The sequence below is a fragment of the Aricia agestis genome, chromosome 19, assembly GCF_905147365.1.
Source record: "Aricia agestis chromosome 19, ilAriAges1.1, whole genome shotgun sequence".
NCBI lineage: Eukaryota > Metazoa > Arthropoda > Insecta > Lepidoptera > Lycaenidae > Aricia > Aricia agestis.
In genome coordinates this window covers 9,749,941-9,822,029 of record NC_056424.1, presented here as the reverse complement: position 1 = coordinate 9,822,029, position 72,089 = coordinate 9,749,941, and the positions used below count along the sequence as shown (strand labels likewise).

Genomic DNA, 72,089 nt, shown 5'->3' with positions numbered 1-72,089 from the left:
TGTTTTCCGTACCCTTTGGGTACGGAACCCTAAAAACGGGGCCCTATTACTGAGACTTCGATGTCTGTCCGTGTGTCCGTCTGTCTCCAGGCTGTAACTCAAGAAGGGTAATAGCTAGAGTTGAAATTTTCACAGATTAGGTATGCCGTATGTATTGTTGTTGCCGCTATAACAACAAATACATACTAAAAACAAAATAAATTAAATATTTTCGGGGGGCTCCCATACAAGTTACAACAAACGTGATTTTTCAAACATTTTTTGCTCGGTATCAATGGTGACAACATGTAGGCACTTGAAATTTTCACGAAAGCCTTAATAATATGTGTACTTTAAAAATTTAAGGGACCAAACAAAAGACACAATTTTTGGCCTATTTTTGCTATATAACGGTACGGAACCCTTCGTGCGCGAGTCCGACTCACACTTATACGTGGGAGAGCCATGCTTCGGCACGAATGGGCCGGCTCGACCGGATAAAAACCACGTTCTCACAGAAAACCGGCGTGAAACAGCGCTTGTGCTGTGTTTCGCCGAGTGAGTGAGTTTACCGGAGGCCCAATCCCCTAACCCCTACCCTATTCCCTTCCCTACCCTCAACTATTCCCTTCCCTACCCTCCCCTATTACCCTATTTCCTCTTAAAAGGTCGGCAACGCACTTGCAGCTCTTCTGATGCTGCGAGTGTCCATGGGCGATGGAAGTTGCTTTCCATCAGGTGACCCGTTTGCTCGTTTGCCCCCTTATTTCATAAAAAAAAAAAAACACTTGGTCGATTATTTTTAAACTGGTATAAGGCTTTTAATGAGTAAACAGCTCTAAGTGTACTTATCAATACAACTATGTACTAACATTTTATAATTTGCCTTGGTTTAGTTATGTAGGTCTTCACTCTTCACGTAGCCTTTTGAAGAGATTTGACTGAGTATGAGATAGGTACTTATTATACCTATTTCGTTCAACTCTTCATAGATAAAAGGACACTACTTTTACAGACCTAAGACTAGATGACGTCCGCAACACGGTTGTGCCAAAATTCCGGAAACCGTACATTTTTTCGGAATAATATGTATTCTGTGTCCTTTCCCGGGACTCACTCCATCTCCATACCAAAGAATCATGGCCAAATTTGTATAGGAGCTGGACTCGACTTTTATTTTTGATGTCCCAAAATAAACTATAGCTAGATTTGGTTGTTCTTATGCTCTAAACATAATTCCGTTTGAGAATTATGTCTAAATAGCCACGATTTTTTATAATAATTAATAACGTTTACAATTATTTTGAGGTTAGACTTAAGAACTACCTTTTTCCCGACTGCGGTGTGGCCTACAAGTGTATATTCGGCGATCTCGTTTCTAATTATTTCATTTTTTCCTAGAGTATTACCCAAATAATAGAACGAATGCGAATGATCGCCGGCTGTCAGAACATAATGAAACTAAAATATATTGATCTTTTTTTTGTGGCTATTTAATTATTTATAGACACATTTCTAATGATTTTCGATGCCTTAAAATATTAGAGAATTTTTGATACTAATGGCATATCGGGACGCCCCCGCCCACCTGGTACGATTTGGCCATTGTTCTTTCAGCAAAATCGGTTCAGTAATTATGGCGCGAATAGGTAACATACAGATAGACAGACAGACACACTTTCTTGAAATTTATAATATTAGTATGGATACCTAAGCGAGTAACTTTCTAACAAACTATCTGCTTATAGGAAATTTACTAGCTTCATCAAATTGCATCCAAGTTTTTGGCATTACCGTATTTATACTATTGCCGAAATTAAACTTTACCTAAGTTGAGCATTGGCTTTACCTTAAGGTGACGTCGCGTTAAAGTAAAAACCCGTGTTGGATATCGGCCTCTCATAGAAAACAAGCAATGGAACAGCAAAAATAGAAAGAGCGTAAGCGACAAATTGCTTTTTGTCGCGTAATTTAAAAACCATAAATACATTTCATATAAGCTATGGGCAAATTATTGTATGCTTAAACCAATCTATGTACAAATTTTGGAAGCTTAAATCACTCTCCTCTGTTGGAAAAATAGGAATCCCTTTTTTACTGAGGTCTTTTTGATTGATTATTCTGTGTTATAAAAGTTGACCAATCGTGTTCTGCTATGGGTAATTCAAAGACAAAGACATGATGAATACTGACAATGAACTTTAATTTCTTAGCTTTTTTATGAAATAAGGGGGCAAACGAGCAAACGGGTCACCTGATGGAAAGCAACTTCCGTCGCCCATGGACACTCGCAGCATCAGAAGAGCTGCAGGTGCGTTGCCGGCCTATTAAGGGGGAATAGGGTAATAGGGGAGGGTAGGGATGGGAAGGGAAGGGAATAGGGGATGGTAGGAAAGGAAATAGGGTAGGGGATTGGGCCTCCGGTAAACTCGGCGAAACACAGCGCAAGCGCTGTTTCACGCCGGTTTTCTGTGAGAACGTGGTATTTCTCCGGTCGAGCCGGCCCATTCGTGCCGAAGCATGGCTCTCCCATGTAAACTTCAGCTTTAGTCATTGCTGAGATAAATCGACATGGCTACAGCCAAATTATCAAGGCGTCGCCTAACAACGCTGTACCTACGAGGAGGTAGAGCTATCTATCTATCTACTAAAACTCAACCTGAGGCCCGCCGGGATTTTGTCAATGACCCGGCACACGCTGAGTAAAGAAATATAATTATATGGGTAACTGGATCTGTAGCTCTACTATGAGTTTAAAGCTATAGTATTTTTCGATACTCGATACCGACTACCGTAAATTTTTTGTATGGCAAATTTTAATCCGCCTCTAGTGGTTACTTGCGGAACTAAAATCGCAATACAAAATATTTACGTAGTCGGTATTTAATTTAAACTCATGGTAGGGCGGGCTACTGACGTATTTTGTTCACTATAAAATCGCTAATTTTGGATAACGCTATATATTATCCCTAAATAATTTAGGTTGTGGCCGCGAAAACCAAGAGAAAAACGGTGATTGTGGCCCATATAAATTAGGTTGAGTACCACTGCTCTAACTCCTACTGTAGGCATGTATGTAAATAACATAAATAAATTATATATTTATTTATGTTATTATTTATTACATTACCCGTAAAAAGATTATATCTGTTACTTGTAAGGTCGACCATATAATAAGATCCAAGAATACAATTCTCAATATTTTGTTGCAACTGTTATAATGTGATTATTTTATAAATGGCGACAATTGTCTTGTAAACGTCTGTTGCGTAAGAGCGTTATACAATCAAAGGTATTGGAAGGGGAGTAAAAAGGGGGGTAGAAGGGGGGCAATAATGCTCGCTTGGATAAGCCACTAATGTAATATATTCAGATGTGGTACGTAACCGGGTGAATCTTTGCTCGAATGCCGCTTTATAGCAGCCCTGAATTTATAAATAGGCCGTATAGGCCGCGGCCTAGGGGCGGCCTATTTCGCACATAGGGCGCCAGAAATAAAGTGGCCTAAACTCATAAAAACAGTGGCGGCCTTACCCTTTGCGAAGCCCCGGGCGGAAGGTCTTTGCGAGGCCCTAGGCGGCAGGTCTTTGCGAGGCCCTTTGTCGTACGAAAAAATACCTTGCGAGGCCCCTGCAAGAGCGAGACCCCGAGCGATTGCCCTCTTCGCCACCCCCTAGGTCCGCCATCTGCATAAAAATATAAATCCAGCATCCAGCACCGTTTGCTTGACTCTATTTTAAATATTCCTAGTAGCAAGCGACAAACTAATTATTATTTTTAACAAAACATAAAACCGACTTCCAAGGTAAAAACAATAATAATATAAACTAAAAAGTATTAAATAACTCTTACTCTATAATATTGCCTTTTTCAGAATTCGTCTAAATCTTGACTATTTCTGTACCTACATACTACAGTCTTCATTACTTTGAAGTCGGTACCAGCTAATTTTTACGTGAGTTTAGTCAATGTCAGAATATCTGAAGCTTTTGGGACTGGTACCGACTTCAAAGTAATGAAGATTGTAGTATGTACCTACAGAAATAGTCAAGATTTAGACGAATTCTGAAAAAGGCAATATTATAGAGTAAGAGTTATTTAATACTTTTTAGTTTATATTATTATTGTTTTTACCTTGGAAGTCGGTTTTATTTTTTTGTTAAATAATAATTTCACTCTTTTTAGTTATTTACAAGATAAGGCTTTATGGGTAAATGACCACTACGAATGTTAACTATTCACAATATTATGTTACTGTAAGCGAAATTATGGTAAATGCTTGCAGTTATCTAAGCGATGCTGCAATTTAAAAACATTTATCTTTAAAGGTTCAGGAGTTCTGTTCAGTGCCTTTGGACCAAGAGACACCTTCGTATGAATTTTCCCTTATTCATGAAAGAAAGAAAGAAAACGTTTATTTGTGCAGGAAAACATACATAGCTTAGTTACAATAAATAATACATCTATACTATATAATATTATAATTGGAAAGAGTTTGTTTGTTTGTTTGTTTGAACGCGCTAATCTCAGGAACTACTGGTCCGATTTGAAAAATTCTTTTACTATTGGATAGCCCATTTATCGAAAAAGGCTATAGGCTAAAATATCACGCTAAGTATAATAGAAGCGAAGAAATAGAGGAAAATGTGGAAAAAATGGGGGAAAATTATTTGAAAGGGCTTATTTGAACGCGCTAATCTCAGGAACTACTGGTCCGATTTGAAAAATTCTTTCAGTGTTAGATATCTCATTGATCGAAGAAGGTTATAAGCTATATTTTATCATGCTTAGACTATTAAGAGCGAAGAAATAGAGGAAAATGTGGAAAAAACGGGGGAAATTATATGAAAGGGCCTATTTCAACGCGCTAATCTCAGGAACTGCTTATCCGATTTGAAAAATTCTTTCATTGTTAGATAGCCCATTCATTGACGTAGGCTATAGGCTATATTTTAACACGCTAAGATTTATAGGAGCGAAGAAATAGATGAAAATGTGGAAAAAATGGGGAAAATTATATGGAATTGCTTATTATATTATGAACTATACTGGAGCAATTTTAATGTTATTTGGAAACATGAACACGTGAAGGGAAGGGGAAAAAGGGGAAAAACGACTTCTAAATCAAAAGCCCAACAACTAATCCAAAATAATAATAATAAAATTAAAACTAAAACAAGAATTTCATTGAATAACGTAACTTCAAAAAAAAATCATTGTATTACGTAGTAGGTAAAAATAAATAATGTTAAAAAATAAATAAATAAATAATATAAAATTGGTGTAATATAATAATATGTATATATAATAATGTTTATTATATCAAACAAGCAACATCAAACTGTAATAATAAATTGTGAATAGGTGAACATAATAAATATATTATTATAATAAAATAAAAGAAACACATTCTTATTATATTGCACTAGTGTCTATTTTCAAGGAAGCTTCAGCCATTTGGTGATCAAGAATAAATCTCCTGAGTTTCTTTTTAAAAGTATTTAAACTCTGCGAGTTCCTTATTGCGGGTGGAATATTATTCCAACATTTGGTCGCGGCATAGCGGAAGCTGCCTTTGAAGGCGGCTGTTCTGTGTCGCTCCAAAGTCAGCTGGGGCACACATTGTCTTGACACATATTGTCGCGTTTTCCATGTAAGTTTCTCAAAAAAAGATTTTCTCAAAAAAAGATACATACAGCCGAACGTATTACCTCCTCCTTTTTGGAAGTCGGTCAAAAAGATAACTTGGCTCCTTATATTTCATAACGCCAAAAAGAAGACACGCCAAGTGAAGCTTGCGTCTATGTCGCATTTTAAAAATAAAGTTTTCATTGAGATAAGGAGTCACATGAGCCCTTTTGGGAATATCAAAGCAAAACCTCGCGCAAGCATTTTGCACACGTTGCACTAGCTTCTTAGATTTAGCGAACAATCGCGGACCGAAGACATATTTAAGTTACTAGAAACAACATTTTAACCACTATGAGTCTTTTGATAAATTTCAAGGATTTCCCTCGATTGCTCATAGATCCCATCATCAGCTCACCACTTTCGTAATTATTATACAAAATCAAGATTATATCCTATACAACAACACAATAATTTTGAAAATCGGACAACAAACAGCGAAATAATCATCATCATGATCATGATGACTCATGGCATAAATATGATTTTAATGATGATGATCAAATAAATTGATGTGTTGGCTTATGCTTTCAGTTGCTTAAACAACGCCGAAATCCCCGAACCTGTATCTATAAGGATTCTGATCTATAAAGTTCTGTTGGGTACCTTCGGATCCAGGGTTAAACCTGGTGCGAAATCTTACTTTTTGGTAGCATTTACCTCGAATGCTTCAGAAAATATTGAAAACACTATATGTTTCCATACAAATTTCAAGGAGTCCCCTCGATTCCTCCAGGATCCCATCATCAGATCACCACTTTTGTGAACATGGTACCAAATTCGAGTTAAACCCTATACAACACAAAAAGAATTTTGAAAATCGGATCACAAACGGCTGAGTTATCGTTGAACATACAAAAAAAAAATACATACAGCCGAACGTATAACCTCCTCCTTTTTGGAAGTCGGTAAAAATGTCTGGAGGTTCTAAACAACTTGCTTGAGCCTGCCTACTATAACTTTTCTAGTCTAGACAGCTTGTTACAACTTTGGTTAGGACATAATGGACAACTCATGCTGGTCACCTGATTGTCTGGACAAATATTATATTATTATGTTTTAGGAGGCAGTGGCACTCAACCTTTTTTATATGGGCCACAATCACGCTTTGGTCTTAGTGTCACGAGTCGCAACAAAAAAAATAGGGCTTAAAAAAGAACATTCTTCAAAATTAGCGATCTAAAAGTGGAAAAAATTTCACGGCTTTCACGACGACTTGTACTATTTTGCCGATGGGCGTCCATCAACTCCCGCCCTATTTTTTTTTTATTTACTTTGTTGTGCCGAACAAAACCCTTGTTGTGCCGCACCCGGGTGCCGCTCGGGAGTTGATGGACGCCCATCGGCAAAATAGTACAAGTCGTCGTGAAAGCCGTGAAATTTTTTCCACTTTTAGATCGCTAATTTTGAAGAATGTTCTTTTTTAAGCCCTATTTTTTTTGTTGCGACTCGTGACACTAAGACCAAAGCGTGATTGTGGCCCATATAAGTGACCCGTTTGCTCGTTTGCCCCCTTATTTCATAAAAAAAAAAAAAAAAAAAAATTGAAATTATGGGCGTACCCAGGATTTCAGCTAGGGGAGGGGGGGGGGGGGGGGGGGGGCAGTTCATACCTTTTTGAAAATTGACTTTTATTGCTTAATCTGACTGAAAAGATAGGTATTTTGTTTCCAACACTTCATTTTGCGCAGAGTAGTTAACAGTTAAATACGTTTCTAATTCCCATTTGCCAGGAAAATATTTGACGTTTATTTTTATCTTCCTTCTTCAAAGTTATGAAGATTGAGTACAGAAATAGTAGAGTTTTAGCCGAATTCGGAAAAAGGCACTATTTTTTTTTTATTTACTTTAACAAGGGTCACCAACAGTAAATACATTGATACACATACAAAATAATTAAGCAAAGTAAAGATCTGATGTATGTACCAATTATTTATAGGCGTACACATCATTACAAATTGAGTGACAAATTATTACACTTAAATAAATTATATTAGACAAAGATAACAAAGATAAAGTTATTAACAGAGATAACAATATGACTAATATTTGAGTTACAGGAGAGAGTGCTAAGTGGTTTGAAGGGCATTCATCAAAGAGTTTTTAAATTTATTTATGTTATGGATAAATATGTCTATATCTTTACTGTCAGCTTTTAAGAGATCGTTATAATGACGAGCCATTCTAGTAATAGTTAAAATATGAAATATTGTTTTTATAAACTTGTAACAGAAATATTTAGATTAGTTTTATTCGCTCTGCGTGCACTGTACTTAATATTAAAGTTTAGACAAGAAAGAAGTTCAGGACAATCTATTAGAGAATGTACAATTTTGTAGAGGTAAATGCAATCAAAGTATTTACGTCGTGTTTTTAAGGTTTGAATGTTAAAAATACGGAGCCTGTCTGCATATTTCAAGTCTGAGCGTCCGGGTTTATGACGATAGAAGAGAATCTTAAGACACTTTTTTTGAATCCGCTCCACAGAATCTATATGTGTTTTATAGTGAGGTGTCCATATTACACTACCATATTCCAAGATACTGCGGACCAGTGCAAAGAAAAGGTAAAGGAGACTTTGTGGATTTTTAAATTCTAGGGTAGATCTACAAACAAATCCAAGAAGTCGAAAAGCCTTTGAGGTGATATGCTCGTAATGGGCTTTAAAAGAAAGCTTGTCATCAAATAGAATACCAAGGTCTTTTATTATTGTAGATCGAGCAAGTTCTTGATTGTTGATATTATAACAATAAGTAATTCTAGTCCGTTTGTTTGAGAAAGAGATGACAGAGCACTTTTTAATATTTAGGTGCATTTGATTGCGTTGACACCAGTTAAGAGGATACACCAGGGGCTAGAGAAATGTAAAAAAAAGTACGTGTAATATCTATCTGTAGCTGTCTCCCTTACCTCAAGCCTATACCGCAGAACGCGATAGAGACAACTGCAGAAAATCCAGAAATCAACGATTCGTTGTCCCCTGATTCCTTCTCCAAAACTTAACCGATTTAAGTAGTTTTTTCATTAAAGATTAAAAAAAGGATTGAGCTGTGTTCCTATGTTTTGCTTTTTTTTGTATAATCTAGCCAAATCTGTTTTTTGGACGTTTGAACACAGCGGAAAATCTGGCCATTTTTTTGGGTTTTTGAACGTTCATATCTTATTTAATAATTAAATTATGAAAAAAAAAAAGAAAACATAGGGACATTGTATTAGTGGCCGTAGATATTCAGGAAAAAAATTATAACTCTACTGGCATTATCCAGGGAGGAAACAGGGGACAACGTTTGTATGGAAAAAAGGGCGGTGTGGACTCCTCTTAAGAACAACATCGAGATCTCTTTGCAGCTTGTTGCAATCAACAATAGAACTTATTTGATTAAAGATTTTTAGGTCATCTGCATACAATACATCTTTATACGTGGGAGAGCCATGCTTCGGCACGAATGGGTTGGCTCGACCGGATAAATAGGTTTCGGTAGGAAATGGAATAGGGTAGGGGATTGGGCCTCCGGTAAACTCACTCACTCGGCGAAACACAACGCAAGCGCTGTTTCACGCCAGTTTTCTATGAGAACGTGGTATTTCTCCGGTCGAGCCGGCCCATTCGTGCCGAAGCATGGCTCTCGCACGTCTAAAATAGAGAATATAGTTTATAGAGCAAAATAGGCCAAAAATTGTGATTTTTGTATGGGAGCCCCCCTTATTTTTTTATTTTAATATAATATTATTATTAATTATTAAAGTACACATATAATTAAGACCTTGGTGAAAATTTCAAGTGCCTACCTGTTGCCGTTGTTGAGATAGAGCAAAAAATCACGTTTATTGTATGGGGCCCGCGCGGCAGAATTGTGCTATGACGTCACAAGCGGTCGCGGGACTGTTAGCGGGAATCGATATTTTTCGAAACTTTGAATCCCTATAAAATCAAAACTACTAGGTATTTTTGACTGCAACAAAAACTAGTGTATTTGTATACACACAGGCTTTACTGTAACAAAATTTCAAGCAATTTGGCATACCTAGTAACATTCTCCATTGTGATTTAGAAAACAGCACCAAGTTCAGTCAGGTCTAAACACCGTCGATTGTGTCCAAAACAAGCAATAATAATTAATATTAATAGTTATTATAAATACGGTAAGTATGTGAAAGTGTGTCTGTCTGTCTATCTGTTACCTACCTCTTCACGCCCAAACCGCTGAACCGATTTTGCTGAAATTCGCTATGGAGATACTTTCAATCACGGGAAAGGACATAGGATACTTTTATCCTGGAAAATTATGAAGTCCGGGTTCCATAGAACATTTTTTTTATTACTAATTTAAGCAAATTGTTTGGTAGTAGCGAAAAATCTTGACAGTGGTAGCTAACAGAGATAGAAAGCATTTAAAAATACTTCGATTTGATGGTCCTAATATTATATAGATTGTTCATTGTTCTATTTGTAGGACAATGTTACTCTTAAATTATGTAACTAATTAACTCTTAAGTCTTAACCTATCAATATACAAAAAATCACCTGGTTAGGGTTCCGTTTTAGGTTTCCGTAGTCAACCAAGTTTTGTTTTTATACACCGCGATTTGATAAGTAGGTAATTATAACTCCTACCTGTATTATAAACACAGGTGACAAACCCATCAATTATTATAAAATGTTTAAGTCTTTATACCTTTACCATCTTCTATGATTTCAAAAACACTGATACTTAAAGAAAAATAAACTTTAGACAACCATTAATAATAAATGAATTAAACACTCACTTTAATTTCACTGACTAACATTTTTCACTATCATATTTTTATCAACGCGTCGGCTTTCAAGCGGCGCTTACTACTGAAGGTATTACATGAAATAAAGATGCGAACCAAGTCACAAGTTCAAGCGATTATTAAATCTATAGCAAAGTTTTATAAAAACATTTAAATTAGATTAAAATAGTCTCAGCAATCGTAAGTTTATGATTGCCATAATATTTTAAAATAATAATGTAGGGTAGTTTTAAATCTTGTGACATATTTTTAATCTAATATCTCTAGACGAGCTATATATAATTGGAATCTGGAATCTCGGAATCGGCTCCAACGATTTTCATGAAATTTAGTATATAGGGGGTTTCGGGGGCGATAAATCGATCTAGCTAGGAATCATTTTTAGAAAATGTAATTTTCAACGAATACCGAGCAAAGCTCGGTGAAACAGCTAGTAATATATAATATGTCGACCTGTCTCTTATTCCACCTTACTAAATTGATTCAGTAACTAAATTTAGTCAAGTGAAATAACATTTAAGTAGAAAGTTATGATCCTAAATAGCGTGCTAAATCGGAAGAAGTGTGGCTTCTGATGGTAGAATAAAGAGCTTCTAATTTCTTGGTCTTCTTTTTAGGATCCTAATTAGAATGTCTAAATTTAGTAAGGTGGAATAAGCCCTGTAGCATAGAATCCTACCAAAATAAACTTGGGTAGGTACCCAAGTTTATTTTGGGAGGATTCTATGCTAATTACCAAAAAACAATAAAAACAAACTAACTATAAACGCTATGGTACCAAAAAGGGACAATCTCTTAAAGTGGTATTAAACTTGTCAATTTTTGACGCTGTTTTGGCGTAAGTAGTTGGAGTAAACAGCTAGTTTTGTATAATGCTGCTTCTCTAAATTGGCGCATGATGAACCAAACAAGCGTTTATGAATGTGCAGATGTGCTTATTCGTCTATGATTTCCAAAGGGCAAAGATCGACGTTGATTGTGCATGCAGGCTTCGCAATCATGGCGCCAATCTCATACATTTTAGCCAACGTGTAAACCTTATATAGACCTTCATATTATTTATAGAAATATTGCATATATGAACCTGGGAAGACTCGACCGCCCTTTTTAAATTTCCGGGACCCACTTTAGCTTTAGGTCCCATTGCGACACAAATTGTTATTCGTGCCCTATTGGGGTCTTTATCAAAACACGGCAGTAAACGATATTGAATTGTGATCGATTGCGTATAACAGGATTAGGCTGACTGAGGTCGAGGCCTTGGGCCATTTCGCCGTACTTTCATTACAAGTTACTATCGGACTAGTTTTAGCACGCGACTATGGTTAAAGCGACTTTATGACGTTTGTGTAAAATACCTACTAAGTATCATAAATCGTAATCCATACTTACTAATAAAAAAATTCGAAAGTGTGTCTGTCTGTTACCTCAAGCCCAAACCGCTAAACTGATTTTGCTGAAATTTGGCATGGAGATACTTTGAGTCCCGGGAAAATGTACGGTTCCCGCGCGTGAAACGAATTTTGGCGCAACGGAGTTGCGGGCGTCATCTAGTATCTATTATTATAAGAGATCATTCACATCAGAAGGTCTAATGGAAGGCACCATGTTACAGACTTTCTGAAAATGTTTGTTTTAAATTTATTCAGAAATAAAACAATAATATTTAATACGTGGTAGAGCCATGCTTCGGCACGAATGGGCAGGCTCGACCGGAGAAATACCACGGGCTCACAGAAGACCGGCGTGAAACAGCGCTTGCGCTGTGTTTCGCCGAGTGAGTGAGTTTACCGGTGGCCCAATCCCCTACCCTTTTCCCTTCCCTACCCTCCCCTATTACCCTATTCCCTCTAAAAGGGCAGGCAATTACGCACCTGCGGCTCCTCTGATGCTGCGAGTGTCCATGGGCGACGAAAGTTGCTTTCCATCAGGTAACCCGTTTGCTCGTCTGCCCCTTTATTTCATAAAAAGAAGCCGGCTGCCGCTTGGGGTTTGATGGGTTAAATTTTCATTTTAAGATTTTTAAGCATTAAAAGTTAAAACGCAGTTCAATTTGTATAAAATGTGTTTATTACGTTTCTGATTTATTTATTTATTGTATAGATTGCAAATATGTAACCTAAGGCTGTTTACAGACACGCCGTAGCGGCAACGCCACGGAACCGCGGCGCCGCGCTGCGGCCCGGTGTCGGTGCCGCTGCTGCTGTGGCGTGTGTAAACAGCCTAATAGTAAACTATTTCATCATCATAAAATATTTACAGTTTTTTTTTTAATCTTCATAAAAATAGCTTAAGCAGGTTATAAAAATTTACACATTTACGTGACCCATTTAGGGGGGGAGGGGGGGTCTTCAAAATACTACGCTCGGTCACAAGAGGGGGGGAGGGGGTCTAGACTTTTCAAAAAATCTTAAAAAGTAGGTCACGTAGTATGGGTATACTCCCTTAGGTTTAAACAGCTTAACCAATTTTGATGAAAGCTATGGCTTTGAGTCCCAGTAAATGAATATATACCTAGAGTTTATAACTCAAAAAAACATTCCCGGGCGATAATCGGACGAAGTAGCAGACAAAATCTATCTTGCTTATACAGGGTGTAACAAAAATAAGTGATAATACTTTAGGGTGTGTACGTGTTCCTTATAGAGAGTTCACTGTGAAAGTAGAAATTTTTTTTTCCAAAAGACCAAATATTTTTTTCACTTTTGTATGGGGAAACTCGTGACACTCGGGCCCTTGCCCATACAAAAGTGAAAAATTTTTTTCGTCTTTCAGAGCTGCTACTTTCGCAGTGAACTCTCTATAAGGAACACGTACACACCCTAAAGTATTATCGCTTATTTTTGTTACACCCTGTATACCTATACAATTTTCGTGTCACAATGTTAGGCCGCGTACTCCTCCGAAACGGCTTTACTGATTTTAACCAAATTTTATATGCATATTCAGTGGGTTTGAGAATCGGCTACTGGGTACTTTTTATAATATTAATAAGTGCATTTGTTGAATAAATAATAGTAAATTATTACAACTCGAGACTCACGGCGACCATTGTTTGCGCGACGGGATAGCGATGGACGTTGCCATGGTGACATACTTATTTAGTCACTTCAATAAAAAAATACGGCCGAAATACTTTATACGGCAAAGAAACGTTTGCCGGGACAGCTAGTTTATTTCTAAACCTTTAACCACTTTCGTTAATCAATCTTTTTCTTCAGAAACAACACCCTTGACTGTCCAGTGTCCATAAATAGTATCCATGTTTTGATAATTTTTTATCAGACAACATTAACTTTTTCCTTTTTCAGTGCTAATATTTTATCTAAAAGTTTTCCATAAACACTACTTTCTTGAGTTTTGTGGATATTTTTTAACTTTACAAACATATTTTTACAAGCTTTAGGTGTTTTGTCTTCCATTCTTGATGCTATTTCGTTCCATATCTCAGTTGACTGCACATTTCTTCTTCGGCAGTCTAAATACAGGCTCAAAAGTTGCTTCTTACTGTTCTTGTTCCACTTGAACATTGTAGGTGTTTCAGAGTTTGCCTGTGCATCTATAACAGTTTCATCATAGATCGTTTGTTCGTCTTCTGGCATCACAATGATGCACTGGTAATCATCATCTGAAACAGAAAATCAAAAGTTATTTAATGAACTAACTTGAACTAAATGAATGAACTTTCGGCTCGAATGGGCCGGCTCGACCGGAGAAATACCACGTTCTCTCAGAAAACCGGCGTGAAACAGCGCTTGCGCTGTGTTTCGCCGAGTGAGTGAGTTTACCGGAGGCCCAATCCCCTACACTATTCCCTTTCCTACCCTCCCCTATTCCGTTCCCTTCCCATCCCTACCCTCCCCTATTACCCTATTCCCTCTTAAAAGGCCAGCAACGCACCTGCAGCTCTTCTGATGCTGCGATTGTCAATGGGCGACGGAAGTTGCTTTCCATCAGGTAACCCGTTTGCTCGTTTGCCCCCTGATTTCATTAATGAGCAACAAAAAAACACTAAAAACTCCATTTCGCGAACAGGGCTCCCGCTACCATATGTGCAATGTGTGCAATGCACACGGGCGCCATCCTCTAGGGGCGCCAAATCGACATCTTTAGGGGCGCCAAAACCAAGGACCCAAAAAATTTACCTAAAGGGCCGCCAAAATCCTTTTTTTGCACACAGGCGCCAATAGCCCTTACGGGGGCCCTGTTCGCCAAAACTCTTTCATCGTGAGAGAACCGTACATTTTTCCGAAATAAAAATATCCTATATCTTTTCCTGGGCCTCAAAGTACTTCCATACCAAATTTCAGTGTTGTCGGCCTGTTTCTTTTCAAAATACTTTTAACCTACGAATAATAAAAGCTAAGGAAACATAACTCCCATATTTCAACCGTTTTGAATTTGGTTCCTTTTCGCACACTAAAATATGGCAATAAGTAATAACAACAACACACTAACACTCAAATTCACGAAATAAAGCCGTTGACATTAATTATTGTCACTTCTATATTTGCACAAAATTGTGTATCGAATACATGCTTATAATATGCATGTATTCGGGTCACATTTTGTAGACTCGTGGACAGATTTTTTGACTCAGTTACTCTTCCTTAGTTTTTATTATTTGTAGCTTTTAGCCCGAAAAATGTCTTTCGGCGCGATAAAGTAATTTAGGCACAACGGGGGATGATGACAAGGTCAAAGATTAGCGAATTTTGTTAATAAAATAAATAAATTACGGTGAAAAATAAGTGTTCCCAAAATTACAGCTCGATAGCATTTTTATTTTTTTTTTGTTATGCGCCTTCAAAGTTAGATAATCAAGTCGATTTTTTTTTCAATTAATTTCCTAATATTTGTATACCAATCGATAACTTATGCAATTAAAAGTAACTTTTGTTATGAAACCACTTTCATAAACGCAATATTTGATATACCTATCAAACAAAGTTATCACCCGATGCGTACAAACTACGAAAGAGTGACGTCAGTCTTTCGTAGCACTTTGTATGGAGCGTTTCGGGCAGGTCTATTTTATGAGATGTTTGAATTGTCATATCTTGGTGAATTTTTAAGCTATCAGAGTCATTCTTTCAGCGATGTTTCTATTTTTTAAGGGTCTTTCAATTACCAATAAGAAAATAAAATAGTCATCTAGCCTATTGCGGGCTTCCGCGTCATTCTAGTCAAGTATAAATTGACTTACCATCAGGTAATTCTGTTTTCCCAATTACATTAAAAGGAATTTCAATTTCTACTTTTTCCCTTTTTTTGATCTGCTCAGCTTCATTATAAATATTATCCATCATGTTAAAGTATTTCCACGTCAGTTTCACATCGGGGTTTCGGGTTTTCATAGTCTTCAATTTTCTGTAAGATTTCCTCAACTCCAAAAACTTATATCTGAGGCTGGTGGCAGGCCTACCCATTTGTTCAGCGAGACTCGACCACAGTGTTTCATCGTTGGAATTTTCTGTAATCTCATTATAGAAACTAGAGAAATGATTGATGATTTGTTTGATTTCCTTCGGTGCCCAGTCTTCGATCTCATCTGCGTCTGTTTTACCATTTTTCAGTTTTGACTTTATCACTCTGTAGCCAAATACCTTTTTACACAGCGAATAGTATGGCCACAGAATAGGCATTTCTGGTTTATTTACCTCCCTTTGAACATATGCTGTATATACTTGCTTAAAGTTTCTAAATCTATGGGCACATTCTGTCGCTGACACACCTATTTGTTTCCCTATAACTTCCCATAATGCTAGTTTCTTCTGCTGCGACGATGCAAATTTGTCCTTGTTTTTGAGGTAATATTCTAGCAGTTTGAAGGCCTTCTCATCTCCAGCTTGTTTCTTTGTGTTTTTCGTAAAACCTCTTTCATCATAAGTTTCTTCGTCTTCTGAATTGTTATCGTCATTGAAAGTAATTTTATTTACTGGAAAAAATATTAAATAAGATTATTTTATCTTCAAAAAAACCTTTATTTATTGACTTCTCCCACATTGCAAAAGAATGTATTACAATTATTTTTACGTGGGAGAGCCATGCTTCGGCACGAATGGGCCGGCTCAACCGGAGAAATACCACGTTCTCACAGAAAACCGGCGTGAAACAGCGCTTGCGCTGTGTTTCGCCGAATGAGTTTACCGGAGGCCCAATCCCCTACCCTATTCCCTTCCTTACCCTCCCCTATTCACTTTCCTTCCCATCCCTACCCTCCCCTATTATCCTATTCCCTCTTAAAAGGACGGCAACGCACCTGCAGCTCTTCTGATGCTGCGAGTGTCCATGGGCGACGGTAGTTGCTTTCCATCAGGTGACCCGTTTGCCCCTTTATTTTATAAAAAAAAAAATTAAGATGTGTTCCAAAATATAATAGCCTTAACTAGGTTGCCCTGTGCTAAGAGGAAATAATGATAAAAATTATTGTTGTTAATATATCTTAAAGTGCCTTTAAATCAAGCTAAACAATGCCAAGCATATTTTAAACCTTCTCTACAGATTTGGCAATAAATAGTGCTTGTGAAATTACTCTAAAAAATGTAAGGATTCTGAATTATTAAAAAAATAGACGAATGTTTCACCTATACCTTCAGGTTCAGGTGCTTTGTTTGTATCTTCACTTGTTTCATATCCATCAAGCAACTTCAAATCCATTCCATAATCAAAGATTATATCAAAAACATCAATATAACGCCAGTCAATCTGCATGTCTGGGTTTTCTTTCTTGTCATTTAAGATTGATCGGTACAATTCTTTGAGTTCGTTCCATTTTTTATTACACACAACAACAGTTTTGCCTAGTTTCTTAGCAACAATCACCCAACATACATAGTAGCAGACAGCATCTTTGAACATTACCATATTATCATAGAAATGTTGGACCATATTGTCTATTTCTTCAGTTTTCCATGGATCATTTGTAGATGCAATATTTTTTCTAATGACAGCCTCAGTTTCTAATGCTATAACATTATCCAATAATATTTGTAGAGGTGTGCGATTTGACAAATGATAGTCCCCATTTGATAAATGTTTCATGTGTTCTTCTTGCAACTGTTCCAGTTTCTGTTGACAGCTATTGGGCTCTTTGTCTAAAAGTCTTCCGACCTCATGCCATAGAAAAGCATCTGGAATTGTGGGATCTTGGAACTCATAAAAGCAGTCAAAACGATACTTCACTAAAAACACCTTCTGTGTATCATACCATATATCTGGGATTGAATTGTTTGATTCCATTTCTGGCTTTATATCAATTGATTGGAATTTACGTTTGAAGTCTTTGTCATTACCAAATATTTCATCAAAGAGACTCATGTATGGCCAGTTAATTTCCTCATTGGTCTCCATTTTCTTGTAGAGCATGGTAATGTAATGCTTTTTGAAATTGTGAAAACGTCTGTGCCAATAATTCCCATCCTCCTCCCCCATCTCCAGTGCAATAGTATCCCATATGCTTTTAGAGAGATTTGCATTACTAAGCTTACCTTTATATTTTATGTACAATTTCAACATTGCTGTAACCTTCTCGTCGCTGACTTGGCTGCTAACTTTCTTAACAATTATTACACCATCTTGATTAACAGTGTGAGTCGCAGGAATCGGAGTCGCAGGGATCTCAGTTGCAGGAATCTGATTCGCATGGATCTGAGTCACAGGGATCTGAGTTATATGGATCTGAGTCGCAGGGATCTGAGTCACAGGGATCTGAGTGGCATGGATCTGAGTCGCAGGGATCTGAGCCACAGTGACCTTAGTCTCTGATGTTACTAGTTTCTGTAAGTTCTCTTTTATACAAGCCACCACTTCTGGGTCATCGTAAAATGCTTGATGGCAAAGATCATAAAATGGCCAATGGTAGTCGCTATTTTTCTGTTTTTCTAAAAATGCCTGGATGAACCTACCTTTTAACATTCTGAATTTAATCTCACATGAGATAGGTCTTCTGTGTGTCATCATTGTTTTACATGCGACGGCCCACAAGTGCTTACTTTTAGTAGTTCCATTTAAGAACGTTTTTTTGTTGTCAATATAGAAAACAATGAGACGTGTTATTTCATTATCTGGCCATGATTCCTGTTGAACCTGTTCAGTGGCTTGAGCAATATCAAGCTCATCATCGGAGTCTCCTGCGGTATCCTCTATTATATATTTTGTTTCAGGTACGTCAATGCTTTCATCTTCGACCTGTTCCAATAAGTTTGGATCGATCTCTTGGTTTTCTGTAATAGCATTAAAAATATTTAAGCGCAAATAATATTAACACACAAAATGTTGGCATGTCTTAACTATTTTCTATGAAAATTTTTGTAATAGGAGAGTAATAGGTTATTAAACTATGAGAACCTTCAAAATATGGAGTAGTATAGGGAGTATACTAGTGACGATGTAGAATTCATAGATCATAATAAATGAGACCAATGTAACTTACCATCAACGTAAAATAACAAGATATTCCCATCCGGCTGAACCTCAGTTTGGACCACAATTTGTTCCATGGCTATTCTTACATTTGCTCACTTATTTTACAAGAACTGCGGCAATGATGATTCCAAGATCTAATAATTTATGTAAGCTACATTACAAAACTCACTTTTAATAATAAATTAATCTATATTTTTATAAAAATCGGATTTTGGGATTCAAAAATTGCATTGTTTTGAAACTTTTGATTCCTGTTTGACATATACGATCGGAACACGGAACACCATCGGAAACAATTTTTTCTGAAAGCGCAGCAATGCGCGATCCGCCATTTTGAGATTTGAGCGTTTTTACTTTTTTTTCTTTGGTTTTATTTTTATTTTTTTAGAGCATTCTTGACTCTGAGCATAGCACATTCGAAGAAAAGACTATTATAACTAGGCGATGATTCCGCGTCGCCCTTTTTCACCTAGCATTTAAAGACGGGCACGAGTGTAAAGAGAGAAGGACTATCGATTATTATCGTGTCGAAGAGTGTACATACCTACAGGTTTTTTGAACATAAGAAATAACTTCGTTCCATTCGGGTGTCGATATTAACTCTCAAGTTTTATTATTAGCTAGATGGGTCAAACAGGGAGGGGGCGCTAAGGGCACAAATAAAGGTTTATATATTATATAGAGATAAGGGGCAACTGATGAACTGACTGACTTTTGACTACTCTTTTAGTATGTTCTCAGACTAAAGACTTTAAGGTCAGCGCAGACAGAACGGAGCGCAACGGAGAGGATATTCACGCGCTTGAAAATAAAGGGATCCCCGCGTATGCATTTCTTGTAAGGTTCAAGCATTTATGCACTTTAGTGTAATAATTTTAAAGTTTATTTTCAAGTGCGTTAATAAAATCCTCTCCGCTGCGCTCCTTTCTGTCTGCGCTGACCCTTATTTGGTCTGAGAGTAGGTATGTCATACACTTTCTCTTTTAAGTTCCAAGCGCTTGCTATATTCCAGAAATAAATGTGGCTGTAAAAAAGGTAATTAAAAGACCGTAAGGTAAACATTAAAATAATTTTATTGAGATAAAATCTGTGAAATTAATTTTAACACAATTATTCTAACACAGCACATAAATATAAACCGAATACTCTGTAAAGGCACTTTTTATCTTAGGTATCAAAATAATTTGTTTCTTAGATAATTTTGAGGGCCACATTAATAAATTAATAATGTGGTCCTCAAAATTGGTCCCATATATAGTAGCATATAATATAGTTATTAATTATGTAAGGTCATAATAATAATTATTATTAGTATGACCTTACATAATAACTAGTGTTCGACCGAAGGTCTATTTTTGGCCGAAGCCGAAGCCGAAGCCGAAGCCGATTAATCGGCAATCGCCACAACCTTCAGCCGAAGCCGCGAAGCCGAAGGTTTATAATCTTAATCTCGACTCTCAGTAATTAATTTTGTTCAAAATTTTCTATAAGCTACAATGAATATTAAAATTATTTTAAAACTTCAATATTGACAATATTGGTTTACCTCTATATTTACTGTTTCACATAGAAGTTGATTTAGAGATAGTAATAAAAGCTTGTGATTTTGTGATTTATTTATTAATTATTTGTAGTCGTTGATTTTTGATGACATTTGTCGATTTCTACTGGTACTTATTCAGGGTGCTTCGAGACAAAACATACTAAAAGTCGAAGTCCTGACGTCTAGGAGGTGAGCCGGAGGGAAGGGAGGGTGACAAATCTCAAATTTTTAGTTTTTGGCTAATATGAAAACGATGCGTTGTGGCAATAAAGTTCTATAACGAAATAAAAGCTTATCCAATTCTCTATAACTATGATTCTATATAGTTTTTCGAAATTCTCATCCGTTTTTTTAACGCGCTGGAAGTTTCGGAATTGCTCTCAGGCATCTACATTAGCCGCTGCTACAATCCCTGGTACAGTGACAAAATATATTATTGTTTTAGTGAAGCCTCAGGCGCTGGTAAGTCGCCTATTGTCCTTGGCATCAAGAAATTACCTACATTTTCCACCCCCACTCTTGAGGGGTCAGCCCATTCCCGAATGTTTTTTTATACATTTAACTAAGCAGGCTAACAGTTAGTGTATGTTCCAACTGATGGAAGCTGGTCACCGTAATGCCTTGCGTCGTCTGCAACACCAGGGGTGCTACTGGTGCGTTGCCGCGTTAAGGGGTGTAATGAGGGGATGGGGGGATGTGCTTACAGGCCTCTCACTTACTGAACGAAGCATAGAAGCGGTAAAGCTACTATTCAAACAGAATTAGAAAGGAATATTTAAAAATAAAACACTTTTTATTTTCACTTTTTTTGAGAGTGTAGTTCGAAAAAGGATGAGAATTCGGAAAAAGTGTGTAGAATCAAAATGATAGAGAATTTAATAAGTTTTTTTTCATTGTAGAACATTTTTGCTACTACGCATCGTATTTTAGTTATTAGCCAAAAAAACAAAAATTTAGACTTTTGTCACCCTCCCCTCACTCCTGCTCACCTCCTAGACTTAAGGACTTTTAGTATGTTTTGTTCCTAAGCACCCTGAATAAGTTCCAGCAGAATTCTGTTGAATGAGATCCCGCTCACGAATTTAACTACTTTATTGACTGTGCTATTGTAAAAATAACAACAATTAGACCAATCAATCAGTCTTTGTTTTACTCGAATAGACCGAAACTAGACTAAAAAATAAAATAAACGAACACTAACTTCTTAATAAAAAATTAAATGATTTATTAAGAAGTTAGTGTTTGTTTATTGTATTTGACAGTGACTCCCAGTGGCCTCCGCATACACGATCGGTCTGTCGCTCTCTCACGACTCACTCAGTCTTTCGTTCAATTTCGACGGTTGCTCGGACCTTGGGCAAAGCTTCGGCTTCGGCCGGGTTTTAGGCCGAAGCCGAAGGTTGTATTTTTGGCCGAAGGCTTCGGCCGCCGAAGCCGAAGCTTCGGTCGGACACTAATAATAACTATAAAAGGGACCAATTCTTGGCAATAGAAACAATAAGGTTACTAAAAATGTTACAATTTACAATAACTATATTATTTGTCGCTATCCATAATTTTTTTTCTCATAACTATTCAAGGTTTGCTGTCTTTGTTTGCCAAGTTACATTTAGAACGCGCGAGAATAAGACAAGCAAACAGTGTGTTGTGTATTTTTTATTATGGGGGTTCGACTGTGGCAATACTTCACTGCATTCTGCTTATGGCCTTAGGCTAATGATGAAAAACTCAAAGCAGATATGTTACTACCGCGCGCGTTGTGAAGATTCAAATACGGCCCAATTGGGCCGTCTGTTGTTTAGTCTGCATCGAGCGCAGTCACGAACGTACTGCGTCTTGTCTTACCTAAATAAATTGAAAATGACGTCGTGCGTGTATCGAAAATGTACCAACTCGAAAGTAAACAAAACACATGGAATCTCTTACCACATATCTGGATTGCAATAAATACCTCGATTATTTACATTTTCAATTATTTTTTCGAAAAATCTGGAAAAAATCGAATTTTCGTCATAGCTCAGGCGAAGAAAGAGACAGCGATACGATTCGACGTTTAAAAATGGAACTGTCTCTTTTATGTAAATGGTTTTTTGTATCTTTTGTTTCACTTATATGTCAAATTTGTCAATGTTTGCAATTTTGAATTTGAAAATTGTTCGGAAGAGATTTAAGCCGGAAAATAGTATGGACGTAACATATCTGAATAAGTAGAATATCATTGCCTTAGGCCAATACTATGGTCATTTTCAGTGTAACGACGCAAGATAAAAGACAGATTATCTATTGGGTTTTGGTGCATCTCTTCGTACTATAATATTTTATGATAATATGTTTCCCGCGTTATTATTTTATATGTTATGCGTTCCGACTTGCGAGGCCATACGTGACACGATACATAGTTCACATATTGCTTAAAGTGTCTAATATTATTATTTTTCTATCTGAATATTATAATTTGTTTGTTTTGTTATATTCATAACGCCAACTTTGTCAATTTGCAGAACGTTTCTAATGTGCAAGGCATTTCGCAATGTACGCAATATAGTGCGCGCGGAACTAGTTGGCCGCGCCTTAGGTATACAGTGAGCGGTGGGACGGAGAGGCGGGGGCGCTTGATTTTGACAGTTGTGGCTAGTTTAGACAAAACGCACAAGAGATTGCAATAGCAAGATGAGTCCGCCGAGAAAGAGATAATCTAAGGAAATAATATTCAAAGTGTCGACGTTTTTTAAAAAACGGAAAGCCAATGTCAATAGTTTAGAATGTTTGTCTTTAATTTATTATTATTGTTCACAATATCTCGAGATTGGTGGTCGCTTTCTAATCTCATGTGCGTTGCGAGCAGCAAGCAACTCGCTTCCTCACCCCTGTCCCTACCTAAGACGCGGCCAACTAGTTCCGCGCGCACTATAGCACTGCATATTGACAAAGTATAACAGGAGGCTCCTGTTTTAGCTACACATTATATTTTTAAATATAAATACATCACAGATCGATTAAAAATCCCATTCATCCCTTATCATAACATCAGATAAATTGATTCATAGATAGATAACGGGCCTACGTAATTTGGTTGGGTTATGTTGTGTCTAGCCGTTATGTTTCGACTGTAACATTATATTGACATAATTCGACCAAATGACGTAGGCTGCAAACAAATAAAATTATCTGATTGACACTTCTTAACTTAAAATGATTAATATCTACTATTTCACTTATGAGCTACTAGTTAGTATTAGTTTTGTATAATTGCGCTATTAAAGTATAAAAAACTAACCCCTTACTAATTAACTTAAAAAAAACTAATTTATTAGTAAGGGGGTAAGAGTATAGTAAGTAAGAAAACAAAAAATAATAATGTTATGGAATCTCAAGAACTAAAAAATATTCAGGGTATGTGAAATAATATGGCAGTAATAACTTTTGTAAGAATTCTTACCCTGTACTAATCAAAATATTTACAGAGCGATTAGCTATAAAGGGGCCTTCATCTTTATCTGGCATATTGGGAGGCGGCACGAGAGAGAGAGAGAGAGATGATCATAAATCTATCTCTCTCTCAGTCTCAGTCTCTAGGCTCCGTAAATATTTGGATTAGTAAGGGGGTAAGAAATTTTCTATGGGTATAAGTGTTTTGGGTAAATATGAAATTTTAATGCCTAGTAAATAGTAATACTTTAGTATAAGTACGGAATGTGTTGCCTATTAGGACTTAGGAGGTAGTAAGAATACTTTGAAGTATGAAATATAAAGCGATAAAAGGTTAAAATATAAAGTAAGCTATAGAAAGTGTATATATGACAGTTTAAAAGAAAAAATCTTTTAGACTGGGTTGCACGAGCTATCTTTAACTTTAACTACAGCGCAAAATGCCAAATCTTACGCTCTGCTCATACGTGAATTTCTCCGGTTAAAGTTAAGGTTAAACTTAAAGCTAAAGGACGCCATATTTATCTATAAAAATAACTTTAGTTAAACTTTAACTTTAACCACGCCTCTGGTGCAACCCAACCTTAATTTTTTTAGAAATTTAATTAGAATTTTGTTGTTGTCTGCAATAAAAATTGCAGGCAAAACAAAATTCAAAGACGGTTATAACTCAACCGTTAAAATGTCTGTTATACTGCAGACTGCAATATTATACTTGATAACTGTACTTACTTCAATACTTCGAGTCACTATACAAAAATACAATCTGTTTTTTATTTATGTGTGCTAATTAATTAAGGGCCTGTTTCACCGCTTCCTGATAAGGCTATCCACCACTTAACTTGACAGATAGAGTATGGAGAATCTGTTAAATAAGCCTATCCGGCACCTTATCAGGAAGTGGTGAAACAGGCCCTTAATATTGTAAAAATGCTTTTGTCTGTTGGTGTCAAAAATAATTTAAAAAAATTTCAATGTCAAACTCTAGTAATAAATCAAAATTGCAATTTTTCACATCTGTAGTAGTCATAATAATTTGAGTTCTTTAGAACATGATTGAACAGCCCATATGTTAAAAAAACTACGTAAAAATCAGCTGCTCTGTCCCGATGATCCCATTTCTTTGTCGTAGTGTACCACCGTATCGCAGTCCAAATAGTCCATAGCAGTCAGCTGCCTTTTGATCATAAGATGAGGAGTCTTCCTAACTTGTCTTTCTTTAATGAAATTAGGTATCATTCTCTTTGCCTCCATTAAATATTGTATGACAAACCGTTCGTAGAACAACCCTAGGACGAAATTGAAGGACGCCAACGCTAGCACGATATAGCACATAAGTTGGTCCTTCGGCATTTTTAGCTGCAAGAATTTGGCTAGCCATTCCGCTGGGGATACAGTTATGTATACATTTATAGCAATCATTATAACGACGCTGGTCATAAGCTGCGCATTTGTTAGTACCGATTTGCGATAAGGCGAGCCGTGGCTAAAACATATAGCTAGGGATACATATTGAAACATGGATATGGTGAAGATAGCGTAGTTCTCCCAGCATTCATTCATTTCCTCACCTTCGTAGGTATGTCGGACATACCAGGGGAAATAGCTTATAGCTAAATAGCTGAGGTATTGCGCTACAACTATAAGCAACATTTGGCCTATCAGAGACGCTATAGGCACGATGCCTATAAGAGAAGTGAGAGGCGCTAGCTTACTTAGCTTGCCCGTATGCGCCTCTGTGACGCCAAAGAAGAAAGCAAAGTTGACGATCAAAGCGACATCTATGTATAGAAACTGGAAGTCAGTAAGATTGGCATCGAAGTAGTATAAGAAGGCGACTGACAAAAATTCTGTAAGTGAGTACGCTATCATAAATTTGAAGACTCCGAAACTGGTGGATAGGGCCGCTCGTCCTGAAACAAAAAATATACTTACTTAGATTTTTTTCTGAATAAAAATATACTTAATAGAAAATGAAAAAGCGCTCTGTAGGTCGTACAATTTTTACGTAATTGCTATTTTATAACTTTTCATTTCAGAAAATACTTTATAACAAATAATGAAATACAACATATTTCATTTCAAATTTCATCATTCAGGCGTCATTTTTAGCGCATTCGCTGCAAAACCTAGTTATTGCGCATGTCCAAATCATGTCATGCCATGGCAACGACAACTGTTTACGACTTGACATTTAACCCAATTGCAATTTGTTGGTGGCGTTGCAATGAACAAACCAATGGGAGAGCCATGCTTCGGCACGAATGGGCCGGCTCGACCGGAGAAATACCACGCTCTCACAGAAAACCGGCGTAAACAGCGCTTGCGCTGTGTTTCACCGAGTGAGTGAGTTTACCGGAGGCCCAATCCCCTACCTACCCTATTCCCTTCCCTACCTTCCCCTATTCCCTTCCCTTACCATCCCTACCCTCCCCTGTTACCCTATTCCCTCTTAAAAGGCCGGCAACGCACCTGCATCTCTTCCGATGCTACGAGCAGTGCCGTAAACAGTCTTTTTTGCGCCCTGTGAGAGCTTCTACAACTGCGCCCTTGCTTTTTAGATATTATTATATTACCCAAAGCAATGTATGGGTCTATTTTACTGTTGGAATCGTGCTCTAGGGGCGCAGCGGGAACTATTATCGGGAGCAAACCGAAAAAATAATACTCCTGCCTGGTTTGGCCATTTTTGCGCCCCCCAGAGTCTACGCCCTGTGCCTGGGCACCGGTGGTACCGCCCTATTTACGGCACTTTCTACGAGTGTCTATGGGTGACGGAAGTTGCTTTCCATCAGGTGACCCGTTTGCTCGTTTGCCCTCTTATTTCATAAAAAAAAAACAATTAAATTTATAAATTTTTCCAAGTGATCCATATCCATATTTTCCAAAATAAAATAATCAAACACTATCATAGTGTTAAATAAATTATTTGTGCGGCTGTTAGACAATTTAGGCTTATGTATTTATGTTTAGCTTTTATTATTTTAATCATGTATAAACAATTAAGACGTTGTTTACGACTTGACCAGCAACTTGTTATGGCGTTGCCATAACATCTTTTGGACATGCGCAATAAAAGGTTTGTCCAAAAAAACGCCGACGAACACGGCCAATGTTACTTAATATACTTATGTCACTTGTTTGACTAATTTTGATTGACTGAAGTTGATTGATTGACGGGCGACAGTTGATTGAGTGGTGTTGGCTAATAGACTGATGCCTAATACCTGGTGTCGAATAGGACGATTGATAAACTTGTTGTTTGATTGATATGACGTATTGATTGATTGTCCTACCTTCCCGTAGCACGGTGGTGATGGCCAGCACTATGGGGGGCAGTGAAGGGGGCGGCGACGGAGCTCTCCCGCTCCTACAGTGACACGCCCGCGTGTGCCGCCCGCTTAGACGTGATAATTGATAGACTTGTAGATTGATTGACGTGACGTATTGATTGATTGTCCTACCTTCCCGTAGCACGGTGGTGACGGCTAGCACTATGGGGGCGGTGAAGGGGGCGGCGACGGAGCTTTCCCGCTCCTACAGTGACACGCCCACGTGCGCCGTCCGCTTAGACGTGACGATTGATAGACTTGTAGATTGATTGACGTGACATATTGATTGATTGTCCTACCTTCCCGTAGCACGGTGGTGACGGCGAGCACTATGGGGGCGGTGAAGGGGGCGGCGACGGAGCTCTCCCGCTCCTACAATGACACGCCCGCGTGCGCCGCCCGCTTAGACGTGATGATTGATAGACTTGTAGATTGATTGACGTGACGTATTGATTGATTGTCCTACCTTCCCGTAGCACGGTGGTGACGGCGAGCACTATGGGGGCGGTGAAGGGGGCGGCGACGGAGCTCTCCCGATCCGACAGCGAGATGCCCGCGTGCGCCGCCCGCAACGCGCCGCAGTCGTTCGCGCCGTCGCCGCACATACCTGCGATTGGGTTTTTAATATATATTTTTATATGAAGTATCGGTGCAAACGAGCAAAAGGGTCATCTGATGGAAAGCAACTGCCGTCGCCCATGGACACTCGCAACATCAGCAGAGCCGCAGGTGCGTTGCCGGCTTTTTAAGAGGAAATAAGGTAATAGGGTAGGGTAATAGGGTAGGGGAGGATAGGGGAGGGTAGGGAAGGGAATTGGGTAGGGGATTGGGCCTCCGGTAAACTCACTAACTCGGCGAATCACAACGCAAGCGCTGTTTCAAACCGGTTTTCTGTGAGCCCATGGTATTTCTCCGGTCGAGCCGGCCCATTCGTGCCGAAGCATGGCTCTCCCACGATTCAGGTATAGAATAATATGAAATACATATATAATATTATAGAAAAGTTAAGTAAAAATAAGTTATCATTTACAAGATCATTCTGACACTTTATAATATTATGATCATTCTCAAACCATTTCACGGTTTCAGAGCGATCTTGAGAAGCGATATTAGAAAAACAGTACTGTATCACAAAAACCAAATTTTGAAGCAGAGAGAAAATTTAATATTAAATTGCGATATTCCTGTACAAAAACGATAAAGCTATATTTTCAAAAGAGCAGCCGGCAGCGGTTAAACGCTTTATGCCGCGGCCGCACATGCGTCTATCGCACGAAGCTTCGTGCTATGAGGCGATACCATTGGACGATACACGCAGATCGTCCAATGGTATCGTTTTTAGCACGAAGCATGCGCATATGCGGCCACAGCATTATACGAAGATGAATGAACATTGTTATACATAAATACAGGCTCTTAGCAGTACTCTTTAGTCATTTACACACAAAGTGCTCCGCTGTTTTACTATAACATCATCGTTTTACCATCTAGTCTTTACTGGATTACTCACCGACATAATACCCTAGCGCCTGGTACTCCATAACGAGCTGTTGTTTCTGGTCGGGCGACATGCGCGCGAACACCGCGCCGCGCTCGATTGTCCTTCCTATGGCCGACGGGTACTGCGACCGGAGCACCTGGGAAAATGAGGGAAACACATGACAATTAATTCAAAAGACCATATTGTTACATAGCTCCGCATAGGCAGGTGATAGGAATGTAATTGTTGAAAAATTATAATTGTCAGTTTTTGAAAACACAAGTCCAACAGGTGTGTCGAATCTGCCCCGTAGCAGCGAAAAATTTTTCGAAACTTCTCATTAGGAGATACCAAGGTATTAAGTGAAGAGCGAATTAAGTGAATCAATATTATATATATTTTTTAAGTTGAGTGATTCACTAAATAACCTTACCAAAGGTGGGACTATAAAAACGGAGTGAAAGAATGTTTTCTAAGTTTGGGTAAATGAATTTGTAACTTAAGTAAAAGCGTATGTAGCGTACTCGCGGATAAATATAAGCTATGCACAACTTTACACTTAGCAGTCGTCAAAAATAAGCAGTCTAAGCTGCTTTCGATTATAGGTCTCTATCTATGGAGAAGTGAGGAGTGAGCGGGGCGGGTGTGCGCCGATATTGATTTTCTTGTAACAATTGTTAACATGCAGCAAATGTCGTCATTAGTTTTGCCGAGCGATCTTACAGCTGTGCACAGCCTATAACACGTCCGCTAATAATGCTCGCTACACACAATTACACTCATCATCATCGCTCACCTGCCACGCATCGCCCGTCATGGCGACCTTGTACCGCGGCTTAGCGGCAGGCTGCTCCGCCCCCCGCGCGCTCGCCCCGCCCACACCCGAGTCCAGCCACCGCCCACTAGCGCTATACTCGCGACTACAGATATAGCTCATCATCATCACTCACCTGCCACGCGTCGCCCGTCATGGCGACCTTGTACCGCGGCTCGGCGGAGGGCTGCTCCGCCCCCCGCTCGCTCGCCCCGCCCACACCCGAGTCCAGCCACCGCCCACTAGCGCTCTGGTACTCGCGCTCGAAAGATACACGACGACCGATTGGCACCTGAAAATGATAAGGATTGAAATTAGATAGTAAAAACGTGAAAGACAACTGAAAAGATTGAAAGTAACAAGAGCGTGTGAATATAAAATAGCGTTGACTAACGTCGCTATTTTGTAAAGTATCACTTGTGACCATAAAGTTATTATACCTAGCGGAATAGAGAAACAAAGACCTGAGCAAGAGAGATATCACTATCAGTAACACTGCGTGGTAAAAATAGACGTGTGGTACATGACAGCAGCACTCTTTTATTGACGTCCAGTCGGCACGTGCCGCACGTTGACAATTTAATCTTATAGAATTCATGTTACGTACGCACGATACACGAAATGCGGCGCGTACGGTGCGGATGAATGTGCGAGGTTTCACATCCTTGCATACAACGAATTTTAAAATGCGGCACGTACGTCGTTATCAAATGTTTGATCACCTTTTGTCGGATTTTTTAAGGTTAGGTTATATAAACACGCCCATATTTCCATGTCAACTTACCCCATGCAGCGTGTTCTCGCAGTACAGTTTTCCGTCCGTATCCACAGCTATCCGAACCACTCGTTCGCCCGTCGCCAGTATACCGCACTCCTTCGCCACGCTTACTGCCGTATGGATGTTGTCACCTGTAAAAAACATAACTGAATGTTACCAAAAGTGCTACAAACTGGTGCTAGACATGACATAATATTATGACAGATATATCGTGACATATGACAGCTGTTTGAAAAAGCCTTGTAAGTCTGCAGTTCACTGACCTCCATTATACAAGTACGCTGGACTTATGATACCCAGATATATTTTGTGGCTATTTGAAGCGGAATCAGCTCCCCCAATATTCGGGAAGAGAACTAAATCTGACGTAACTTGCAAATGGCCGCTCAATCGCTATTGGTTGTAGAAACCACAGATAATAGTACTTATACCTCCATGGATGAAACTAGTATTAGTTCCAAGTACTGCCACTACTGCTATCAGCGCCAATATGGCGACTTTCAAACATCATTTTTACGTCAAATTTAGTTCTCTTACCGAATATTGGGGGAGCTGATTCCGCTTCAAATAGGCACAAATAATAGCTGTCAATTCAAAGGGTATCATTAGTCCAGCGTACTTGTATAATGGAGGTCAGTGCTGCAGTTTTTGGAAATAAGATTCCTCTATCGAAAACTAAGAAATAACTGGCCCAAGCAATTTCTAAGTCTGGAAATTATGTAGTAAATTATGCGCATAAGTAAATAAATACTGAACAAACCTGTAATCATCACGATGTGTATATCTGCCTCCTTCAACTCCCTGATGACTCCAGTAGTAGCAGCTTTAAGGCGGTTCTCCATTATTATCAGCCCCAGGAACTCTAAATCTTTTTCAACCTGAAAAGTGAATCTAATTAAAGCTGCGTCATTTATGTGAACATTATTCATTTACGTAATAAAAAAGGAAATTTTGCCCAAAACTTAAAACAAGGGCCGCCATCTTCTAAATATGACAGCTGTTTCACATCCATGTCTATGTTTCGAGATGCAAAAGGATATGCAGTCAGTCAGTCTTCAATTAGTTTAAGTACAATATAAGCGTCATTGGTTAATTTCGACTTTTACAATATACCAAAACAAGTTTTAGGCATTAAGAGGACTACTGATCCAAAAAAATCAAATATCGTCCATCTCTCTCTTTACACTCACGCCCGTCTTTCATATGCCAGGTGAAAAAGGACGACGCGGCATCATCGCCAAGTTAGTTTTACTTGAATAAAAGACGAACTATAATAATTATGAGAAAAGTATTTTGAGCTTTAGGTTTTATAAATGCCTCTTTAGATATTAAAAATATTAAAGAAAAGACAGCAAACTTCGAAGATCCAAGCAAAAATGTGTCTAAAACAAGGTTTTTTGTAAAAAAGAAACTATCGAGCATTTTTTCAGTAATCGTGTTTTCGTCTTGAGCATTTAATCTTCATGAACTGAAGTTACTTGTGTAAAAAAAAAAAACAGTTTTCTAGACCTTACAGATTTTGAGATCTAGGTTTAACTTTTAAGTATGTAGTCAAGTTAGGGACCTCAGGTCACAGGTGCATTCTTAAAGTCAATTATAATAACAGCTATATCCATTATCCATACCTCTTCTCTGTCCATTTTCTCTAGCTGTTTGAACGTAACTTCCATCACTCGGCGCGACATAGCTATAACTCTGTAGCCTTTTTCTGCGTACGAACTTAGGACTGTATTGAGATTCTCTGGTACTGCAACAAGAAATTAATTATAAAATTTACTTACTATAATTTCTTGACATGTAATATGTCAAGAAATTATAACTTTCTTGATTTTTCCATAATGAACAGTAAACTAAGTCGTTTCTTTTTTACTTTTAAATAATTATTTATATACCCATTATTATAATTATAATTGATTCATAGGTAGATCACCTATTTCAGCTAGTCGGGCTATGTTAATTCAATGTTAGTTGTGATCAGCTGTCGGCTTAGTTTGACATAACGCGACCGAATTACATATGCCTATGAATTCTCTGATACTCGTAGTAAATAGTCGTGGTAATTAAAGGTCGCACATTTGTCAGCACCGTACGCGCCGAATTTCGTGTACTATGCGTGCATTCGACGCGTACCTACGGTGCTGACAAAAAATGTGCGATCAGTTAAATAAATACCTTACCGGTTTCAGGCAAGCACAGAGTCCTGAGCATCTCCGGAGCGCCCTTACAGTAGACGCGTATCACGTCTTCACCCAGCAGACGGACCGCCACGGAAGACCGTTGGAGAGTGGACACGAACTGGTACTGTTGGACTATGCCAACTTCTAGCGGCATCTGTAGAGGAATCAAGTTGGTTTTTTTTTTTATGAAATAAGGGGGCAAACGAGCAAACGAGTCACATGATGGAAAGCAACTTCCGTCGCCCATGGACACTCGCAGCATCAGAAGAGCTGCATGTGCGTTGCCGGCCTTTTAAGAGGGAATAGGGTAATAGAGGAGGGTAGGGAAGGGAAGGGAATAGGGGAGGGTAGGAAAGGGAATAGGGTAGGGGATTGGGCCTCCGGTAAACTCACTCACTCGGCGAAACACAGCGCAAGCGCTGTTTCACGCCGGTTTTCTGTGAGAACGTGGTAGCCGGCCCATTCGTGCCGAAGCATGGCTCTCCCACGTTTTTTTTTGTAGATGTAAAAATAATGACGTTATCTTCCATTTCTTCTATCAATTATACTTAAGTATTGCGTTGTTAGTGACAGTAAACACAATAGACAGGTCGCGTAGTATGTTGAAAATCAATTTTTCATATACGGACAGACAGGTCTACACAATTTGGGCAAGTTATGTCAAACCCAGCCTATATACGACTAACAGTGGTTTGACACGCCTAAAACTTGACCGCCATATCCTTCCGAGCCTATCGCTACGTTTTCCTTTCACTCGCCAACAATATAATTATATTGCTATTTTCTATATTGTTTATACACGCATGCCATATATTATATATTAATACTTGTATTTTCGCGATCCTATCGCATTTATTCAGATCATCGCAGTTTCTTGAAACGATATCGTCGATTTAAGTTCTAACGCTGCGTAACTTTTTGGTTATTTTAAAATTTTGAAGCCACCTGCTGGAAAATTGGAAGACGCATCATATCAGCCAATCAGGAATACATATCGCTTAATAAAAACAACTAAATAATTAAATAGTAAACCTGCTTTAGTATAATATCTATACAAAACTATGCAATTGTTTTCTCTCTCCTGAAACGTTGTTATTTTTTACCTAGGCGTTGTTAGAACTTAAGGGACAATATTATGTTAATGTTCGAAAACCTACGTATTTTGCTATAAATAGTAAAATTATATAAGTAAAATAAAAGGACTTACATGCATATTGTCCACGTTGATGTTCGCCGAGCCCTTCGGTTTGACGATAGTCGGTGTGAGTATGTCGTAGTTAGATAACTCCGGAACATCAGGCTCCTCGAGCGACCAACCAGTTGACTCGAACATCTGCATAAATAAAAAAATATAAATCGAATAGAAACAATTATTATTTTCTTTAGAAAGCCATTGCTTTCATTTTAAACAATTTATACTAAGCAGTGACGTCATTACGTCACTGCTTAGTATAAATTGTTTATTTTAATATCCTGTACTTACACACCGTGTTAATTATTATCGTAAGCCACAAAAAAATTAAAGAAAGAAAAGACAGAAATGTCTTCAATTCTGTGGTTCTTAATATCGTTTACCAAAATTAATAAATTAAAAAGAGACTATGCAAATTACGAATATATTGACACCTCTTTTGTTTAAACTCATACATATTATATAATACTGCTTAAATAATTTTCTCCTAACTTTAACATAGTCGAACAGAAAACACACATTCTGTGAAAAAAGTGAAGAAATTAAAAAGTGGCAACATCGTAGTGTCATCCCTTTCTTCTTAGATTGATTTGAAAGGGATGACACTACGATGTTGCCACTTTTTAATTTCTTCACTTTTTTGACAGACTATAGTTGTTATAATAAGATATACGTGGGAGAGCCATGCTTCGGCACGAATGGGCCGGCTCGACCGGAGAAATACCACGTTCTCACAGAAAACCGGCGTGTAACAGCGCTTGCGCTGTGTTTCGCCGAGTGAGTTTACCGGAGGCCCAATCCCCTACCCTATTCCCTTCCCATCCCATCCTTACCCTCCCCTATTACCCTATTCCCTCTTAGAAGGCCGGCAACGCACCTGCAGCTCTTCTGATGCTGCGAGTGTCCATGGACGACGGAAGTTGCTTTCCATCAGGTGACCCGTATGCTCGTTTGCCCCTTTATTTCATAAAAAAAAAATTAAAGTACCTTCAAATCCAACGGATCTCCCGCCAGTTCCCCGTTCAGCAGCGTGAGGCTGTGACACGTCGCCATTCCAATTTTGAGCTCGTGTAGATCGTTCATCTTCCGTGGGTCGCGCTGAACCCGGCCCAACATGGCGGTAGGGGCGGGGCTAGTGGGAACCACGCCCCACATGTCTAAACCGTCCTCTGTTAGGGTGCCCGTCTGAAATAAAATGTATATTAGTATCCATCTGCTCAATTATTCGTAATTGTATGAGCGTGCTGTGATATTTAGGTAATGTTATGACGCATCGCTCAGCAAAAAGAGCAGGGAAAGACGCGGGGCTCGATTCTTAGGTATCCAAAAATCAAATGTTGTAAGTCAGATTGTTGTGTATAGTATGATAATAATTGATAGGTATTGCGTCCCGTCGCTCGAATGCTGCGTAGCTCCCACTGTATTAGAGCGACGCGATGCAACTTACATTATCGCCTCGGCTGACAAATGTACTTTTTCATGCATCAAAAATATGCCATATCAATATACTGTCTTAATACAGACAGTCTACAAATCTATGTTCACCTTATCGAAGCATATGTATGAGTCTAACTAACTCTAGCTACTCTACTCTACTAGCTCTAGCTGGCGGGCCGCTGCTGATATACTGCCTTACTCGTCAGGCAGCAAGACTACAGGTCTATATTCACCTTATCGAAGCATATACAGTCCAGCGAGCCGCTGACGTTAACGGCGCGCGTGTTGAGGCAGGTGACGCGCGCGCGGGCGAGCCGCTTGACAGCGTACAGCCGGCCCACTGTCATGGCGGCCGGCAGGGCGGGTGGTACGGCGATAGTGATTAAATCCAGCGCCTTGAGCACGATATCGCGGATGGACAGGTGGCGGTGTATCTGAAAGGAATGAGGACAATTTTGAGAAACGAGAAAAATGTTGCGAGGCAGCCATTTTGTGCTGTATTATTGCCAAGATGACGCAATTTATTGTTTTCAAGTCGACGTCCTGACGATTTTTAGCGAGATTAATTTAATTGCATGTACTAATTAAAAACATTTAAAAAATTCATAATAAATAGCAAACACATGTTTTTTTTATGAAATAAGGGGGCAAACGAGCAAACGGGTCACCTGATGGAAAGCAACTTCCGTCGCCCATGGACACTCGCAGCATCAGAAGAGCTGCAGGTGCGTTGCCGGCCTTTTAGAGGGAATAGGGTAATAGGGGAGGGCGGAATAGGAAGGGAAGGAAAGGGAATAGGGTAGGGGAATGGGCCTCCGGTAAACTCACTCACTCGGCGAAACAGCGCTTGGCTATTTCACGCCGGTTTTCTGTGAGAACGTGGTATTTCTCCGGTCGAGCCGGCCCATTCGTGCCGAAGCATGGCTCTCCCACGTATAAACAAAATTACCTTCAAAGCCACCGTATATCCTAATCCAATCATCGCAATAACGGCCATAATGAAGATGAATTTGTAGGAATCTCTGTCGAACTTGAAGTCAGCGGGTACAGGGTATAGTATGCTGCGGACCAACTCGCCTTTGCTAGTGTTGTAACCAGTCCGGAGTACTAGTGCTCTGAAACAAAATATTTATCTACTTTAGAATTTCTTATGTTGAAAATACGATACAATGGTGAGTTTTATAAATATTTAAATAGTTCTGTTATCTTTTTAGGTGCCTCTAGAGGCCCACGAGTCATAGTGCCCGAGTGTGTGTTCAATACAAAGGGACAATCTGCAAACTTTTTTTTTTTTACTTAAGGCACTAAAGACATTCTTAGAACACTTTTTACATACAAACAGACATACTCACTTGACAGGCTCGTTATTGTAGTATCTAGTCTGCAACACTTCAGTCCCGCAGAAGAGCACACTGCTGTTGTGCTCTTTAATATTGAACTCTTTGTCTATACGCTGTAAGGCCGTTTTTGAAACGGGCACAGATTCACCTGAAAAAGTAATAAAATTTTTAAACACGCACGCACGCACGCGCACACACTCACTCTCTCTCACACAAACACACACACACACACACACGTTGAGTTGTAAGTCTCAACGCACGGAACAGTGTAGCCGACCAACCTGTCAGCATGCTCTCATTGACGATGGCGGAGCCGGTCAGCAGCACGGCGTCGCACAGCATGACGGTGGGGTAGGCCGGCAGTATCAGCACGTCGCCCGGCGCCAGGTACCGGCTGTCTATGTGCCGTCCTCCCCATATTTCTACGTCAGCATGCGACTCCACTGTAGCACGGAGACTTATCTGGTTCTAGAACAACAAAGATATTGTGTAAGCACTTAATCAATAAGAAGTCTTTTGTATCAATCAATTGGTCGGATTATGTCAACTTAATGTAAGTCATCATCTGGCGGCTGGGATTGACAAAACGCGACCAAAATACGTAGGTCCACCACCATCCCATGAATCGACTTCTCTGATGGTACCTAATTTCCTAACAAATTACTTTGTATGCTACATGGAGAGGCACATGCCTCTTGATAAATAAGATGCTTACATAAGCATCTTATTTCTATCTTAACTGGCTACGTAGACAAGAAATGCTAAATACTTTCTAATGTATTTTAGTCGGCCAATTCAGTAATTATTTAGCCATAAACATTTAAGCGACACTCATGCTAATCTCATGTCTCCTAGTCAGGAGACTATGTAGGAACATACCTTTTTAGTCTGTATAACTGATGTAGCAACACCGAACGTTGACATCAGCACTATAGCCAGGCAATAGTAGTAGTATGGCTCAGCCAACCACAATGCTATAGTGAACACTTGGAACACGTAGAACGGGTTGAACACTTCTAGTAGCACCAACGTCATTATTGACTGTACGGGCACTTTGATCTCGTTTAAGCCGTATATGTTTAACCTGGAAAGAGATTTTCGTGTATAGTCTACGATACTAGACGTTGGCCGCAAGTTCAGGGTTAGCCCGGGCGCGCACTAGCGGCCAGGTCGCGGCGGCCATCGAGATAGATACCTTATTATGAAACCGACATAGACCACGCGCACCTGGCCGCACGGCGGCCAGCGGTCACCCCATACTTTCGATGGCGGCCGCGGCCTGGCCGCTAGTGCGCGCCTGGCCTTAGACGCAGACTCTGGACCGCAAAATTAACAGTGAATGTGAATGTTTTTTGAGAGAGTTTAAAGAGTTATTTGCTACTTAAATAATATGATAAGAAAAGTGTAATTGCTATAAAACGTAATGTTTAATACATGTATGGCTGGAAAATTAAGTTAAAAAATAAAGTGCAATCCGATTCTAGTAAATCGTCAGAAAATTTTTAATAATTGCAATGTATAAGAGTTTTGGTGTGATACATTTGATACATTTACAGTAAAATACACAAAAGATAGTGCTCAAATCTATGTAATATACTATAAATCAATTTATTAATTTATTCCAGCTCAAATCTATCACTTACATACGATTCCTGCGTTCAACGCACGGAACGCGCGACGCCATTGCGTGCAGATTCGTGCACGTAGCCCCTCGCTCCACCCCCGCCAGCCGCGCCCACTGCGCGCGCGCACCTTCCCATACTATATACTGCTTTTTATGTCGGAAGAAGCGGTACTGTTGGACATCTGAAAAACATATGCAATGTGGTTATGTCGTTAGTGGTTCTGGTCAAACATCGGCTTTTCGTGTCTTTTAATTTATAGAATATCTGAAGATTGTCGAGCAATAGTTGGAGTTAAAATGATTTGTTCTTATACTTTTTTTTTAGCAAATATAGAAATATGAATATCAATATTATTTTTCTTGTGATATTATTGGTATCTGTATATATATATATATATTTTAACTCCTTTTGTCCTGCGATCTGTCCTTAGGACATTGAGCTGAATTTTATGTAATTATGTTCTTGGCGTGTATGGAACACATCCAATGATATGACCATTTTGTTAGTAGAGCTCTGTTAAAGCATGTCTTGAGGGGCTCGTCTTTTGAGCCTTTTGAAGGTTCTATTTGGATCTTCGCTCATTAGATTCTTAGCCAGGTGGTTGGGATGGTTTTCTATTCTTTTAGAGTATTTTTGTAGGCAGTTTTTTATTTCCTCCTTTACAGATTCTAGTTTCAGATTTTTTTCTTGTAATATTATTGTTATCTGTATAAATTAAGATAGTTTTCTGTTGTTCTATTTTAAGTTAAGAAATTATATACTTACTTAAGACAGTCCCATCATCCAAGTGTAACGGGGTGTACAGATCATCAGCACTATCCACTTTACTTTTCTCACAGTCATCTTCAAACCCTTGATTTTCTAGTCCACTGAAATTACATTTAATTTTAATAAATTAAAAATTAATTACATTTATTTTTAGATTAAAATATTTTAAATTAATATTACCTAGAGTCAGAAATATTCCTATTAATTATTTTATGTATATAAAAACTTTTACATTTCTTCTGATATGTTTCCTGCAAACAAAATTAATTATTATTTTTAATTATTAAAGAATAATACACAAGAAATTTACTCTATTGCAGACATTTAATGCTTTTAGTTTAGTGATATACAATGGGTGCAATTAAACCTTCCTGCCAATTTTTTTCCAGGGCTTAGGTATCATTAGGAGAGTCCATTTAACCAACAAAAATTGGGTGTTATTTTTTATGACATAATATTTTATTCCATTTAAAATCATTGCAGAACGGTCACTCGCAGCGCGGGGGAATGAGCGGGGATGACGCGGAGGGAGGCGTCACGCGCAGGGGCACGTCATGCGTGGGCGACGCGTCGTGTCCATTAATTGTAGTGTTTTTTAGGATAACTTTCGGAAGCTTTTTCTCAACATTTTAGTACTGAGTGATTATAAAAGAAAAAATACGTGTATTTTAATTTTTAACAAGGATCAACATATCAAAATTTGGCAGGCAAGTTTAATTGCACCCTGTATTTAGCAAACCTAAGGTAGATTGAATGACTTCATATCCATTTAGTAACATACATAAATATATACATATATAAATATATATGAATACTTACAACTAGTAATACTTGATCTGCTATTTGAAAACAGCACCTTTGTGAGGTAGCATACAGTAAAAACTCTGGATACCAGTGGAACACCAGGAATGGAAATCCACACGTCAGAGTTGAGAATATGTATGTTAGCACCGTTCTCCATTTTATCTTCCTATATCCATAAATTACCTGAAATACAAAATTTTATTCTCTGAAATCTTCATGGGTGTAGCTTGGTACTACTAATATATATTGTGGCGTAGCTAGGATTCTATATAGGGGGCAGATTAAGAAAATCATAGACTTGGAATTCGTGTTTTTTAACATATTATGAGTATCTCACAACAGAGCAAGGGAACTGAGACTGAATGCCTCCCCTCTCACCGCAACTCTCTCTACTCCACGTTTAGGTATGAAACTCGTGAGCATAAGCGACCAATCACTCTTGTAAGGGATGGGGGGGCAGTCTGTTGACCCCTGATTTGATAATGAAAATGGCTTGAATATAAATGTCCAAACACAGAGGCTTTTTCTATAATATTTTCTATAAAACAAATATCCTTGATTTAAATCTGTTGTAAATATCAATTAACCAATTAATGTGAGCAAAATAAATGGCCAAAAAACTTTTTATTTATTTTTTTACTTATGCCAAATAAAATCTGTCTGCCCTTAGACCTAACATACTCATAATCAAATAAAACATATGTTTATCATAAGTCATAACAGAGTAATGTAATTTCTGATTATGTGCTAAACATCATTTATAGCACTGATAACAATCGTAACTAGTGACGGATGTAACATATTATATCTGTTACATTATTATGATTTATGACTAATAAAACCTAAAGCATAATATTTGTAACATAAAACAAAGCTTTCAGTTAGAATGTTCTGTTTTACTAATCATTAAGCTATAATATTAATTTATTAGGAACAGAATAGTTGTTAATTTTATTTAACAGTTGACAAATTAAAATTTTCTATTTACCAAATTATTAAATTAATATATTATGTAAAACACTAGATGATCCCTTAGACATGTACTATAATATTTGATATTATGCAAAAAGGTTATTTTTTTCAAACAAAGAAACAATAAAAGCCGTTCTCTCTGTTATAAATGTGTAACATAAATGCTTAGGATAAAAAATATGTATAGTATAAAATACCTTATGAAAGTCAGGGTCAATATTTAGAACTTGAAACGTAAGTTCTAGAGATACTTCATTAGTATTGGGATAATCTATTAGAGGTTGAATATCATCATCTGATTCCATTGTGTATTGCTATATGACTTCACTATTAAAATTTTGTACTATATAATACTATTTACTTTTAACCATCACTTTAAATACTGCATGTATCTTCCTGTCTTCTTTATATTGGCGGTATTCGTATAAATGATTGATCAAAACCTCCGTTGAGGTACGCCCTTGCGTTAGCCTCACACCATATGGAATGAAGATCCTTCAAATAATCACAAAAAAAAAAAATGTTTACATGCTATAGCAAGGGTCAATTTATAATTAACGTTCTAATTGATTTCACTGTTCAAGAATAATTGCATTATCGATTCTAAACCTATGTATAATGTTTCAACAATCACAATTAACAACAGCAGAAGTGTTTAAATGAACACAAAACAAAGTTGTCTGGTTGTCTTGTTCGGTGTCTGATAAGTTCTTATGAAACTTATCTGCGACATGTTTTTACTTTCAATTTGTTTCTTTATAATAGTCTAATTCAAGATGTTTATTTTCAGTTCTCAATTATTTAATTTCTTTATAAATTCACAAAAAATAACATTATTTTTATAAAAAACCTCAAATTACTTGCATTTGACAGTGACAATAATTGACAAATGTCATTTGAAATTGATATTTGTATTTTTATATGCAAACGACAGGATGGGCAATGATTTTAAATAGGCTAAGGTAAACAACAAACTGACATAATATGCAAAATTATAATATTTTATTTATTTATTTTACCCACCACACGCCGGCCACCGCCACTTGCATTAAAACAACGACCAATGTAATGTAAATGGTACAACTGCTGCTACATTTACAGATGCAGCTGCGAGTTACGACATTTTGTAAGAAAGCAAAGGTTATAAGCCCCATCCCCACTCGCGCGCGACGCCGCGGAATTTCCGCGAAACGTGAGTGTGGATCCGGTTCGCATATTTTTCGCACTTCGCGGCTGGTTCCCCGTCCGCATCCCCATTCGCGCGCGAACCTTGCGCGACGCCGCGGCGCCGCGAAATTCCTGCGAAGCATGAGTGAGAGATCCGATTCGCATATGTTTCGCACTTCGCGGCCCGTTCCCCGATTGTTGTCGGTTTTCTGTCCCGCGACAAAGAGAATTTTTTTAATCTTTATTTTAATAAGGGCTTTTGCCATACAAGACATGCCAGCATTGTTTAGTAAACAGAATATAATTAATCCTACTTTATTACTTTGGTACTATACTCATTAAAGTGGTGATCTGATGCTGGGAGCCATGACTAATCGAGGGAACTCCTTAAAATTTATATGGAAACATGTGGTGACTTCGGTTTCATGGGAAGTAGTCTAAGCATAATTATGTAATCAACAAGTAAGATTTTCCACCAATGTATACCATGATTAGATTGGGAAGGTGCTGAGAGAACTCCTTTGCATTGCTTTAAGAACGGAAAGCATATGCTACTATGCAAATTACATTCATCATCACTACCATATTATACCTCATAAAGTTATATGCATCCCATGATTATGAGCCTATTATGATTTATGACCCATTGGTACTTTTTATAGTCATTTAGATCAAGATTCGATTTTGTCAAGCGATTTAAAAAATATTTATTTGTTTGATTGAACACGTTAATCATAGGAACTATTGGTCCGATAAAAAATATTTTGGTGTTAGATAGCTCATTTATCAAAGAAGGCTATAGGCTATTTTATCACGCAAACTAATAGGACCTAAGAAACAGAGGAAATGTGGTTAAAACGGAAAATGATTAGCAAGGGTTTATCTCACGAACTACTAAAGCAATTTTGTATGTTATTTGGCACAGATATAGAGTAGACTACGTGAAGAGAGATAAGCTATTTTGTTGCGAAAAAAATGTACGATTTCCGTAAAATTTCTAATAATTTACTCGAGCGAAGCCGCGTGGGACATCTAGTTTATAATATAAAGTAAGATAAATTTGGCTCAAGGGCACAAACTATAGTGCGTCAAGAAAGTGAAGAAATTAAAAAGTGGCAACATTGCGAACTTTGCGAGTGTGGATCAGTAAATTTAGCAGAATGCGCGATCCGCGGCGCGCTGTCGCGCGCGAATGTGGATCGGCATATACAGATCATGATTTTAATAAACTCACCATTTGACTATCATTTATAACAATGTGTTGCTCTATAACTGCGAGAGTCATTTTAAAGTTTAGAATTCACCATACCTGTAACAAAAACATAATTTTAATATAAAACGACGAGGAGGAAGAAGAATATTGATTTGAAGTTGACACTTTGTCACTTGTCACTTTTCATGTTGAAAAAGAAGAAGAAGTACTCAATACTAAACTGTGCTTGGTTGTTTTCTTGCCGTTCGTTGTTGTGTTCAGCTATTTAATATTTATTTTAATTTATTGTGATTACTGAGTGAAGTTTTCAATTAATTGTGTAATTTATCTAAATAGAGAGGTGAGTGCCCGTAGTCACTAATTTGAAAAACATTATCCTAACCTCTAAAAGTTTATGTAGTTTGTTTTTATGATTTTAACGAGCAACTGCACAATTACTTAATAAAAAATTACACAAATATGTAATTTAAATAATTAACTGATTTCTGTTATCATTAGAATAGCTTCAAATACAACTTTTTGTACACTTTAGCAAACCTAAGTACAATAAGTAGGTAAGTAGGTACATACAAAATGAAAAAATAATGAAACATTCTTACGTCTTGCCTCTGTTGAAATGGGCAAAAATTTGTATAATTTTTGTAGATATAAGTAAACATATTTTGTTTAAGTACATAAAATATTTCAGAATTAAGTACGCTTAATTTTTTTTCAGATACAAAAAAAATGATTATTCCGGTAAGATGTTTCACATGTGGCAAAGTCATTGGCAACAAATGGGAGGCATATTTAGGTCTACTACAGGCTGAATATACAGAAGGGTACGTATTTACACATTATTGTAAGTAAAATGGTAATTTATTTATTTTTTGACATACAAATGTTGAATAACAATAAAACTTCTCTCAAATAACATACATTTCCTTTTCTGTCATCCACTTTGAGCTGCTATGGATTCTAGTGGAACACTTGCAACAAAAATTGAATCTGATCCTCGGAAATATGAACGTCGGTGGTATGGTGTTGCCGATAGCGTGTACTGCTGCCCCCAGAGTGGTCCATGTACCTCTTTCGGCAGATGTGGCAGCTCCAACTGGCTTGTAATACCAAATATTAACGAGTTAATACTTACCCCATTCCTTTTGTTAAAACTAGCCCCCGATCGCCCTTTTGGATATAACTAATTAAAAAAAAAAACTGCAATCGCAAAATCAATTACTTAAAGCATGATTTAAAAAATTCGAGACGTAAAAATGTTTGCTTACCTATATTTTTGCACCGACATACAATAACTTCATAACGCGGTGGCCGGTGTGCAACTCAATTGTCGCAAATCATTCACCGACGTCGCCCGAACTTATAACATTAAATGTCTTACCATATTGTCATTTAATTTAGTAGTTATAGACTTGTTAATACTTACCTCTGTTAAATCTAGCCCCCCTCTCCACTAATAAAATATGAACCGCAAAATTATTTTTAACATGTTCATCATACCAGTGTCTAAACTTTAGACTCTGTGACGAAAGTCTTTAAGTAAGTGACGGCTACACAGCTCTTAATTCCTCGATTGTGGATTCCTATAAATCTATTGTTTTCGCGGTATAATTCGACCGCAAATTGAGAGCGGCGCGTCGGTGGCCTTCGTACGCGAGTCCAACTCGCACTTGGCCGGTTTTTGAGGCGGCAATTATTATTTTGCCCGGAGCGGCGAAATAGCTGGATCGGGCGCTGAAGCGGTTGTGTCTGATTTTTCTACGATCGAGGGATTAATTATTAACATTTAATATCAAATACAGTTCTGATATTATTATAGAATTCAGTTATTAATAATTGATCACATTATTATCATCAATATGTTAACATATGTATATTAAGTAATATCGGAATTGAACCAAAATATTTTGTAAATCAGAAAAGAGCATATCAGAAAAAATATTTTGTAACTGTTTTTGTTCTCACTGCTGAGGAGAGCTAAAATGTTCAAGTTTTATTATTAATGAAAAATATTTGAGATTGAATTTCAGAATAAATGTTTCAAAAATTTTAAAATTATTATTTTTTTATTTATTACCCATTTAATAAAATTTTGCACCCAAAGTGATTAATGCTTAAAGTAAAATGTGGTCATTGGATATTTACCTTCAAATATTGGAGGAGATATACTGAGCATAAAATTTGAAGTAGAAAATGGGACGGACTGCAGTCAGTAAACATACTCATATGGTGAAAAAAAAACATAGTGATGGCTCGCACATGGATGGTCCCAGAAGTATTGACTGAACTCTGGGCTAGGTTGACTGTGTTACGAGAATGCGGTATGTGCTTGGGCAACCACATAGACGTTTAAAATCTTGGCCCGGCCAATATAGTATGTAAAGAGTGGTTACTTTTGCTCTGAAAATACTACACAATGGATGTAAAGGCAGGGCCGGATCGTGAGCTTACGAGGCTCTGGCTGAAACTACTTAGAGCCACAACATTTTAACTGTCAGTTCGTAGTACCAACACCTAAATTGTATATTAAACCTTGATCGTAGGATTCTCAGGGATACCAACAAATTTTTTATAAAATTATGAATTCTGTCGCATTATCGTCTATTTTTGACTTGACTTAGCTGGGGGGCGGAGGCCCTTGAACTCATGGGGCCCTGGGCTTAAGCCCAAATAGCCATATGGTAGATCCGGCCCTGTGTAAAGGCCTTGTTTTTTTAATGTATTTGGTGACACCTTAGCACCAATTCTTACCACAATATCAGCAAAATGTTACTGCTAACTAATATTCTCTTATCACCTGAAGTACATGAGCATGATATATTGTAATTAAGTGGTTGTAACTTGTATGTGACGATCTGTAGTGACGATAGACAAGTATTACTTGAGCCTGTTTACAATTGCTGTTCAAATATAAATACAGCTCTCATATTATAAAAGATATTATGTGATACTAGATTATAATTTTACAGTCAATGCTAACAGTTTATTACAGCTGTTAACTTATTGTAATTAAGCTCTATTTGTAATCCATGTTATTTTTACCGACTTCCAAAAAGGAGGAGGTTATATGTTCGGCTGTATGTATCTTTTTTTTTTTTGTATGTTCAACGATAACTCAGCCGTTTGTGATCCGATTTTCAAAATTCTTTTTGTGTTGTATAGGGTTTAACTCGAATTTGGTACCATGTTCACAAAAGTGGTGATCTGATGATGGGATCCTGGAGGAATCGAGGGGACTCCTTGAAATTTGTATGGAAACATATAGTGATTTCAATTTTTTCTGAAGCATTCGAGGTAAATGCTACCAAAAAATAAGATTTTGCACCAGGTTATACCCTGGATCTGAACGTATCCAACAGAACTTTTAAATCCTTATAGATACAGGTTCGTGGATTTCGGCATAAGCCAACACATCAATTTATTTGATCATCATCATCAAAATCATAATTATGCCATGGGTCATCACATTATGACCCAATTATTGATGCTTTTCGTGATATTTTGCATCGAAGCAGATGTTTTTGATGATTATTTCGCTGTTTGTGGACCGATTTTCAAAATTTGTGTGTTGTTGTATAGGGTATAATCTTGATTTTGTATAATAATTACGAAACTGGTGAGCTGATGATGGGATCTATGAGCAATCGAGGGAAATCCTTGAAATTTATCAAAAGACTCATAGTGGTTAAAATGTTGTTTCTAGTAACTTAAACATATGTTACAAATAAGAGAAAGTTCATGCGAAGGTGTCTCTTGGTCCAAAGTAACTGAACAGAACTCCTGAACCTTTAAAGATAAAAGTTTTTAAATTGCAGCATCGCTTAGATAACTGCAAGCATTTACCATAATTTCGCTTACAGTAACATAATAGTGTGAATAGTTAACATTCGTAGTTGTTATTTACGCATAAAGCCGTATCTTGTAGATAACTAAAAAGAGTGAAATTATTATTTTTAACAAAAAATTTAAACCGACTTCCAAGGTAAAAACAATAATAATATGAACTAAAAAGTATTAAATAACTCTTATTCTATAATAGTGCCTTTTTCAGAATTCGTATAAATCTCAATTATTTCTGTACATACTACAGTCTTCATTACTTTGAAGTCGGTACCAGCTAATTTTATCGGTATTCGGTACCAGTCCCAAAAGCTTTAGATATTCTGACATTGACTGAACTCACGAACCCTAAGGCTCCGCAAAGGTCTTGTAGGAGCTTCGTAAAGGTCGCGAAACATAAATTTTATTTAGGAAATTTATCAGACATGGAGACAAAATATTCTTTTTTTTGCGGGGTCGGTTGTTCTGAAATATAATTAGTTTACACTAGATCAGGGGCCACCAAATGGCGGACCGCGGTCCGCGTCCGGACCGCCGACCCATAGTGTGCGGACCAAGCATTTTCGAAGATGATCTCACTTTGTTGAAATAAATTTGGTCTCGACTTACTGATCAACATCTCCAGGATTTCATATCAATAGCTTGCACCAATTTCACTCCAACCATTATAGAGATATCAATTAGCCACAAAAAATTCACTTTTCTTATTGATATTACGTAAATGATGATGAAAAAAAAACCTACGGTATGTTATTTCCGTAATTACCTTTGTTTAATTTTTTCTTATCTAATGTCGCGGACCGCGAAGGTCATTTCATTTCTTAAAATGGACCCCGAGCAAAACTAATTGGTGACCCCTGCACTAGATCTTCCGCGCGGCTTTCCGCAAAGAAAATTGCCTATGTCCCTTCACGTGGTCTATTCTTTATGTGTGCCAAAAACATAAAAATTGCTCCAGTAGTTCTTTAAAGATAAAGATAATAAGCAATTTCATATATTTTCCCCGTTTCTTCCACATATTTCTCTGTTTCTTCGCTCGAATTGATCTTAGCTTAATAATAATATATAGCCATTCTCGATAAATGGGCTATCAAACACTGAAATAATTTTTCAAATTGGACCAGTAGATTAGCACGTTCAAACACACAAACTCTTCAGCTTTATTAAATATTAGTATAGATATTAAAAATCTACTCTATTTGTTACGCAGATTTAATGAAACTTAGGTTGGGTTGCCCAGAGGCGTGGTTAAAGTTAAGGTTATAGTTAAGGCTAGCTTTAACTTTAACCTTAACTTTGACCGGAGAAATTGACAGATGACAGCTGGTCCAACAAGGTTATAAATGAACGTGGGCGGGGGCGCTGCTGGTGAAGGAGAACTGTAAAAAATTGCGTTTTTGTATGATGACAGCGTTAGTTCCTTTTTTCGCCACGTGCATTTAAAACCTTTTTAACTTTAACCAAAGATTTGACATTTTGCATTGTAGATAAAGTTAAAGTTACAGTTATAGTTAAAGTTACAGTTATAGTTAAAGTTAGTTGGTGCAACCCAACCTAAGCATGTCTAACGTTGTTGTACAAAAAAACTAATTTTAACACTAATTTTTCCTCTAGTAAAGATCCATGGCTAATGAGATAGAATTTACAACCCAATAAACCACGAACGTAACATTTATCTTTTCGAATGTTATTTGTTTGAAGATTATTATCTTAAAACAAAGTATTTGTATGATTACAAAGTTTCCCTTTATGACTTTACACCATAATTGAAATTTATTTAATATTGGTTTTAACAGATTTAGGTAACTTAAAATCTGCTAACATGTGCTTGTAAAATATACTATTTTGTTTCTATAGTACTTAAAAAGTTTTAACAATAGCGCAAAGTACTTTATTTTATTGGTACTTTTGAACATGTGTATGTACTTACATCTAGTACTGTAACTTAACTGCCATAAAAAGGAATCCCTTTTTATGTTTTGCCAACAGAGGAGAGTGATTTAAGCTTCCAAAATTTGTACATAGATTGGTTCAAGCATACACTTTAATTTGCCCATAGCTTATATGAAATGTGTTTATGGTTTTTAAATTACGCGACAAAAACCATTTTGTCGCTGCGCCCTTTCCATTTTTTGCTGTTCCATTGCTTGTTTTCTATGAGAAGCCGGGCCGGCCCCAAATAGAAAACAAGCATTCTAAAACATATCCAACACAGTTTTTTACTTTAACGCGGCGTCACATCAACATCATTTCTCACAGTAAAAAAATAATTGTTGGGATGGCTGACCTGATTTTGACAAGACTTTCATAATGTTATAAGGAGTACCTCAAGGTACCGCTCTTCATAATTTTTTCAAAACTCATATTTGGGACAGAGCAACGTCGAATCCCTTACGCATTACACATTAAAATGCGTAAGGGATTATGTCGAATCCCTTACGCATTTTAATTACTCATTATTCTATGCCTCGAAAAATCGCCTTCAAAGTTACACTCCCAAAGTTTGAAAAGCAATAGCAAGTTTTATAGTTTAAAAATTATTAAACGATTCAGGCACATTCGTCATTTAAACTGAACTTTTTTTTCAGTGATGCCCTCGACGCACTTGGTTTGAAGAGGTACTGCTGTCGAAGAATGTTGCTGGGACACGTGGATCTTATAGAGAAGTTACTCAACTACGCTCCATTGGAGAAGTAATATAGAAGTAATATTAGAGTAATATGATATGTGATATCTGATAAGTAATAAATTTATTTTTAAGGAACTCTGTGTTTAATTAAATTAGCTATAAATTTTGTTGCGGCCCGCGACCGCGACACCAAGACCAAAACATGTTTGTGGCCCGCATGAAAAAAAGGTTGGGGACCACTGGTCTAAATAAGTGGGCAAACGAGCAAACGGGTCACCTGATGGAAATCAATTTCCGTCGCCCATGGACACTCGCAGCATCAGAAGAGCTGCAGGTGCGTTGTCGGCCTTTTAAGAGGTAATAGGGGAGGGAAGGGAATATGGTACTACGTGCCGAAGCATGGCTCTCCCACGTCTATCGCGCGGGTACTATTTTTTCGGGATAAAAAGTAGCTACTTATCCATGCTAAATTTTAGCAAAATCGGCTCGGCGGTTTGGGTGTGAAGAGGTAACAGACAGACAAACACTTTCGTATTTATAATATTAGTAAGTATGGATTTTTACTAACATAGAGTTCCCACGTTGATCAAGAACAGTTCGATTATATTGTAAGATATGCTGTTATAATCTGCGACTGGGAAACTCCCATACAATATCAGTGTAAGAAATGTAACAATAAGGTGGATTTTACTTTGATCAGTGGGTTCTTTCCCGACAGGTACTGTCCCTAAGGGGCATTACACCTAGAGAGTGGTGAGTTGGTGACAGTGCACTCGGCCAAGCATCTCGGTGTGTTTATTAAAATTATTTAGATGCTTTATACGTTTATACGTGGGAGAGCCATGTTCGGCACGAATGGGCCGGCTCGACCGGAGAAATACCACATTCTCACAGAAAACCGGCGTGAAACAGCGCTTGCGCTGTGTTTCGCCGAGTGAGTGAGTGTACCGTTTCCTCTACCCTATTCCCTTACCTACCCTCCCCTATCTCTTACCTACCCTCCCCTATTCCCTTTCCTTCCCATCCCTACCCTCCCCTATTACCCTATTCCCTCTTAAAAAGCCGGCAACGCAACTGCAGCTCTTCTGATGCTGCGAGTGTCCATGGGCGACGGAAGTTGCTTTCCATCAGGTGACCCGTTTGCTCGCTTGCCCCCTTATTTCTTAAAAAAAAAAGATGAGGCTCGCAACTCCTTTGCGCCAAAATTCGTTTGTCGCGCGGGAACCGCACATTTTCCGGGGTAACAAAGTCAAGTGTCGACGGTAGGTACTGTCTCGCCACCCAAGTCCCAACTCGGTAGGTGTAATCAAGGCATTAGGGTTTTCGACTTTGTTAAAGATCGCAAAGTCACTTCGAATAGGGTTTTTGACTTGGGTTTTTATTTTTTGAGACCCAATGCGATTGCAAAATAACAAAAATGGTAGATATGACTTATTTATACTTACCTAGCTTCGAATATTGTAAACTTACTAATATCAAAAATTTGACAGTGTGTCTATCTGTCTGATGTCTTCATCCCTAGTCCAAGACGCCAAACAAGGCACTTCGAGTAAATTTGTTTATTTCTAGTCTAAAGTCTAACTGGCGTAACGTACTTACAGGGTAGAATTCCACTGATCAAATAGTGATTGTATACTAATAATAATAATATTTATTCAGTAAGTATTTACAATAATGGTGAGATACAAATTATTAGAGCTACTTGAACTAAATAAGACTAAAATAATATACTATTGCCTGAACTAGGATACCCTGTGTTTCAGGCGATAATGAATCCAAGAAGTTGAACGATTTTTATGATAACAGCTTAGATAACACATCTTCAAGTTTTTAAATGGCTGCTGTGTTCTTATCTTTAGCACTCGTAACCAACCTTGGAAAATCCTAATATAGGATAACACAAGAAGTATTAACCTTTATGATGAATGATGATAATACTGAAGAAAATAATTATTTGCAATAACACAGATCACTTTATTTCTATTTTCACAAGGTCTGCATTTACAAGTTTCCTTAAACCTCGAATGACAAGGGCAGGTCCTGCCGCACAACTTACAAATTATGTGCATAAAGGGCAGCGTTGCCAGATTTTTTTTGTGCCAAGTCGGGACTTTGGAAGTTTTTGAGTGAAAAAGCGGGATTTTTCAGTCAAAAGCGGGACAAAGTAAAAAAAAGGTATAAAATCAAAAGTTTTCTGAATTTTTATCTTTTTATTTGCGTTAAAATAACGTGTACGTGACCATAGATAGAGCCTAAAGTAGCTATAGAAAATCCACCGCTCTACCTCCCACACTCTTATCTTCATTACGCACCTTTCTTTCTCAGCAGTCAGCACGCTGCACGTACGTTCGGGCTATCCCCGAAAAGCGGGACTGAGCCTGTTCCGCGCGGGACATTTAATTTTGATGAAAAAATCGGGACGTCCCGCCAAAATCGGGACGTCTGGCAACGCTGATAAAGGGTTGCCAGGCGTCCAGATAAAGCAGGACACAGTCAGGCTTTTTGATTGCTTGTCCGGCCAAAATTAAGAGGAGTCCGGCTTTTGTAGAGCTTTGAATCTAATTAATAATTTTATATGAAAATCTACTATTTTTAGAAGGTTTTACACCTAATAAAATGTAAAATTGTATGTAAAATTGTTTTTAATGAAACAGAAAATTACGAACGTACCTATTCCTACACTGAGTTCAGATTCTAAGTACTCGATAGCAGAACTTTTTGTACAAATGTCCGACCAAGCTGGCTCCTTTGTCCGGCTTTTTGGCTAAGTGACCTGGCAACCCTATGTGCATAATGCATATTTTATGGATTTTTTTCTTTCTCGAAAGTCGCAACAGTTTTATTTGACCTTACACTTATAATCTGAATACGGATTTCGTTTTGGTCAGACCCTCGGAAATATATTAAAATAATATAATGTAGATCGTACATTATAGGTACACATTATACACACCTACAAACCAATTCAGAGTTAACCACGAATGACGAAAGAATCATCTTTTGTACTTAACTACAATATCGGCTATGGAGTCTATGGAACAATAAAAGGCCTTGCGAAGACTGCGGTAGGTAGTTACGTTTACCATTGTTATTAAAATCACTCTACAATCGACAGAGAAAACCTATTTTTGAAATCGCCGTCCAGCATTAGTAACTGTGAAGTCAGCAGTCAGCAAGTATGGATGTTTCTGTCGCTGTTAGTTTAGGATTGGTTTAGGAGTTATCCAGTTCTGAAGGTCTACCTGACCTTCGATAAAGGTGTACCAGAACATTTTATCCAGAAAAAAATAAGATATACAAAATTGGGCTTAACTATTTATCGAAGGTTCTACGTAGACCTTCAGAACTTGATGAGGTATATCTACAGTTCTTGAAGTAAATGCAACCGAAAATCCATATTTACTCGTCGTTCTCTAGAGGAATAATATACAGGAAAACTTTCAGCTTTCATAAAATGACAAAAGTCTGGCTGTTGCTCGGCTCTTTGGTTATAGTCCATTGAAATGTTACAATTTTAGGACCGAATATTGCATTTATTAGAGGACGCAATTTTATTTTTGGAATGTGTTGGGGGGTCGATAGAAGCTTAACCTCTAGTTTGTGGGGTCGCCACACTTGTCCCCCGGCCGCCATCTTGAAAAAAGGGGTGACAACACTATTTTCGTGATATCTCGGAAACTATAAGTCTTGCAATTTTGTAGGAACATAATTTGTTGCAAATTATTTTGCCTAAAAATATGTTTATATAACTTTTTACCCTAAATTAAAAATTTAAAAAGTTATAAGCAAAAAAGTGATATTTTTTAAGCTTTATTATCGCTCTTTAACTTTGTTTAATACTTTTTACAAAAAAAATCCTAAGACCAACCTTGTAAATGATCTTTTGAGAAAAAGATCCCCCAATCCGAGGGGGATTGGGGGATATCTCATGAAATTAATTTTCTGCAGATGCAAAGGAAACTGTGGAAGCATGTGTGGCTGCAGAAAAGCAGGCCTGAAATGCTCTACAGTATGCCTACTATTTTGTAAAGCATTTCAGGCCTGCTTTTGTGCAGTCACAATCTACAGTACGCCTACTACAATACATAAATGTATGCAAACTATGTATATTAAAGTATGCCTACTATTTTAGTCTGCACATGCCTACTATACTATAAAGCATTTCAGGACTACTTTTCTGCAGCCACACATGGTTCCACAGTTTCCTTTGTATCTGCAGAAAATTAATTTCATGGGATCGGGGGATCTTTTTCTCAAAAGATCATCTACAAGGTTGGTCTGAAATATTTCAGACCAACCTTGTAGATTAAAGTTTCTTTATTTTTAGTTTTTTGATCATATCGCTAAAACGGTGCGTTGTAGAGAAAAAAAGTTCCGTACGCAATGTAATCTCATAAAATTTCCTACAAATTTCTCCTTTACACTTTGTTTCTATCTCCACTCCTTTTCTTGCTATGAGCTTTTATCTCTCTTATCTATACAGATTTCGAGTGTCGTCTGATTTATATGCTTCCGCAACGGTCGTTTCTCCCCCCCCCCCCTTCTTAAAATTTCCCTCTACACAAAACTATGTCACGGAGTTATATTCCTCCTTTTTGAAGAACAAAGTTAAAAAGTAAACTAAACATACGGTTTTTGAGTGTCATTTGATTTGGGGGGCTGCGCCCTGGATGGATCTGTTACTTAAATAACGAAATGGTATCGTGGCGTTTGTATTGCGTCTTATTTCTCCTTTTTAGGAACAAAGTAAGTCATCTATTCATATAATAAAATCGTAGGAAAGTCAGTTCTGTACATTGAAAATTTTTGAAAAATAATACTTGAGACGTGATCTACTATGCTGACGCGGACGAAGTCGCGGGCACCAGCTAGTATTATATAAATTAAGGCATCTGTGATAATTTCAAGTGCCTACCTATTGCCATTATTGATATCGAGCAAATAGGCTAAAAAAATAAAGTTTGTTGTATGGGAGCCCCCCTTAAATATTAACATTATTTTGTTTTTAGTATTTGTTGTTATAGCGGCAACAGATAGGTATACACAATCTGTGAAAATTTCAGAAGTCTAGTAATAGCGGTTCTTGAGATACAGCCTGGCGGCAGACAGACAGATAGATGGACGGACGGACGGTTGGACGGATGGACAGACGGACAGACATTTTTAGAAAAATGTGTTGCTGTGAGTACGTAAAGACAGGAATATACTTTAAAGAGAAACGAAGAGAAAATGGTTAATTTAGGACTTTACCAGATTAGATAAATCTTATAAAGCTGAGCTTGAGGATTATTTACAGTGTTCAGTGGAAGAGAGTAAAGACTGATAAACATTAATTGCTTAATAAGCGTTTGTTGGTCCATACGGTTGAATCTTTTATCTTTTTGGCAAATGAATATTCTAGACACGATCACGTGACCAGAGGCGTAGCTAGATTTAAAACGCACCCAGCCTAAGTGTAGATTTTTTTCCTAGAGAGAGGGGTCACAATTTTTTGACCTCTGTGCCCCATCTGACCCTATTTTTAACGATTGATATTGAGGCTAAAATTTCATAAGTAAATCAAGTTTTGTTGCAAATTAAGTTTAAGCAACATTAAGTTGGCGGTGGAGCCTTCCACTTAGCATAAACTTACATAACTTGCTGTATTCCTTTTGGGTTCATCGACCTGGCCTGACCTGGAAAATGGCTTAACCAACTTCGATTTCGTTGCTTGTCCATCCATCCTTAAAAAGTTTTACATTTAGAAAACTTTTAGGCCGGTATAAATAGTCAGTACTCAACATGTATCTCGGTCTCAAGACGGGGTTCGGCTCTATGATTGGTCCAAATTTTGACAGCCAACCAATCACAGAGCCTGAACCGTGTCTTGAGACCGAGATGCATCTTGAGTACTGACTATTTATACCGGCCTTAAACATCTTAACCAGTGACTATAGAATATAGTTGTAGATAATTTATGTCTAGTTCCCAAACAAGGAGAGAATACAGATCTTACTCATCTAACGCTACTTGTCTCTTTCCTTCGTCGCTCGCTTTGTTGTTGCCCACAGGTGTCATGAAGACCAGGATACCCCTGATTAAAATTTCTTCACAATCGATATCTAGACTTTAGTTCATAGTTGGGTATAAGTTAATTATCTAATATATAAAATTCTCGTGTCACAGTTTTCGTTGCCATACTCCTCCGAAACGGCTTGACCGATTCTCATGAAATTTTGTGAGCACATTGAGTAGGTCTGAGAACTATACCTAGAGACTACCAAAAAATATATATATGGCAAAACAACATTTGCCGGGACAGCTAGTTATTATTATAAGTTAATGGTGAAGAACATAAAATATATTATTTTACTAGACGCCCGCAACTCCTTTGCGTCAAGAATTCGTTTATCGCGCGGCGGGGAGGCCGTAAATTTTTCGGGGATGAAAGTATCTCCATACCAAAGGGGTTCGAACATTTTTGTATGGGGCCTGGCATATCTAGCCGCCGGCCATTATGATTTTTTCCGAGCACGATAAAAGTGGTACTTATATTTGGATAGAGGACAAAAATGTTATATAACATGGTATCCTAAAGTGTCACGTTTTACTTCCAAATATCTCATTTGGAAGAAAAGATCGCCATTTGTGTCCTTTGTACTCATATGGCGATTTTTACTTCTAAATATCTCGGAAACGTGACACTTTAGGATACCATGTTAGATATAATTTTTTGTTTGTATAAGTGTCCTCTATCCAAATATACTTTTTAAATCGTGCTCGGAAAAAAACAAGATGGCCGGCGGCTAGATATGCCACAAAGGTTCGTACCCCTTTCAGCAAAATCGGTTCAGCGGTTTGAGCGTGAAGAGGTTACAAACATACACACGTATAGCGTTCATAAATATATCGGCCTAGACTAGAATCCACTATAATCGAATAGATTAGTCTAGAATCTACCGTCTCAATCAATTGTCTAGGTACACCGATCACCAATTAGTTTCGCTCGGGGTCTATATTAAAAAAATCGATTTTTTAAAATCGATTTTCATAAAAAATGGTTTAAAAATTTAATCGATTGTAAGGGTTTCGTAGAATTAAAAAAATCGATTTACATAAAAAATGGGTTAAAAAAATTGAAAGGGTTTCGATTAATTAAGAAATGAAATGACCTTCGCGGTCCACACATTTAAAAAAAAAAGGTAATTACGAAAATTACAAAGGTACTTATTTAGGTACATATCAATGAGAAAAGTGATAATTTTTGTAGCTAATTCATGTTATTATATCTCTCTGATGTTTGGAGTGATATTGGTGGAAGCTATTGATATTAAACTCTTGAGATGTTCATCAGCAAGTCGAGACCGAAATTAATTTTTAATAAAGTTCATCTTCGAAAATTATTCTTGGTCCGTACACAATGGGTCAGCGGTCCGGATGCGGATCGCGGTCCGCCATTTGGTGACCCCTGGTCTACACTCTACAAGGTGGCCTGTCCCCTCATACACAGTCATTTCAAAATGGGGCCAACAAATTACCCTGACACCTCTGACAACCTACCTCAAAAATAACGACCTGTGTAGATGATACCTAGGTTTTTTTAGTGTTTCTTTGTTATTATGACCTAGGTGGCTGACATTAACAATGAGTATTAAAATCCTCTTAAAAAAAAATAAAAAAATGTGCTTATGACCTTTCCTTTTTTCGTGTCTTTTCCTTAAGTTTCTATATAAGTTTATCCTTGATCGGTCCTGAGAAAAAATTAAACAAAAAAAGTGTTATTTACCTGCTAGTATAGTAGATAGATCAAGACTCAAATTACAAAATGGAAAATACTAGAATTGAACGGGATTTACATCGAGTCTTCAAAATTCCATTATCGCGTATAGTCCAATAAAATGACGGCTCAAAATGGGTTAAATAAACATGAACGAACACAGTTTGGGATTTTAAGGATCGATAGGGGGGTGTATTCTGAGCATAAATTCCAATTTGAGGGGTTCTACTAAGGTCAGCTCAAGGTCATTTCGATGGAAACGCGATTATTTCGATATCTCGAGAATGATCAGTGTTAGGCAAAAAATTGTAGAAACCTTTTCTCTTCCAAATTAAATTTACTAAGTTTTTTTAAGTAAGTATATTATATTATAGCCCAGTTTCCCGAGTCTCTTCTCTTCAAAATCGGTTTAGTGGTTTATGAAGAGGTAATAGATAGACACAGGCATAATAATTATTCTTATAAATAAAGGTAAATAAAATTTCTGGCAATCACAAAAAGACCATAACGCGAAATTCGTGTCGTGGCTGATATGCTATTCGTTTTTCTTGATTGATTAATCGTCCTATAGCTTTGTCCACACTGTGCCTTTTTCTGTTCGTCAAGGGCATGCGTTATAGCGCAGTCAACAGCGAACGTGAGGCATGCCCGCGACGCATGCCCTCTGACCGTATCCAAAACTTCAAAATTGACAATATTGGCGTTGCGTTCCTTGACATTATTGAATGCGCCAATATGAAAGTTGATGACGAAAATTGAAGATGAAAGTGCACAGTGTGGACATAGATAGGTATATCTGCATAGTGGCTGACGGCTGTTTCAGTGTGACCACAACGCGTTGTGAGCTATTTTTTCGCTCACTGAGCGATTTCGGTATTTTAGCGTAATATATATAGATTGTTTCAAATAATATTTACTAATTCGAAAGAGCGTGACTCAGGGGGTCATTCTGAACAACTTTTATTCTACGACTTTTAGAAAAACGCGAAATAAAATTCCTTCTCCATAGTAAAAACGTCACGTTTCAAAGTTTCTATGGAGAATCAATATTTTTTGCGTGAATTTCTAAAAGTCGTAGAACAAAAGTTGTTCAGAAATCAGAATGACCCCCTGAGTAACCAACTTTCGGCATAGTATTTGAAACAACCTGTATAAATTCTGTAGCTACTAGCTATCCTGTTATAATCCTTGTAAGTAGTGCTACATGCTATTTTTGCACCGGATGAGTTAGACGGGGGGATTCCTATCGCTGTCAACTTTATCCTCGACCTATCAAATATTAAATCACAGTTTATCTTGATAAAGGGAGCATAGCAACCACGTCTTGATGTGTCACACTCTTATAACTCCTATGATCCAAACTATCATATTATGAGGTTAGGTAGGTGGTAGAGTCATTCAAGAAAATACCATTGTTTTTCCATAATGACTTATCGCAGGGGTTCCCAATCTTTTTCAGCCTGCGGCGCAGTTATACGTAAAATATTTTGTCACGGTGCCCTACTCTATATTCTAGCTATTAGAAAAAGATACCTTGAATGATTATAATATTTAGGTTAAGCAGGTAAATAGTAATAAACAAATATTTAATCATCTACCTGCTGTACAAAGTTAATTTATATTATGATTTAAATTTATAATCATGGGCGTACCCAGGTTCTGGGCCAGGGGGGGAGGGGGAGGGGGGCAAATTACCCAGGTTCTGGTGCCAGGGAGGGGCAAATTACCCAGGTTCTGGGCCAGGGGGGGCAAATCAGATTTTTCTTACAAATGGCAAAAAAATCGTTTTCTTAATTTTTATAGATACTGCCCCCCCCCCCCCCCCCCTCGGTACGCCCATGTTTATAATATTTGTGGTTTCGGATAATGATGAAGGATCGACTCACGGCGCCCCTCTTGCCTTTCCACGGCGCACCAGGGCGCCGCGACGCACAGTTTGGGAACCCCTGACTTACCGTATAAAAATATAAAATCGTCTTAGAGATTCCGACCTTGGGTGTTGGAGGTTAGACAAAAACGTGTAATTTTCATAATCGCAGTAACAATGTTATTGTAGTTACTACGTAATTAAGTAAGTAACTACATACTCGGACCTTATTTGCTACTTTATTGACAATATCTATATATACGTGAGCCAAAAACTTATTTTGACGAAAAATGGGGAACGTAGGTGAATGAAATTTTGCACAGATATAGTTAATATGGTGAAGGAGTGCATCGAGCTAATATTTACGTATTCGTACTTAGAAGCCCTGATATTGAATTTTGCAAGTATATCACATTAGTCCAATCAAATTACGAAATAAATAAACATGAACGAACACAGTTTGGGGATTTTAAGGATCGATAGGGGGGTGTATTCTAAGCATAAATTCCAATTTGAGGGGTTCTACTGAGGTCAGTTCAAGGTCATTTCGATGGAAACGCGTTTAATTCGATATCTCGAGAATGATCAGTGTTAGGCAAAAAATTGTAGAGAACTTTTCTCTTCCAAATTAAATTTACTAACTTTTTTATCAGAAACATTTTTTTACATAATATTTTTCAACTTATTACTCCTGCAAGGCAAAAATTATACTTTTTTTTCTACTTAAAAAAATCGGCTAAGTGCGAGTCGGACTCGCGCACTAAGGGTTCCGTACCGTTATAGAGCGAAGAGCTAATGTGAAGCCTATCGATCCTTAAAATCCCCAAACTGTGTTCGTTCATGTTTATTTAACCCATTTTGAGCCGTCATTTTATTGGACTACATCCCTAGAATTAGATGGACGGCAAAGCAGGATAATGTGTGGGCTACGTCATTTCGCAGTCCTGCACGGCGGACAGCATTGCAGGATAATGAATCGGCCACTTAAAAGGTCGAATTTCGACCATTGGGCGATCTCTAGTTATTTTAATTTATTTTATTATATTTGATTATAAATAGGACATAAGCATACATAAGTAATAATTGTATTGTCTATGTAGATAATATATCCTACTAATATTATAAAGGCGAAAGTTTGTATGTATGGATGTATGTATGGATGTTTGTTACCCTTTCACGCAAAAACTACTGAATTGATTTTAATGAAACTTTACAATAATACTTACCTACGAATAATAAAAACTAGCTTATACATCAGAATAACACATATTACACATAGGCTACAATTTTAACTGACTTTCATAATGGGGGAGAAGTTATGTTCGTTTATTTATGTACAATAATTACTCCGCCGTTTGTGAACCGATTTTCAATTTTTTTCTTTTTGTTTATAGAGTCATCCCAATTTGGTACTACTTAAAGGTATTCACAAAAGTGGTGACCTGATGAAGGGATAAATAATCGAGGGAACTCCTAAAAAATTATATATGGAAACATGTGGTGACTTCGGTTTCGTGAACAGTATTCTTAGCATAATATGCTACCAACAAGTAAGATTTTGCACCGAGGCAAACCATAGTTTAGAAGGTGCTGAGAGAACTCCTGATTCTTTATAGAAACACAAGATTGGGATTTATTTTTAAAATTTGTTATTTTAAAAACGGAAAGCATTAAGTACCTACATTATGCTACTATGCAAATTACATTCATCGTCATCACTCATCAATGATCATCATCATTACTATCTATACTTTAATATTATATACTTTATTAATATTATAATTAGGAAGAATTTGTTTGTTTGTTTGTTTGAACGCGCTAATCTCAGGAACTACTGGTCCGATTTGAAAAATTCTTTCAGTGTTAGATAGTCCATTTATTGAGGAAGGCTATAGGCTATATTTCATCACGCTAATACTAATAGGAGCGAAGAAATAGAGGAAAATGTTAAAAAAACGGGGGGAAATTATTTGAAAGAGCTTATTTGAACGTACTGGAGCAATTTTTATGTTATTTGGAACACATGAAGAATAGACCACGTGAAAGGACATATGTTTCTTTTTTTGCGGAAAAATGTACGGTTTCCGTGACATTCCTAAATAACGCGGGCGAAGCCGGGCGGATCATCTCGTCATATTATAAAGCGGAAGAGTTTGTTTGTTTGTTTGAACGCGCTAATCTCAGGAACTACTGGTCCGATTTGAAAAATTATTTCATTGTTAGATGGCCCATTTATCGAGAAAGGCTATAGGCTATATTTTATCAGGCTAAGACTAATAAGAGCGAAGAAATAGAGGAAAATGTGGAATAAAGGGGAAATTATTTGAATGGGCTTATTTGATCGCGCTAATGTCCGATTTGAAAAATTCTTTCAGTGTTAGATAGCCCATTTATCGAGGAAGGCTAGGTTATACTTTATCACGCTATGATTAATAGGAGCGGAGAAATAGAGGAAAATGTGGAAAAAAACGGGGGAAATTATTTGATAGGGCTTATCTCACGAACTGGAGCAATTTTTCTGTTATTTGGCACAGATAAGAAGTAGACCACTTGAAGGATCATAAGTCATAACTCATAACCTATTTTTTGTGGGCTAATTAGGAAACATTTTTAGAAAATGTCATTTTATTCGTGTTTTATCGAATACCGAGCGAAGCTCGGTCAAACAGCTAGTATCTTTAAACGAGCAATTCTTGTATGTGTATATACAGTGTGTAACAAAAATAAGTGATAATACTTTAGGGTGTGTACGTGTTCCTTGTAGAGAGTTCACTGTGAAAGTGGCAGGCAGCGCTGAAAGACGAAAAATTTTTATCACTTTTGTATGCGAGCGTCACGAGTTTCCCCATACAAAAGTGAAAAAAATGTTTGGTCTTGCAGCGCTGCTACTTTCACAGTGAACTCTTTACAAGGAACACGTACACACCCTAAAGTATTATCACTTATTTTTGTTACACTCTGTATATCATTATATATAATTATATATAATTGGAATCTCGGAATTAGCTCCAACGATTTTCATGAAATTTAGTATATAATAGGGGGTTTCGGGGGCGATAAATCGATCTAGCTAGGAATTATTTTTAAAAAATGTCATTTTATTCGTGTTTTATCGAATACCGAGCAAAGCTCGGTCAAATAGCTAGTGTACATAATATGTAACCTATTATCTGTGAAGCTACTACTACGAAAGAGAAATCTCTCGACGTACGCCATAGATAAAGTATTATAGTATAGATGTAGTCTTAGCCCGTCATCGCGTGGCCATTTTGTGTTTATTTTCATACAAGTAGTGTGCGTTTATTTTCTTGAATATTTCTATTTGTCGATTATTTCGAAGCACTTTATGATACAGGAAAGAAAGTCAATTAGTTCATGATAACGATTAACTATAGTTCAAGTTATGCGAATCCGTAAACACACGTAAAAAGCTATGCAATTTTTATAGCCAAATTATTAATTGATGTGACATTTTTAGCACTAATGCCTTATATAGCACGAATAAGGGATTCATAAACTTATAAATTATCTTTTTAGCTTACAAAAATACCGATTGAAAAGCCCAAAAAACGTTGTTCAAAACTTCCGTATTTAATGTTAAATCCACGTGTTTAAGGCACTCATTGACTATTCTTATGGTTTATTATTCAGCGGAACCACAAACTCAACAATATCTAGCATTAAATGTTCACTAAAAACCTATATTAACACTTTTATTACATGAAATATGCAGACCGACTCCTTTGTTATGTCCTAGTAAGTAGGACATAACATTACACGCTTTTGACGCTTATACACGGCTATAACAAGGCTCTCTCCAGTATATAGTACCTCAATGACGTACGCATGTTAGGGAAAAAGAGATATAATATTATATCGATATCGACAATATCACTACGCTCGAGAGTGAGATATCCACGAGATATCTCGTTGGCGTATGCTAGGACGGCTGAAGAGTTTGTTTGTTTGTTTACTTGAACGCGCTAATCTCAAGAACTACTGGTCCGATTTAAAAAAAAATGTTTCAAGGTTAGATAGCTTATTTATCGAAGAAGACTACCTATAATATTTTATCACGCTTAGATTAAAGGATAGGACCGAAGAAATAGAGGAAAATGTGGAAAAAAAAACTGGGATAATTATTAGAATTCTCACGAACTACATAAGCAATTTTTATGTTATTTGGCACTGATATAGAGTGGATCTCATAAGATATTTTTTTGCAGGTGATTGTACTTTTTTCTGTAAGATTCCTAATGTACGCGGGCGAAGCCTTGCCTTTTTGTTTATTATTCATTTTTTCGTTCACATCTACAGGAAAAAAAGATCTTTTATTGATTTTGCATGTTAAGAAACCATTATAATTAAAAAGAATAAAAGTCTTTTTTTTGTTAAAATTTATGTTTTTAATTTTTACCATAATTTTCGACCTGTAAGTCGGACAGAGAATTAACTCGGACTGAAACAACCGTGGAGTCCAGACGAATCAGTTTCCATTATAAAATGTAAGTACTAAAATGTGTATCCTGTTGGAAACACTGGCCTTGCAATGAAGCACTGCCTGTGTTTCCAAAAAGATACACGTGGTTTCAAGAGATGGCACTTTGTGTTTCCAAATGGATAAACATGGCGCTCAACGTGATAAAGATATTATTTTTCTCAAAAAGTATTTGTAACATGAACATACATATGAGAAGATTATTTTTGATAATAATATCAAAAGTCTTGATACTTGATAACGGGATTTACGAAATGATCTAATTCACGAGACGCGTCACAAAATTTTAATATTGGGTATGTCAAGATATATAATATTATTATTTATAACACGTGTGACATTGCCTCGTGGTGTGAATACATGCAGAGCAGTGGTTCTCAATATTTTTTGGTGGCGGAAGTCTTTTGAAAAACAAAATTTAGACGGAACCCCAAAACAAAGAAAATAGTGTGACCCACTGCTGTGGCAACAAGTGGATACATGACTTATTTTGCACCGAAATACAATGACTGGCACCACCAGTTTGGATTCATTTTGTAAAGTGACTCCAAACTGGTGTCTTATTTTTTTGTGCTGAAGGCAGGTCTAGTAGCCCTGATGTCACTGCGAAGTGCGACCCTTCAGGATCTATCGTGACTCCTGCGCATTAGAATACCGTCCCCAACCCAATACTGCTCATAAATTGAACGATGTGGTTGGGGTTGGTGCCACGAATTTCCTCTGTGGATGAGTATTCGTAGCAACCAAATTGTCTGTTTCTACTCTGTAGTAGAGCAGGACAGTCAAGGTGTATATAGGTGTCTCGTCCTCCTCCTGTATCTGTAAGTCGTTAAGCTACTAACACCCATTCTGTTAAGGTGTTTATTGAGCTTGCAGTGCCCAGTTAGGCTTCTGGTAAGAATTCTTAATTAATTCCTGCCCATGGTGAGCACTATTTCTGACAGTTTTTTGTTGAAGCCAGGAATAAGTGCCTTGGAGTGTTCAAGGCCAGGGGTCTTAACCCATTGCTTTCTGCTTAGTTTGCGAACCCATTCCTCGAGCACTTGCTTTGTAGTACTGGGAGATATTCCGCAGACCGGTTCTGGGCCATATATGAGACTCTCGGCTCCAAGCCTAGCCAGTTCGTCTGCGGTTTCGTTGCCGGGGACGTTACTGTGGCCCGGGACCTATACTAGGCGTATTTTGTTGTCTCTTCCTAACATGTTCAACGTCAAATGCATTCCAGAACCAATTTCGACGAAACTTCCGCAGCAGTCAGTGCTTTGAGTGCAGCTTGACTATCAGAGAAGATAAAAATATTTTTGTTAACTAGTGCCACCTCTAGGCTTTCTAGTAAGCAACCGATGATTGCGAAGACCTCAGCCTGAAACACGGTCGCAAACTCCCCCAAACTGGCATGTTTGCCTCTTGGTTGCCTGCCCCCGTAGAATCTGGCTCCCGCACAGTTGTCTTTCCTTGATCCATCTGTGAACCAAACTATATCGCTAAGGCGAACATCAATTGGGATTTTTCCTTCCCAGTCCTCTCTGGCAGGTATAAGAACCTGATATTGCTTCGAAAAGCTATGCACCTTGATCATGGCATCTGATGGCATGTCCATGATGGATGATTCACGAAGAGACTGTTCCAGCTGTCTAAATGGGGTGGAGGCCCAGTTTGTCCTTCCCGCCGTACTGCCCCGAGAGCCGCCTTTCTGGCCTCCATCTGAACAAGCAGAGGAAGCGGAGTTAGGTTGATCAGGGCCTCGAGGGAAGCGGTGGGTGTTGACGAAAGCACACCCGTGATTATTAGACATGCCAGTCTCTGAACGCTGTTCAGAGTTTACTTGTTCAGCCTTTGTTTGCCACAATACGCAGTCATATGTGGTTATCGGTCTCACTACGGCTGTATATAGCCATAGCATTGCCTTAGGCCGAATACCCCTGTGGGATATGCGTGGCTGCCACAAAGGAAGATCTTCCGACCGAGCGAGGTGTTATGCTCGGTCAGGCCGGAGCCCACGTGATACATCTCAGCTGTCGTATATATACTGACGCGCTCAGAAAACTTCGATAGCGCGATGCAGAAATGTTAGGCGAATTGTGGGTACCGCCACACCCCATTTCGAGCTGACAAGCTTCCAACAGGAATCCAGAGCACATCTAGCTTTTTTCGTAATATTGTCCTTTGTCTAAGATTACTCCTAAATATTTGATTGCACTCGCAAACTTAATAGTTTTACCGAAGAGTGTTGGAGGCCTTAGTTCATCCAACTTCCTCTTTTTGGTAAAAGGTATCAAGATCGTCTTATCAGCGTTTACTGTTAGCTTGACCCTTCTACCTACAATAGCTACCAATAAGTCCAATAACGTATCACCATTTGATCGCGATCTGCCAATCACGACAGGTATAATTAATGATCTACCAATAGTGTATCTTCGTGCGCTTTACTTTAACGCTGACTCCTCGCAGCAAAAAACAAACAATCCAGAAAGTCCAAAAGTAGACCACAACACAGAGGGAGCCGAGCGAGCGAAGCGAGCGTGCTACGGCAGCCGCAGGCGACCGTCTCAAAAAAAATGGGCCTCCCGCCAAAACAAAAAAAAAACAAACACAATCCAGAAAGTCCAAAAGTAGGTTAGGTTAGGTTAGAACTTAGACCACAACACAAAGGGAGCCGAGCGAGCGAAGCCAGCGAGCTGCAGCAGCAGCCGGCGACCGCTATAAAAAAAGGGGGGCTCGGGGGGTGCAGCCCCCCGTCAAAACAAAAACAAACACAATCCAGAAAGTCCAAAAGTAGGTTAGGTTAGGTTAGAACTTAGACTACAACACAGAGGGAGCCGAGCGAGCGAAGCGTCACAAATTAAAAGGGGGGCTCGGGGGCTTTTTTAATAAGCATAGCGATTCTGGTAACCTTTTTTTAAACAAGCGGCAGCGATTTTCCGCCAACGAGATGATTAATTTCAAAATTAATTATCTCGGGAACTACGCATCCCTGCGAGGGGGGGGGGGTGATACCAGGGGGTAGGTACCTCCCCCCTCCCCCTCCCGCTCCCAAATCCGGAGGTAACATTCAAATGCCATACCTGACCCCGTATCACGTATCTTGCGAGAGCAATGCGATAGCAATTATTGCGCGATAATTGCTCCAAAATCGAAATTTCGTATCACGTATCAGCCAAAACAATACGATTGCAATCGATCACTATACATGACACCATTGTTTGTGACATTCATGACAATTCATGATTGCTGATCGCTATTTTTACGTGATAAGGTAGCGGATTGGCTAAAACGATTAGCGAAAGGTAGCGGATTGGCTAAAACGACACGTCTTCCGTTTCCGCTTAAAGAGTTTTTTTTGTGATTCGTATGGGGAGGCACCCCCGTCGTGCCCCCGTCGTCCATACAAAGAATATTAAAAAAAGCTTACTCTTTCAACGCTGCCACTATCACAGTAAACTCTATACAAGGGACTTATACACATCGAAAACTCTAAAGTATTGTCACTTTGTTTTTATTACACGCTGTTTATTTATTTTGTCGAGCAATCTTTAATTTATGGTCATTGGTCGGCCTAAGCCAGTGGTACTCAAACTTTTTTTATACGGGCCACAACCATAGGGCTAAAAAATATCTAACGTTCCTTAAATTAGCGATTTAGAAGTTGAAAATTATTTACGACAGACGACTTTCGCTATTTTTTCGGTAAGCATGATTTTCATAATGGTTTAACTTCACGCGGGCCACTGATAAAGTTCGGGCCGCAGGTTGAGTACCTATAGCTGACCTAAAGGATGATCTTATGACTTATGCATACCATTTGCCAATATTATGCAAGACAAAACTTTAGAGGACTAAACTTTCATATTCTTGGGTTAACCGAATAAGTATAAAATTATAATAAATTAAAAACTCGTTTTTAACTTGTTAGTCAGAAGGCAGAGGTGACCCACTTTTGAGATACACGTGAAAAACATGAAAACAAAACTCTACATAACCTTCTGCTTATAATAAAAATATATTTCAGAAATTGTCGATGTACGAAAACAGAACTTGTCGTAACTTCGATGCGTCAAAAATCATTGATGGCACACGGGAACCGTACATTTTTCTATATGAAACTATCATAATATATTGTACTTTCCCGGCACTCAAAATGTCTCCAATATCATCAACATCGGTACAGCTGTTATTTTTATTTTTTTATTTTTATTAAATAAGGGGGCAAACGAGCAAACGGGTCGCCTGATGGTAAGCAACTACCGTCGCCCATGGTCACTCGCAACATCAGAAGAGCTGCAGGTGCGTTGCCAGCCTTTTAAGAGGGAATACGCTCTTTTCTTGAAGGTTTGCAGGTCGTATCGGTCCGGAAATTAATACTGCTGGTGACAGTTCGCTCCAGAGTTAACTGTTAACTGTTTAAAGGAGTGAGCACACTGAGACTAGCCTTAAACTACAAAAACACTTCGACAATAATTAACCGAGTAACATGGATAATAGATAATCTGGATATAATACTTAACTTGAATAATATAATATAATAATGTATCGCTATGACTCTGACCCAGTAATATTTTTAAACGATTTCAAAAAGGAGGTTATCAATTCGACCCGTATGTATATGTAATATTGGAAATATTACATATACTGCCCAGTTTTCGTGTATGTTGTATAGTCTTAGATGTCAGCGTCTGAACAATTATAAGGTGGTTTTGAAACGAACAGCATATTATAATATTATTATTATAGTACTTTATCAAACATTCCATAAAACATGCCTTATAGTTAGGGAGGGGAAGAGGGAATTTCGCGACAAGCTCGAGCGTGTCAGATTAAGCTTGTATAGGCTTACGATCAGTGCCGTAAATAGGGCGGTGCCACCGGTGCCCAGGCACAGGGCGTATAGACTCTGCGGGGCGCAAGAATGGCCAGACCAGACAGATCCTTATTTTTCGAATTGCTCCCGATAAGTTCCCGCTGCGGCGCCAGAGATGTTTCCCAATGTAGTAAAAAAATATCCACAGACGTCAGCCGAGCATATAAGCTCCTCCTTTTTGGAAGTCGGTTAAAAAACAAAGGTGCAGTTAATATAGAAGCTCGCACAGGGGCGCAAAAAAGGCTATTTACGGCACTGCTTCCGATATATTGTGTCTAGTTATCATGGTACCTATTTCTCACGTGGTGGGCTAAAAAAAAAGTTTCTTTAGAATATTGAAATGTCATCTCTGTCAGATTAAGATAGGGAATTTTTAGTACCTATACACCACAGAAGCTTCCATATAAAGCACTGACGATTCAAAGGTTAGGTAAGCCTGTAGGGACATTTTAAAATATAAAAAATAAAGCTTCATATTTTCCTAACTAAGCTTCGTAGATATTTTATGCTGCACTAAACTAAATGATTTAGTCCTCGTTGACTAAAATCTTGTTATAATTTACCTTAAGCAATTTTCTGAATATATTTTCCTTTTCATAACTTAAATAAAAAAAACCCTCTTATTATTATTTTATCAGTTTTACATAATGTAAAAACCTAGTAAGTCTCCATGACGCTCGGGTGACTACACGAATAGCAGCCTCCCCCCTACTTACTCCTTTCTAGCAAAGAGTAGACCGTACTATCAGTACTATCTTATATTTTTAAACGAAACACGATTACAAAGAATAACGTCACGTACATCAAACGTACTAATTTTAAAACCGAAGTTACTGTCGTAGAGAAAAATTATGTAACGTATTCTTATAACTTTATCTATACAAATAATAATCTTTGTCTATACTAATATTATAAAGCGGAAGAGTTTGTTAGTTTGTTTGTTTGAACGCGCTAATCTCAGGAACTATTGGTCCAATTTGAGAAATTCTTTCAGTGTTAGATAACCCTTTTATTGAGAAAGGCTATAGGCTATATTTTATCACGCTAAGACTAATGGGAGCGAAGAAATAGACGAAAATGTGGTAAAAACGGAGGAAATTATTTAAAATTGCTTATTCTTATGAAACTACTTATCTTGAGAAACTACTGGAGCAATTTTTATGTTATTTGGCACACATGAAGAATAGACCACGTTCATAAAAGGACAAAGGTTTCTTTTTTTGCGGAAAAATGTACGGTTTCCGTGACATTCCTAAATTACGCGGGCAAAGCGCGGAACATCTAGTACTATTATAAATGCGAAAGTTTGTCTGTATGTTACCTCTTCACGCCCAAACCGCTGAATCGATTTTACTGTTTGGTATGGCGATGATGATATGAATTATGAAACTTCCGGGCAAGGACATAGGAAACTTTTTATCCCGGAAAAATTAACGGTTTCCGCGACATAAACTTTTTGCGGAACGAATGTGCGGGGCCTTATCTACTTAGTAATACTCCTGCGTAGCTGGCCTAGTTTCAATGAAACCGGCCACCGTCACCGAAACCGGTGTGGGAGCTATTATTAGTAACTATTGTATGAGTTATACAATATACAAGTCAATATGTTTTTGTCGTGGCATTTCGTAACTACAGTCGTTTTGCAACTGTAATCTGTAGATAATGACTTAGTACTTGGAGGTTTTCTGTGTAGCTGGCGATTATGTTGGGAAATTACTTTTACAATCTACAGTTGCCACGAGAATTTTGTAGCGTATAGTGGCTTAAAGGAATTTTGGTACTATTTTTTCATTTGATAGGAAATGGATTAGGAGTGAAGGTGCATTGGTATTGGAGGGAAATCCTAAATAAGTATAGTTAAAAGACTCTATTTATTTCAGCGGGACACCTTTTTTTGCGTTTACGTGTCCCCGAGGCCTGGGGATGAGCACCGAGGTATGTGGGACTCCCCGGGGCGGACGGAAGACGCACCCGGGACTACCCACTAAAACCCCAACGGTGTTCCTGCTCCTGAAGGTGTAGTATAACGTAATAGTAGAAGTGTGTATTAATCAAATCGAGATTTCATGTAAGTACACTGTACATGAAATATTTACTGAAAACCATTACCACCAACCACTTAACACGATTCGACATGGACACGTTTGAAGGCGGCGTGTGCGTAGCGAAACAGCAGTAAGAAAAGCGTTACGAAAACTTCCGAAACCATGATCGGCTTGGCCGACTAGTCGGCCGATTAGTCGGCTTCTTTGCAGCCGACTAATCGGCTAGTCGGCTAGTTGGCCAAAGTCATGATCGGCACATCTCATTTATTTCGCATTTATGATTTAATATTAGTAAGTATGGATACTTTCATACTAATATTAAATGCGAAAATTTGTGTTTGTCTGTCTGTCTCACTGTCTTCACGCCCAAACGGCTCACGGCTGAACCGCCTTTGGTGAAATTTGGTATGGAGATACTTTGAGTTGAGTCCCGGGAAAGGACATAGGATACTTTTTATCCTGGAGAAATGTACGGTTCCCGCGCAATGAACGAATTTTCATCGTCATTTAGTTAATTATAATAAGTATATTTAAATTTGAGTTTCACTGGTATCCTGGTTTCCAATAATTTCACTAATTCGCGACTCTATTTACGTTAAGAATGCAGTAAATCATACTAATAAATCGATCAACTATATGAATATTGGAGGTATATCATGGTAATTCTGAATCCTATCGCACTTTAATGAAGTAGGTACGAGCTAATTAGTAATCTATACCTATAGTTTAATAAATTACCATTCAAATGGAATGAAATAATCGTCTATACTTATATATCCATTTCAAATCATAAAGTCTAAATGTACCTAAGTAAAATTTTATTTCTATATTACGCGACTTTATTGATACGTAACATTTGATTTGGTAGCGTTTTAGTAGGCTTCGTTTATATCCATATCAAAATTGATATGAACTGAGTTTTAGACTTCTCGTACTCATACTCAATTTTAGTAACTGTGACAGACAGATAATTCTGTTGTCAAAGGATTATCTAACGATAGCCTTGTCTTACTTTGCAGTTTGCACTCCGCGTTTAATCACTCAATAAAAATATACCAACTGAGCTAAGTAAGAACTAAATAGTTTATTTTTGCATATTAATATAATATAATCCAAGTACCGCGAAAGTAGACAAAAAATGTGTTTTTTGTATTACTTAGATTATTATTTATTAAAGAACACGTCATATAACTGAGGATTTTGTGACAATTTCAAGTGCCTACTTGTTGCCATTACTGAGTTTTTTTTTTATGAAATAAGGGGGGCAAATGAACAAACGGGTCACCTGATGGAAAGCAACTTCCGTCGCCCATGGACACTCGCAGCATCAGAAGAGCTGCAGGTGCGTTGCGGGCCTTTTAAGAGGGAATAGGGTAATAAGGGAGGGTAGGGAAGGGAAGGGAATAGGGGAGGGTAGGGAAGAGAAGGGAATAGGGGAGGGTAGGGAAGGGAATAGGGTTGGGTATTGGGCCTGAGATAGAGCAAAAAACGCCAAAAAAACACATTTGTTGTATGGGACCCCCCAATTTTTAATTTTATTTTGTTTTTAGTATTTGTTGTTATAGCGGCAACAGAAATACACATTCTGTGAAAATTTCAGAACTGTAGTTAAAGCGGTTTTGAGATACAGCCTGGAGACAGACAGACGGACAGACAGA

At 37.8% G+C, this 72,089-nt stretch overlaps 4 protein-coding genes across 5 annotated transcripts in view; 1 reads left to right on the top strand and 3 right to left on the bottom strand.

Moving 5' to 3' along the window:
- The window catches only part of LOC121736837 (glycine receptor subunit alpha-4), a 21,780-nt gene extending 11,235 nt beyond the window's left edge, over positions 1-10,545 (bottom strand). The window contains exon 1 of the mRNA XM_042128266.1: positions 10,435-10,545. The gene's annotated coding sequence lies outside the window, so the exon portion shown is untranslated. The remainder of the gene's footprint in view (positions 1-10,434) is intronic.
- Positions 10,546-13,591: 3,046 nt separating this feature from the next.
- Positions 13,592-19,124, bottom strand: LOC121736833. Its single transcript, XM_042128255.1, has 4 exons — positions 18,878-19,124; positions 17,037-18,668; positions 15,650-16,381; positions 13,592-14,071 (listed from the first exon to the last, which is right to left on the bottom strand). The coding sequence occupies exons 1-4, from the start codon at positions 18,942-18,944 to the stop codon at positions 13,725-13,727; spliced, it is 2,778 nt and encodes a 925-aa protein (XP_041984189.1). The 5' UTR covers positions 18,945-19,124; the 3' UTR covers positions 13,592-13,724.
- A 5,665-nt stretch (positions 19,125-24,789) lies between these two features.
- On the bottom strand, positions 24,790-43,021 carry LOC121736832 (polyamine-transporting ATPase 13A3). Of its 2 annotated transcripts, none has more exons than XM_042128254.1 (20): positions 42,963-43,021; positions 39,605-39,772; positions 38,966-39,036; positions 38,783-38,886; positions 38,036-38,198; positions 37,272-37,476; positions 36,674-36,860; positions 36,405-36,540; positions 36,002-36,167; positions 35,286-35,486; positions 34,603-34,800; positions 33,631-33,756; positions 32,424-32,577; positions 31,872-31,993; positions 31,007-31,124; positions 30,253-30,377; positions 29,605-29,760; positions 28,685-28,811; positions 27,641-27,781; positions 24,790-25,755 (listed from the first exon to the last, which is right to left on the bottom strand). In XM_042128254.1, the coding sequence occupies exons 1-20, from the start codon at positions 43,011-43,013 to the stop codon at positions 24,935-24,937; spliced, it is 3,540 nt and encodes a 1,179-aa protein (XP_041984188.1). In that variant the 5' UTR covers positions 43,014-43,021; the 3' UTR covers positions 24,790-24,934. The 2 variants fall into 2 exon arrangements, with proteins under 2 accessions (XP_041984188.1, XP_041984186.1); XM_042128252.1 differs by lacking the exon at positions 42,963-43,021 and adding an exon at positions 40,759-41,333.
- Positions 43,022-43,156: 135 nt separating this feature from the next.
- Positions 43,157-49,542, top strand: LOC121736842 (DNA-directed RNA polymerases I, II, and III subunit RPABC5). The gene is made up of 3 exons (XM_042128272.1): positions 43,157-43,281; positions 43,657-43,762; positions 49,367-49,542. Exons 2-3 carry the CDS (start codon positions 43,668-43,670, stop codon positions 49,473-49,475), a joined length of 204 nt encoding a protein of 67 aa, XP_041984206.1. The 5' UTR covers positions 43,157-43,281; positions 43,657-43,667; the 3' UTR covers positions 49,476-49,542.
- The last annotated feature ends 22,547 nt before the right edge of the window (positions 49,543-72,089 follow it).

Bases quoted from the DNA above. Each gene is read 5' to 3' on its own strand.
- LOC121736833 (XM_042128255.1), bottom strand. From the start codon at position 18,944: ATGGAACAAATTGTGGTCCAAACTGAGGTTCAGCCGGATGGGAATATC. The intron at 18,669-18,877 runs GTAAGTTACATT...ATGCTATTACAG, and splicing joins CTTGTTATTTTACGTTGATG to AAAACCAAGAGATCGATCCA. The intron at 14,072-15,649 runs GTAAGTCAATTT...TTTCTGTTTCAG, and splicing joins GAAAACAGAATTACCTGATG to ATGATGATTACCAGTGCATC.
- LOC121736832 (XM_042128252.1), bottom strand. From the start codon at position 40,866: ATGGAATCAGATGATGATATTCAACCTCTAATAGATTATCCCAATACT. The intron at 38,887-38,965 runs GTAATATTAATT...ATGTAATTTCAG, and splicing joins AGGAATATTTCTGACTCTAG to TGGACTAGAAAATCAAGGGT. The intron at 31,994-32,423 runs GTAAGGTATTTA...TTCTTGTTGCAG, and splicing joins TCTGTGCTTGCCTGAAACCG to TACCAGAGAATCTCAATACA.
- LOC121736842 (XM_042128272.1), top strand. From the start codon at position 43,668: ATGATTATTCCGGTAAGATGTTTCACATGTGGCAAAGTCATTGGCAAC. The intron at 43,763-49,366 runs GTACGTATTTAC...CTTTTTTTTCAG, and splicing joins CAGGCTGAATATACAGAAGG to TGATGCCCTCGACGCACTTG.